Source organism: Plecotus auritus (assembly GCF_963455305.1).
Source record: "Plecotus auritus genome assembly, chromosome: 3".
Lineage (NCBI taxonomy): Eukaryota > Metazoa > Chordata > Mammalia > Chiroptera > Vespertilionidae > Plecotus > Plecotus auritus.
In genome coordinates, this window is record NC_137772.1 from 202321662 (window position 1) to 202393750 (window position 72089).

A 72089-nucleotide genomic window follows, 5' to 3' on the forward strand; every position below is an offset into this window, starting at 1 on the left:
GTTTTACCGGACTGAACACTCTGAGTAACTTCTGGTTGATGACAAGGGAAGGCAGAAATAAAGAGATTTCAAGAATGGCTTCTAAAACAGTAGCCTGGATTCGAAGCCTGTTGTCTTGATGCACATTCCTAGTTTGAATTTCAGAAGGTGAATATTCCTTCTTTCCATTCCTTTTGTAAGTTCTAAATGGTGTCATACTTCCTATTCCTAGGGCAGATTGATTCTGTAGGGAGAGGAATAAAAATCATGCAAATCGCTTTCAAAATAACACTCCACCACACAAGTATTGTAGGATTTTATGGGTTTGGATGAAAGACAACTGTCTCTTTATCTTCTTCCAAATGGCTAGGATTATGTTTGGTGATTACAAAGTTAATATTTTTTTAACAGAATTAGTATTTACTCAACATGCTTTCTAGTAATAATTAATAATATTCTGATTCCTTTTAAAATTACTTTAATTATTATTTTTTCCTTTTTAAAAATTATTTTATCATTAAGCCATGATGTACACATGCAATCACTCTAAAAGGAATTAATAATTTAGCCTCTTTTTTTTTTGTCTCGAATAATTTAAAGCAATCTTTTTTATTTCTTTTGTCAAAGGGCCATAGTAATGAATCCTATAACATTAGTTTGACAAGTTATTTTGGTCTGGCCTAAAACTCATGATGCAGACTAGTATAATACAATGTGCCTGACCTGGAGTCAAGGTTAGTTTCAAATCCTAGTTCCCACACCAACTAGCTGTGCAGTTTGGGGCACATTATTTACCTTCTCTAAGCCTTGGTTTGCTCATCTGTCTCATAGTTTAATAGGATTCAATGATGTCACGTCCTGAATACCTGAAACACGATAAATGTGAGCTATTTTTATTGTTTTTGTTGTTGTTATTGACTAATAGGAGAGATAATAGTCAAGTCACCAGTCTGCTGGTTTTCTAACAGTTTCTTCAAACACGTATCAGCTTTCCTGATAAGTGAATTTTCTGAAAGTGGCAGTTGAATTTCTCTATGAGTCTTATAGAGAAAAACTAGAATTAACCTGACTCTTCTAAAATAAAAGGAGTAAATATGTCTTAAGCTGTGGATATTGAGTCAGTAAGGAATTTCAATTTCTTCACTTGATCTTAGCCAAAAAGTGGAACTTCAATTTCTTGAAATCATACTCCAGCTCCCCTGAGCTACCTCTTTTCTCACAGTTCGCATTTCAGCACATTGCAAGTCAGAACTTCTCCCCAAACATAAATATTCAGAATTGCCATAGTTAGGATTCTGAGTTTAAAATAATCAGTTATATGCCAGCCTTAGGAGACAAATATATAACTGGCTTACATTTCTGATTTGGGTAGTCTAAATGTAATCAAATTTATTTTTATTAAAAATAGTTTAGCAGCTCACATGAAAATATATTTATCTTTGCTCCTATAAAATTGTAACGCATTTAAAAATTGTTCCTAGTGTCAAACATCAGGTGTGGACCTCAAGCATCTCCTAGTGAAGGCTGTAGGTCTTTGATGAAAGGCTTCACAAAAGTCAGAAGTCCCAGCCTGAAGAGAAATACGTTTCTCATGTTCTTTCCACCACTTGGTGATGGCACTCCACAGTCATTCTATGAAGCTGCCATTTTCATTCAGTTGCAACTAAACAGTTTTTTTTAAAAAATATTTTTAAAATTGATTTTTGGAGAAAGAGGGAGAGAGAGAAACATTGGTGTGAGAGCGGCCTCCCTACAGGGGAACAAGTCTGAAACCCAGGTATGTGCCTAGAACCTGAATCGAACCAGCAACCCTTCAGTGCACTAGACAGTGCCCAACCAACTTAGCTACACCAGCCAAGGCACACCTACACAGATTTTTAAGGAAAGAAGCTGTAGAGGATGGAGGGAGTTACCATCGCAGTGTCCACACAAATTCCTAGAATCCTTTCAAGATTTAGGGTCAGCAACAATTCAGTAAGGTAAGGGCCCATTAAGTAAGTTTGGCTCTGAAAATGCTAATTGAAAATCCTCCTCAGCAATTCAGCCCCTTTCCTTCTGCTTTTCTGTAGCCAGCTGGGTCCCATGGTGACCGTTTCTGAAAGAAATCATCCCCTTCAGCAGTTACCTAGCACCATGGCAACCGAGACGTCAGCAAAGCAGGATAGACCACGGAACAAAACAGCTGCTACCAGGCTTCCTCCCTGCTACTCTAATTCAGCCCTGTCTGAGGCCTAGGGATGAGGTTAAAGACGTGCAGATATCCACACTCAAGAAATCCTATGTATTTCTGAGATTTTTCCGTGAGCATAGACATATGGGCGTATTGTAAATTGTGTTATGAGAATTCCTCCAAAACATCGAGAATATTTAAATGGTGGGGATGGATTGTGGGAGAAGGAGGTAGATACGGAATGCCCTTTGGGTTTAATGTTATATAAAAATTATATTTGTATTTACAAAGTAACCGTAAATAGACAGGGAAACTGGACCCTTAGATATATGGCTGGCCTGATGTCTATTTAGACAAAAGACCTCAGGGAAATATTTTAAAACTATTTTTATTTACCTGAGAGTTAAATGAATTAAAAATGGCTTTAGTGAACACTGTAGGGGTTGTAATGCTGTCCGTGGTGCTGAATACTCCATTGTCCCAGATGTGCCAAAGGGGCTCCGGAGGCTGGCTAGGGAACCCCTTGTCATGTTAGGGGACTGATAATAGGAAAGAAAGGGGCTGGGGAGAAAGCATCATTTCCAACCCTACCAAGCAGCTCTGAATGCCCAGACTAAAACATTCAGATGAGAAAGAAAACAAAAAATTAAGTAGAGAATGCTGAAGGTTTGGATAGTTGAATCTTCCCTTTTCATATGGAGATTTTTGGCCTGAGCCAATCAGGTTAGAGATTTCTGCTGCTTTGCTCCCGAAAGGAAAACTGGGGGGGGAGGGAGAGAGAAGATGGCCACATTCTCCCCTGGAGCCACATGATCCATTTCCCATGTGACACATTCCAGAGCCTTGGAAAAGAGAAGGGAGGGGCACCCAGAGAGTGGGGCTGGGGGCGGGAAGATGGTTTAACAGTCAACCCTGCACAGCGTCATCTTGTCTCCCTACCAGGAAGCGGGCTGTGAGCCAAGGGAAAGGCAGAGGACAGATATGAATGTGTTCCCAAGCTTTCCTGGTGGCTTATGGCATTCTCCAAACTCCCATGCAAGGGCTATTGCTGACCAAGAAGACCCAAGGAGACTGGCTCTAAGATCAAGTCCGGATGGAGGTATGTGCCAGAGATCCCGCGGTATTGTGGCTGAAATTCGGCTTAGAGAACATAAAACCTTTTTTTTCCAGGCAATTTGGGGATCTTGTCTTGGCTTATTGGCTGGTTAGGGGCTTTAGTTTTGTTATGGGTCCTGCAAAGATGCCTAGGTAGTTCTGCAAAATGAATAATTCACCAGAGTAAGTGCCTGTTGAAGAAACAGATGGAAATTCTGTATAGTGGTAATTCATAAAACAAAGCAGTCATTGATGAAAACGATCTTTTTCTTTGAATCTGGGAAGAAGGAAAAAAATGTTACTGAAACCAACTAGATTTCATTGTCTCTGAAATAAAATCCTATTTCATCCCTCTCCAGCTGTTTATTCTGTGCTCATGCTCCCAGAGGTTGTTGGCAGTGGCTTCTGGAGATGAGGGGGCAGGCGTGCTGTTTCTTTGTGCTGTGCAATCCTCTTCCTCCTGATGTTCCTGATACCAGGAGGGCTTGTGATAGTTTCCAGCTCTGGTTCAGGACAGCAGACTACCACCGAATTTCAAGCCTTACAGAAGAGCTACCAAGAGGGCCCCCGTGAAGTTCTCAAAGGAATCTCCCAAAGTTACAGACTAAAATAATCTGCCATGTATTCAAATCTCGGTATCTTGACCATTTCTACCCAGCATAGAGAAGGAAGCTAACAAGTATAAATTTTACTTTGTCTATATTTTACAAATACTTACAAAGTTCTTAGTATATGTAAGGCATCAGTCTAAGCACACAAAAATCAATCATGTAATCCACATGATAACCCTCTAGAGGAGGTGTTATTAGTACCCACATTTTGGTGATGAAGAAACTAAGGCACAGTGAGGTTAGGGGACTCTCTCAATGTCGCACAGCTAGTAAATAGTAGGAACAGGATTTGGATACAAGAAACTTGACCCCAGAGTTCATGATCTTAACCGTTGAACCATGCTGCTTCTCTGCTTGTGTTATTTCAGATGATGTCAGTAATTGATTTGGTTACAAATTTTGTTCAGTTGATGCTACTAGAAGATTGAATCAGCTTGCCTGGCTAAAGCAGATCCCCAGTGAAATCTATATTTAATCTTGAATTATCCCAATAGTCACATTTTGTACCCCCAAATAACCCAGTAAGTAATAGCCTGTTCTCTTCCCCTTGTGCTGTATAGATATCTGGTAGTAAAACACTGTGTTACTATGGTGACCAAATGATGTCTAAAGGAAAAAAAGAAATCTGGAATTACATCATGGTTGATTTTTAAAAAATCAAACCTAGAAACATTCTTCCATCCAGCCTAAGCATGTGCTCTTTAAAAGCACTTACCCGGGTTCCAATATAACAGATTCAACGCTTATAAAATTATGAACATAAACTATGATATCAAACTGATTAGATATGTTCCTTTAAAATAATATATTTTAAAACAAGGGAATCGATCTCTCTCTTTGTAAATTATTTTAGGTTTTTAAGGAACAATGAGGAAGTTTTTGGGTGTTTTTTTAACTTCTGGAAATTTCCGAGATACAAGGATTTTCTTCCTTTGGTCTGTGTAGTTTCCCTTCTGGCCCTTATGAAATAAAAGATGACTGATCTTGTTCTTACATGCTGTGGGAAAACTAAGAGAATTTGCTAGGTCAAAGATACTAAGAGGAAGATAAGGGAAAGGAGTCTAAAATTTGTAAAATTCTTCACTAAATGAGGTGTTTCCCTTCAGGGTTTCATTGAAAAAACTTTGAGGAGTAATTATGTGCCCTACAGTATTGAACTTTAGTTAGTCCTTTAGATTAAGCCTTTCATCCCTGCTAAAGTCTACATTTCCCTGGGATAAGTAACACGTTCACACTAATCTGGTCAACTGAAGGGAGCTTCTTGTACCCTTCCATCTTTGGATTGCTAGCACTTAGCACCAGGCCTGGTTTATGGTAAGCTTCCCATATATATTTGCAGATGAAGAATGGGAAGACTCAAGACTGACAACATTCTGCCAGTTTGGGGCCTGGTAGGAGCCATTTTGGGGCCCATGCCTATTTTGTTTTGCATGTGTTTATAGGGAGGATCATGAAGAGATAAATGTGCAGTAGGAAAAAATTATGCCTGAAATTTATGTATGCTATAGTTAGATTGACCCTGGACAATGGCACATTAGAGTTCAAGACATACCTATAAATTCTTTCTTGGAGATTACCAATTCCCCTGGCGTCCTATATAATAAAAGGGTAATATGCAAATTGACCCTAATGGCAGAATGACCAGGAACGACTGGTTACTATGACGCACACTGACCACCAGGGGGCAGATGCTCAATGCAGGAGCTGCCCCCTGGTGGTCAGTGCGCTCCCATAGCGGGAGCTCCGCTCAGCCACAAGTCGGGCTGTGAGCACAGCGGCGGTGGCGGGAGTCTCTCCCACCTCCTTGGCAGTGCTAAGGATGTCTGACTGTGGCTTAGGCCTAAGCCATTAGTTGGACATCCCCCAAGGACTCCTGGGCTACCAGAGGGATGTCCACCTGCCAGCTTAGGCCCGATCCCCTGGGGAGTGGGCCTAACCCGGCATATGGACATCCCCCAAGGGGTCCCAGACTGCGAGAGGGTGCAGGCCGGGCTGAGGGACTGCCCCCCCCCCCAGTGCACAAATTTTTGTGCACCGGGCCTCTAGAATTATGTATATTTAGAATGAAATTCTTCTGATATTTTATTTCATTAAGTTTATTGGGTTGACATAGGTTCATAAGATTATGTAGTTTTCAAGTGTACATTTCTATGATACATCATCTGTATATTGCATTGTGTGCCCACCACCCAAAGTCAAATCATCTTTTGTCACCATATATTTGGCCCCCTTTACCCTTTACTCCCTACCCCCTTCCCTCTGGTAACCACCATACAGTTGTCTATGTCTTCTGATATTTTTATTTACATCTAGATGGAGGCACCACTAACATCTCTGAGGTTTTGCCTGGCACTATTTCGCAACATTGAAATAATTCACTTTGGGTTGAGAGTTAATGTCTTGAGAAGGTCAGTTCCTTCCCCGGGCAGCCTTGTCTTAATCAACTGTGAATCCCAGTGCCCCAAAATGCTGCCCAAGAGCCCACAGAGCTACAGGATTCCTCCCGAGAGAACCCTGGGATCTTCAGTGTCAGAGTAGGTCAGAGCCAGACAGCCTTTCCCAAACGGACTACAAAAGATTGTCTCCAAGTATTTGAAAGATTGCTTAGTATTTGAATTCGAGTTAATAGACTAATTAGGGTTAAAATAGTCACAAATATAACCTTTCCTATTATTTTTTCCATCTAATTCATTAAGGAGAGGAAGAGTGGGGCTTGTGAATGAGGTACGCATCCCTGAATCCTATTCACTCATCCTCCTTACCTCCAGTGTTTGCTATCTGCTGAGTGGACTATGCAAAAGAAACAGCCCTGCTGCTGGAAGCAAGTGCCGCACGCCCCCCTCCCCCAACCCCGTCCCCTCCGCACTCATGCAGGCCTTCTCAGATACCAGGTAGGCTGGTGCACACAAGAGGCTTCCACCTGGAAGCCTACCTGGGCTTCCTACTCATCCCTCTCGAATCTAAAAGGTGCAGTCTCTCAACCAGCTGAACAGGAGAAGACAGAAGAGAGAGAAAGTGGAGCCTTCCTCTGGAGGAGAGGCTTTGAACTTGGAAGCTAGGCATGAAAGAGGAAATAAGAAGAGGGACAGCGGGAAGAGACTGGACAAAAATCCTACACCTATGGATGAGGACAGTGGGGGGGGGGGTAAGGGCAGAGGGTGGGGTGGGAACCGGGTGAAGGGGAGCTATGGGGGGAAAAAAGAGGAACAATTGTAATAATCTGAACAATAAAGATTTATTTAAAAAAAGAAGAGGGACAGTGAGCTTGGGTGAAGGATACAAGAAAGGGATGCCTCCGCCCTGCCTTTTGGTCACAGTAACCTGCCCACCACTAGTAGACGCTGCCAAACGAGTCACGCCTTGCCAGCGCGATTATCAGATCCTTTCCTAAAGTGTATACATAGGGAGGAGGAAAGACCTGAGTGGATGCAGTTTCTTCTCTATGAACCAGAGCACAAAATGGGATGGGATGAGAGGTACCCTCTCTGAGAGAATGGCTTTAAAAGCAAAAGGGGAGTTACCATCATGATTCTCTTTCCCTGTGTGTAGAGTCACTTCCCCTTGGCTAGACTTGTAAAGCATTCATCTCCTGGAGTCTTTCATTCGGCAGACGTTCCTACCCACTGGATGCCTCTTGGTTCATCCTGATGGAGGCGCTATGATATACATGATTAGTCCCAAATTCTGATCAGGAAACTGGAGCTCAGACAGATGAACTCATCTCCTCAAACTCACACACAGCAAAGAAAGCCAGGATCTGAATCTAGGTCTTTTTTTAAATTTATCTTTATTGTTCAAAGTATTACTGATGTCCCCTTCGTTTGTTTTTTTCACATTGACTCTCTCCACCCCATCCCCGCCCCTCCCAGGCCTTCACCACATTATTGTCTGTGTCCTTGGGCTATGCATATGTGCATATGATGCATATGAGTTCCCTGTTTAATCTCTCCCCAGCCTCCCCTCCACCCAACCTTTCCTCTGAGATTCCTCAGTCTGTCTTTCTAATTCTGTGCTCTTTCCACTATGTCACAAGTGAAGTCTACATTCTTTTTTAAAATGTATGTTTTTGGGCCCTGGCCAGTTTTGCACAGTGGTTATAGCATCAGCCTGCAGACTGGAGGGTCGCAGGTTTGATTCCAGTCAAGGGCATGTACCTCGGTTGCAGGCTCAGTCCCAGCCCAGTCGATGTGTCTCTTTCACATCAATGTTTCTCTCTCCCTGTGTCTCCCCCTCGTTTCCACTCACTCTAAAAAAATCAATGGAAAAATATCCTTGTGTGAGGATTAACAAAAAATATATATATGTTTTTGGATATTAGATTAATAAAAATACAGTTCAAGAAAATTTGGAAAATATAGAGTAGTATAATGAAAATAAAAATCAGTTATGATCTCACCACCTATAAATAACCACTGTTAAAAATTTCGGTGTATTTCTTCTGTTTTTCCCCCAAAGCATCTATACATGTAAAAGCCTAAGCGACCGCCCAACTGTTTGACTGTCCATCTGGTAGCTATGATGCGCAGTGACCACCAGGGGGCAGATACTCTGACCAGTAGCTATGATGCGCACTGACCACCAGGGGGCAGACACTCAACGCAGGAGCTGCTGAGCTGTGGTGACTTGGCAGCTGCACTTCTTGGGTGATGCACCTGGAACCAGAGAGGAGGGAGCCCAATTCCAGGTGTGTCACCTGAGAACTTCCCTCTCGCAATCCAGGAACCCTCGGGGGATGTTGGAGAGCCAGTTTCCGCCCGATTGCCGCAGGCCACACTGAGGGACCCCACCGGTGCACTGGGCCTCTAATATAACAATAACAAAAGTAAATGTTTTCTTAGCACTTGCTCTGTTCCAGATGTTAGTTTTCTTAGCTCCTTTCTTATATTTTATTCTCACAACAGATCAATAAGGTGGGTCCTGGTATTATCCTAATTTTATTGGTGAAGATGCTCATGAGTACAAAGATGCTAAGTCACTTGCGGTGGCTGCATAGGTAATATGTGATTTGAAACCCAGGTAGGCTGGCTCTAGGGCAGGGTTTCTCAACCTCAACACTTTTGGCATTTGGACTAAATAATTCTTTGTTGGGGTGTGGGGGGTGTCATCTTTATTATAGAACTAGAGGCTCGGTGCATGAAATTCGTGCACTGGGGGGGGGGTGTTCCTCAGCCCAGCCTGCACCCTCTCCAATCTGGGACACCTTGGGGGATGTCCGACTGTCCCTTTCACAATCCGGGACTGCTGGCTCCCAACCACTTGCCTACCTGCCAGTCTGATCACAACCTAACCATCCCCTGCCAGCTTGATTGACGCCTAACTGCTTCCCTGCCGGCCCGATTGCCCCAACTGCCCTCCCCTGCCGACCTGGTCACCCCTAACTGCCCTCCCCTGCCAGCCTGGTTGCCCCCAACTGCTCTCCCCTGCAGGCCTGGTCACCCCCAACTGCCCTTCCCTGCCGGCCTGGTTGCCCCTAACTGCCCTCCCCTGCAGGCCTGGTCACCCCCAACTGCCCTCCCCTGCTGGCCTGGTGGTCCCTAACTACCCTCCCCTGCCGGCCTGGTCACCCCTAACTGCCCTCCCCTGCAGGCCTGGTCCCCCCCAAATGCCCTCCCGTGCTGGCCTGGTTGCCCCTAACTACCCTCCCCTGCTGGCCTGATTGCCCACAATCACCCTCCCCTGCCGGCCATCTTGTGGCAGCCATCTTTGACCACATGGGAGCGGCCATCTTATTCAAGGGCATGAGGTTCAATTTGCATATTACCTCTTTATTATATAGGATGTTTAGCAGCATCTCTGGCCTCTGCCTACCAGATGTCAGTAACACCTTCCTCCCCCAGTTGTAACAACCAAGAATGTGTCCAGCCTTTGCCCAATGTCCTCTGAGAGGTAAAATGACCTCTGAGCCACTGCTCTAGAGCCCATGTTCTCAACCACCACACTGTATAGCCTCTTTATATGTAAAATGTGCATAGAGTTATTTTCTTCCACATCTAAAGAAGGAAATGCATCTTCAAATTTGGGTGCAGGCTATGAAACCATCCTGGAATGTCAAAGGCTTTATAGATCATAGGTAGGAGTTTAGTTACAGAGAAATGTTCATAGGTGGACATTTATAACAAGCTTATCGAATCACACCATTGACCAGTGAGGAGAATAACCATGTTTCTCTCTCTCATTACTTTTTTCCTGGTTCTCTGTGCTAGGCACCCTTCAGCCTTCAAGAATTCAGATTTCAGGTGTCACTTATGGTATAGCAGGGCAGTGCTTATTAACCACAGTATCAAAATAGATTGCTGTGTCCCAGACAAAAGTAATCACTTCCTAATAAACAAACTATCCAAGTTTGCCAGTGATTTATTTTTAAATTTTAATTATAAATTTAAGGATATCTGTATAATTATTTCCTTTTCAACATGATTTCTTAGGTTGAAGATTAAGTATTGGAGTTATTGGTTGAGCTTCTAGAGTTGCAGATAATTCTGGATATATCTATTGGGGAATGTCACACATATGAACATATTTGTCATGTCTTTCTCTGAAGAAAAAAAATTGAAAATTATTGGTGTAGGTGATTAGATGATATATAGGGAGGATGAAAATAAGCATTGCGAAATGACAGCAGTAGCATTTTAACCTATAAAATGTCTAAAAATATATGGCACTAAAATTAATATTAACCATGTGAAACATAGGCAAGTATGCATTCAACAATATTTTCAGTGATACATAGGTGCATAATTTGCCCATGAAAAATATACGTTAATGCAAATTCAAATCTAACTTTTGCTCCATGAACTTGAAGGTTGCTTTCTTGGAAAAATTGGGTGGCGGACAGTGGTGCAGATGAAATTTGCCCAGTGTTGATGTGGATTTGATGTGAGACAAATCTAAGTGCTTCTGAAAAACAAGAGTTCTTAGTAACTCCCCGGTCAGTGCTTATACTCGGTTCATAATGGATCATTCACCTTCTTTTCAAACATCTGTAAATCGCATTTCTTGTACAGTTCTTTCCTGTGAGTGTAACGAGTCTGGTCTTTGTCCCCCAACTCTTTCCTATTCAAGTTACACTACTGGAGATGTGAACTGAAACAGAGCTTGGAAATGAAACTGAACATTTAGCTCCAAGACAACTGTTTGCCTCTTCTTTAACTCAGTGAGCACGCAGCAGGTATTCAAAGAATGTTTATTGTAATGTCAAAGGCTTACAGTGCTGGGACCCAGCAGCTCCAGCCAACTTCCCTCTCTTTCTGGCAAAATGCACTCTCAGTGTGAGCTCTCTGCTAGTGAGGGTGGTAGATTATAAGTTAAATGGAGGTGTGTTGCTCATTACAATGTCTACCTATCAGTTTTAGTTCCTAGAGTTAAAATGACTTTAGAAATCATCCAGACCAACTCATTCACATTTGGACATGGAAACAGGGATTCGGAGAGATTGATTTACTTAAGGTGCATAATTTTCCTTACACTGAAAAAAAAAAAAAAAAGAAGAAGACCTGTGTCCCTTGACTTGCTGTTCAGTGCTTAAATTGGAGTCAGAACCCAGGTTTCTTGGTCCCTAGTCCAATGTTTAAGGTGAAGTAGAAAGCACTACATTCTTTAAGCCTTTTAGGATTTCTAATATTCTAGTAGATGCTGGTAGGGTAGTGGAAAGTGATAGGATGGTTGGTATAAGTTTTAGTCTTCACACTCAGTTATATAAGAAATGCTATGTTGAATTAGTTTCTATTGCCACTATAACAAATTATCACAAATTTAGTGGCTTAAGAGACAGTCCCTTATGTCACAGGTCTGAAGACTGCGTGTGCTTGTCTAGTTTCTCTGCTTGGTCTCAGAGACTGAAATCCAGGAGTTGTCAGATCTGTATTCCTTTGTAGAGGCTCCAGGGATGATTCCCCTCCCAAGCTCATTGTGATGGTTAGCAGAATACAGCACCTTGTGGTTTCAGGACTAAGGGCACATTTCCTTGGGCATAACTATAGGACTAAGGGCATCACTCCTAGAGGCCTCTCCCTGGTTCTTTCTTCTTCTTCTTCTTCTTTTTTTTTTTAAACATATTTTATTGATTTTTTTTACAGAGAGGAAGGGAGAGGGATAGAGAGTGAGAAACATTGATGAGAGGGAAACATCGATCAGCTGCCTCCTGCACACCTCCTACTGGGGATGTGCCCGCAACCAAGGTACATGCCCTTGACCGGAATCGAACCCGGGACCCTTCAGTCCACAGGCCAACGCTCTATCCACTGAGCCACACCGGCTAGACCTTCTTTTTTAAAATATATTTTTATTTATTTCAGAGAGGAAGGGTAAGGGAGATAGAAACATCAATGATGAGAGTCATTGATTGGCTGCCTCCTGCACCTCCCCTCCCCCTACTGGGGATCAAGCCCACAACCCAGGCATGTGCCCTGACCGGGGAATTGAACTGTGACCTCTTGGTTCATAGGTCAACACTCAACCACTGAGCCATGCCTGCCGGGCCTTCCTGGTTCTTGCAGGTGGACCCTTGCATCTCAGAGCCAGCAACAGCTTGTCAATTCCCGTTTATGTGTAGAATCTGTCTCTTCCTCTGCTACATCTCTCTGCTACCAACCAGAGAAAGGGGTTTATTAGTTTGGGCCTACCTGGATAATCCAAGATAATTTTCCCATTTTAAATTCTATAACCTTAATTATATATGCAGAGTCCCTTTTTAAATATAACATATTAACAGGTTCCAGGGACTAGGGTGTGGACATCTTTGGGGGGCCATTCTGCCTATTCCACACATTATTTCCTTTAAATAGTGGCAAGCCTGCATATAGTCAATAATACTGTAATAACTGTGTATGGTGCCAGATGGGTACTAGACTTATCAGAAGGATCACTTTGTAAGTGATAAATGTCTAATTATGTTGTACACATAAAACGAATATGATATTGTATGTCTACTGTGATTGAAAAGCAAAAAACAAAAACAAAAACAAAACAAAGACAAGCTGCCAAAAAAAGGGCAAGTCTTCATCCTACCAGGCTAATGGGAGAGTCCGTGACAAACATTACTGGGACTCTCTCTCTTCCTCTTCCTGGGTCCTGGGGTTCTTATACAGAGCAAATTTGTGTGATGGTCCCTGTAGCCTTGGATCCCGTCAGATTAGAGCAGAAATGGAATTATGGCCTGACCTGGTATGGCTCCTTGCAGGCTGGTGGGTCTGCTGCTTTGGGACCACCCCTGGGGCTGTGCACTCTTCCCAGCTGGGGAACCCTGTGCCTTGGTTCCACCTTCCTAGCTGCACTCCTGTATTACCACCTGTCACTTACCTGAAGCACAGTGAGAAAGGGAGGCAAGGGTCCCAGAACTACCTTTAAAAAATAGCTTTATTGAGTTATTATTTACCTACCATAGAAACACAGGACACCATGTATGGGACATTGCATTGGACATACTTATGCTAAAAATTGTTATTTATCTGAAATTCACATGGAACTGAGCATCCTGTATTTCATCTGGTGACCCTATGTGGGTGGCCTATTGTGAGAACCTGTCTTATCCTCTCTGGCTTTCCGGGTCCCCCACCACAGTCATGCCGGTGGCTGCCTGGGCCTGATGTCGTTCCGTAAAGCACTTAGCTCAGTGTCCACAGCTTAGGGCCAGAAAGTAAGATAACCACTCAGGAAACTTTCAAAGGGCCTATATGGCCTCTTCAGCCATTTAGCATAAATCCAGGGATCTGTGTAGGTTCAGAGCTTTGAGACAGATTGCACCGTAAAACCTACACTACTAGAGTTAGTGGGCTGGTGAAGGTTACTTCTAACTGCCTCTGCAGGAAGAAAAACATGATTTATATAGTGTTTGTCCATTTCTGTGGTGTGACTAGTCCTACTGTGGCTGATTCACGATACCAACGCGATGTCATTGAACTTGGAGCTGGAAGAAATGTGCACAGCTGGCTCTGGGGAGCCCATGCAAGCCAGCCCCAGCTCACGCCTGCTCCAGGCGGTCCTCATTTTCGTATATAGGCAAATCAAGCCTACCTAACAATGAAAAGCTTAAGAGAAAATGTCTTACCACTATGGTATTTTCTTACAGTAAAACTATTAAAAAATAAAAATGATTTCCTACTTGGAGTAATAGCAATTGATAAAACTTTTTCTGTACTTCAATTCAGAATGAGGTATAGACTCTGCTTTCATTATGTGTTTAAAAGGCAACAGTTAATCATCGTTCATAATGAATTTCTAAAACTCCCATGTTTTTTATTCCGAAGAAAGGCTGTGTTTCCAGATCAACGCATCTACTGAACTTTGCTAAGCCACCATCCAGTATATGGGGGCAGTGATTTTCACATATTTCTGAGCTAGCATATTGAACAGATGTATCTGTGGGTGGTTAAGAGGCTGTGGGGGATCACTTTATATTCCTACGTTTGATTGAGGAGTTAAGAAAGACCTATCCATGTACAGCCAGTTCGACCTTCTGAATTCAGATCCAGCCCTTTGTGGCCTCCCTGGGCATGAATCCACGGTGGAGGTTCAGTGTACAGGCTGTGGAGTGAGGCAGTCCAAGGGTGACCACTTTCCAACTGTATGTGCTTGGGGAGGAACTTCTGTTTTTTCACTTGTAAAATAGAGCTATCTCCAAGGGCTACACAAACAAAATATCTGATACATAGTAAGCACAAAGTAAGTATCAACTCTTGGTACTATTGATGTCATAACTACTGTCATTGTAATTCATCTTACTGCTCATTAATAAACAGCCTTATGTATTTAGGTCTATTTAGGTCTAGCAGATACTTCCCATTCTACAGAAAATGTTTGTTTGTTCCCCCCAACCAAATCATGTAAAAATTCAATATCATACAAATTCTAGCTTGACATTAAATGTTTAAGCAAATCTCAGAAATGAAAATGGTCTTCCTACATTGTGAGAATGTCTGTGAATCCTTATAATTTCAGGAGGGGGGAAAATCACTCGGATTTTTTGAATCCGAAGGAAACCAAACCAGCAGTCAATGAGCTGAGCCAGGAGTAGCCCCTGGCAGAACTGCAAAGTGAACAAAGTTTGTCATCTGGGCCCCTCTGTTTCTCATTGTGGTCCTCTCATTAGCGTACAGTCACTCATCCATTCATCCACCCATCAAATATGATTTTCCAAAGTTAAAATCATGACTCTCATACACATATAGAATGAACATGTGAAAGGTTTATTAACTTATTACCAAAAGAACCAATAAGGTTGATTCCAAGAGCATCTGAAGAAATGGGTATTTATAGGGCTTTGTGCTTTGTTTTCTTTTAAACAATGTCAGCATAAGATTGCAATATAGTCACAAAACTGGTTAATGTCCTACCGGGCAATAAATCTATAACCTTTAGGGTTATTTTTCCTGCTGGACAGAAGTCTGCATGTTCACATGTAACTTCACAATATCTGGACTCTAGTCATATTGTGTAAATAGCAAAATCAAACACAGACACTTTGTCCCAGAGAATTAATCCTTGGAGAAGACATCTAACAATGTCCTGGCATGACTTTAAAATAATTTGCTATCCTCTTGCTTACTTATTTTCAGACACTATGTCATTTTTATTAGCATATCTGTCCATTTACTTGTTCAATAAACCTTTATTAATATCTATATGCTCCAGATATATGCAGATAAAGACATAGTCTCTGTCCTCAAGGAATTTATAACCTAATGGGGAGACAAATATTCAAAATAAAAATTATAATATAAAGTGATAGACATATTCCCCTCCCAGGTTTCTTAGGATCCCATCTTTACAGAAGTCTTCCCAATCCCCAATTCTACACCATGTCAACCTATCCACCATTTCCCCACTTACATATTGAAACGCATCTCTTAGTCTAGCCCAGTGGTTCTCAACCTTTCTAATGCCGCGACCCTTTAATACAGTTCCTCATGTTGTGGTGACCCCCAACCATAAAATTATTTTCGTTGCTACTTCATAACTGTAATTTTGCTACTGTTTTGAATCGTAATGTAAATATCTGTGTTTTCTGATGGTCTTAGGATCTACAGCAGCAGTTCTCAACCTGTGGGTCGTGAACCGCTAGCAGGGTCACCTAAGAACATCGGAAAACACAGATATTTACATTATGATTCATTAACAGTAGCAAAATTACAGTTATGAAGTAGTAACGAAAATAATTTTGTGGTTGGGGGGTCACCACAACATGAGGAACTGTATTAAAGGGTCGCGGCATTAGAAAGGTTGAGAACCACTGAGCCGATGTGGCTCAGTGGTTGAGTGTCGACCTATGAACTAAGAGGTCATGGTTTGGTTCCCTGTCAGGGCACATGCCCATACTGTGGGCTCAGTCCCCAGTTGAGGGTGTGTAGGAGGCAGCTGATCAATGATTCTCTCTCATCATTGATGTTTCTCTCTCTCCCTTCTTCTCTGAAATCAATAAAACAATATTTTTAAGAAATGTATCTCTTAGAGCCCTATAGACGAGTGATTCCTCTCTTAGATTTTTAATGGATTATTGATTTTTAGAGAGAGGGGAAGGGAGAGAGAGAGAGAGAGAGAGAGAGAGAGAGAGAGAGAGAGAGAAACATCGATGTGAGTGAGAAACATCGATCAGCTGCATCACACACACAGCCCGAATGGGGATCAAGCTTGAAACCTGCCCATGTGCCCTGACTGGAAATAGAACCGGTGACTTTTTGGTGCATGGGACGATGCTCAACCAATTAAGCCACCCCAGCCAGGACTATAGAGACACATTTTAACCTAGTGGTGTGTGTCACATGGCGGGCTCAGAACTGGTTGGGAAGAGAAAGGTTGAGCAGGAAAGAGGTGAAGAAGTCTTTCCTGTTGCTCCTAAAATTACTGCATATGGATGACTTGGACATAATTACTAATTAAGCAGCCCTGGTATTTCCAAAGCATCCATTGAAGATGTATTTATTTCCAAATTAATGGAGCAGAGAAAGCTTTCTGAAATTTGACTTTGGGGCCCTAGAATTTAGTTATAACATGGCAGACTATTTTTTCCAGGAGAGGGGTGCAGGAGTCTGCCTGAGGACTCCTCAACCACCTTCTCTCTCCCTCACATCAGAGTTCTCTTTCACGTAGCAGTGGACCCGGGTGACTCAATCTCACTGGCCCTGCTCTTTTGTTTTCCTCTATCTCCATGGTCACCAATGGGCCAGCTCCCCAAGAATATACAGCGATTTTCTCTCTCTGCTTGTAATTCTCCTTGCAGAGCCACCTAGAGTAGGAGTCATGTATTTCAGTTCTCTGTCCTCAGGGGTTCGACTAAGTAAATATTTAATAAGCAATTATTAATGTAGCGAACTTCAATGGAGGCTGTAGAGCTTGGAAAAAGAATAATACTCTCCTTCCAAGGAGCCATAGTTTAGTGGGGAAGGACAGAAACTTGGAAGTAATTCTAAAGCTGTGATTCTTAATCCTGGCTGCCCGTCAGGATCACCTGGGGAACTTTGAAACATCCCCATGCCCAGGCCGCACTCCAGACCAATTTAATTAGAGTCCCTGGGGTAGGACCCCCAGCGTCAATATTTTTTTAAAGCTCCCTGGGAAAGTCCAATGTTGCTAAGCTAGAGAACCATTGGTCTAAAGCAAAAGAAATGGAAAATACTGTAGTAAAGGGCTAACAAAGTGCTGTATGGATAAGGATACCACATCCATTCTGGATATGTTAATACTCCTATCCACTGTCTGGCCACAAATGTGGAAAAGATAGCCTCTCATAACCATCGGGAAAATGTAGGTCAGTGATTGTAGGGCATTTAGAAACTGTGTACTCTGGGAGGTAAGGTCTGCAGGAAATTATGTCTCTAAGGGGAAAAGGGCCCAACAAAGATCAACCCAGAAAGATGACCCTCAAATTCATTCCACAGGCTCTTTCTCTCTCTCACCCTTGCAGGGAGGGGAGCATTTTTTTTTTTTTAACTCCCTTGTCTTTCTGAAGAAGTCTTATTCATTCCCAAAGCCCACATCCTTTGTAAAGCCGCTGCATTTCTTCCTCCTATGCCAAGCAACACTGGGACCCTGTTTTTCTCTGGCATTTAGCTCCCTATCTGTTTTTAGCAGTTAATTATAATTATTATAGAATTCAGTTATAATATGGCAGACAGTTTGTTTATACATCTACCCTTTTATGGGTCTCACTTATCTTTGTTTCCAGCACAGTTTCTTGTTTTTCTTTGACTGAATAAACAGAGCTGTAGCAATTTTAGGTCAAGTCAGAAAGTCATGCCATCATCAGGGGAGACCTAGCCTTAGGAACTCCCCAGACCCCCTTGTCCCACATCGGAGCATCCAAGGGGTGGGGCTGCCAAAACCGGCAGACGCACTGGCGTAAAGCAGCTGGAGGAAACATGGAAGAAGGCCTGGCAGGGCTGTGGTTGCTAGGGGTGAGCTAGACTAGAGTTTCACCTCTCTTAGCAGAGTTTTGCTTTGAGAGAAACAAGAGGAAGTTGACAGGTTTCTAGTTGAGTGTATTGACTATGAAGTGCCTGTGCCACATACTCCCATTTTATTTAGGCCACAGGCATCCCCAGTCTGGAACAGCCCTTTCTTTCTGAAAAAGTGCTTGTCTGTTTTATTTTTAAACTTGAAATATTTTTTAAAATTCGCTTTCTTTTTTTTTTTGGCATCTTACAGGTTTTACACATAGTAATATATAGGTAAAACGATTATTTCCATTGTATAAGTAGGAGGGTCATGCATTCTAAATTTTCTAGGACAGTGCTAATTTTAGATCGTATGTTCTGTTTTTAGACTGTGTATCCTGATTTTTTTTATATGGAAAGTATGGTTGCTAGTGTTGTTTTTTTTTTTAATGTTTTTATTGATTTCAGAGAGGAAGGGAGAGGGAGAGAGAGATAGAAACATCAATGATGAGAGAGAATCATGGATCTGCTGCCTCCTGCACGCCCCCCACTGGGGATCCAGCCCACAACCCGGGCATGTGCCCTTGACTGGAACCAAACCCGGGACCCTTCAGTCCGCAGGCCAACACTCTATCCATTGAGCCAAACGGCCAGGGCATGGTTGCTATTCTTACAACTGACTATCATCTGGCCAGCTGTGTTTAAAGATCTTTTAGCAGTCAAGATGTCTAATTACCTTACATTTCTCTTTGAGAAATTAAGTAGGGCTGCCTCATGGACCACTCCCTCCCTCTCCCCCCGCCCCCCCCCCAAAAAAAGCCTGAGGGTAACATGGAGCTGGCACTTAGCACACCGTCCTGAGCTCCAGACTTCTGTTGCTTGTGGTTTCATGGTGAGGACGATGTATATGAAAAACCCTCTTCCCCGCACAAATTTGTGCAAAAATCCTTCACAGAGAAATGGGTCATTAAGAACTGTTTATTCATTCCACCTCCAGAACTTCAGAAACGTTTCTCTGTGAGGTGTAGTCACTGGAGCCCACCAGGAGGGGCACTGGGCCTATTGCCTGAGCGCCCTGCCCCACCCAGTGCCGCAGGCCCAATGGAGTTGCTCTGGTTATTACAGATTCAACTGCTAAGCGTTCTCTTTCCGGTTAGAGGCAGCCAAATTAAACATCAATGATCCCACTGCCACCAGTCACCTCAATTTTAATAGAATGGCCCACAATTACACAATCTTTTTTTAACCTAATAAAAAGTGTAACTTTTTTTTTCTCACTGAAGAGTACAAAAACTATCGTTAAACTTTATAATATTTTTTAAGATCGAAGGATCATAAGCTTTTAAAAAGTTGCTGAGTAACAGTTATATTTGGTTGTTTTTAATAATCTGAAAGCCTTAAGGTTTCTAGTAGCCTGGTTACATTCTTTAGAAGACATCTTGTATGTTCTTTCTTCAGTCAATGCGACGTTTTATGAAACAGTAACTAGAGAATAGCACCAACAAATTGGCAGGTGGCAAGCTGTTAGGACATGAGCCACTATCAGATGTCATTAGATGAGGAGCTCTTCTGGCTCATGCAGAAGTGTCACGGTGGCTTCATGGGCTTCCTTAATGCTTCTGTAATGGAAATTCTGCAATAAGGACGGGATCCTTCTGAGTCCCTGGCCAGCCTGTACTCACAGATTCCTGTTAGCTGTCTCTGTAGCTGACATCTGAGTGTTTCCATCAGCCTGAGTTTTCCGCTCTTGCAGCCTCGTTGCTTTAGTGTGACAACATTCAGGAGCTTCTCACTTGCCCAGAATTCCAGCAGCTCTTCACTTGAGGGGAACACCCTTACTGTGCCTCTCTAACACTCTGTTATCCCCAGTGAGTGGAGGGGACAAGGATATAATGAGGAGTGGGGCTTGGAATGAGTTTTACCACATTTGACTAAGGATCAAGAGAGGGTGAGGCCAAAGAGAGCCTGCGCTGGGCTCTGCTAAAACAGCGCCTAAAATGAAAGAGAAATGGGCCAGCGTTTGTTCTGGGTAGTAGTCACGTTTTCCTGCCAATGCAAGAGTCCTACTCGTTGACAAATGACAACCAATCTAAGTGTCCAAATAAGATTGTTAGCCTTAGGAATCGAGCTCGATGGCACCATTTTAACAGGAGGCTTCATTCTTTTTTTCTTATCCAGAACTAAGAGAAAAAAAATGAATATGGTTTTTGCTCACAGGATGGAGAACAGCAAGCCGCCTGTGGTTATTCCGACACTTCTGGTGCCCCTCCAAAACCACAGCTGCCCTGAAACAGCCACCCCTCCGCCAAGCCATGACCTGGCGGAATTATATGAGGAGCACAGCTGGATGAGCAACAGAACAGACCTGCAGTACGGACTGAAACCCGGGGAAGTGGCCACAGCCAGCATTTTGTTTGGGACCCTGTGGTTGTTTTCTGTCTTTGGCAATTCCCTGGTTTGTTTGGTCATCCATAGGAGTAGAAGGACTCAGTCCACCACCAACTACTTTGTGGTCTCCATGGCGTGTGCCGATCTTCTCATCAGCATCGCCAGCTCGCCTTTCGTCCTGCTGCAGTTCACCACTGGAAAGTGGACACTTGGCAGCGCCATGTGCAAGATGGTGCGATATTTTCAGTATCTCACCCCGGGCGTCCAGATCTATGTCCTCCTCTCCATCTGCATAGACCGGTTCTATACCATTGTCTATCCTCTGAGCTTCAAGGTGTCCAGGGAAAAAGCCAAGAAAATGATTGCAGCGTCATGGATCTTCAACGCAGCCTTTGTGACCCCCGCGTTTTTTTTCTACGGCTCCAGCTGGGACAACCATTGTAATTATTTCCTCCCTTCCTCCTGGGAGGGAACTGCCTATACTGTCATCCATTTCTTGGTGGGCTTTGTGATCCCATCTGTCCTCATAATCTTATTTTACCAGAAGGTCGTAAAGTATATTTGGAGAATAGGCACTGATGGCCGAACTGTGAGGAGGACAATGAACATTGTCCCAAGGACAAAAGTGAAGACGGTCAAGATGTTCCTCATTTTGAACCTATTGTTTCTGCTCTCCTGGCTGCCTTTTCATGTGGTTCAGCTGTGGCACCCCGAGGAACGAGACTATAAGAAAAGTTCCCTTGTGTTCGCAGCAATCACGTGCATCTCCTTTAGTTCTTCAGCCTCTAAGCCTACTCTGTATTCCATTTATAATGCTAGTTTCAGGAGAGGAATGAAAGAGACCTTTTGCATGTCCTCGATGAAATGTTACCGAAGCAATGCCTATACTATCACAACCAGTTCGAGGATGGCCAAAAAAAACTATGTGGGAATTTCAGAAATCCCTCCCATGGCCAAAACGATAACCAAAGACTCAATCTATGATTCCTTTGACAGAGAAGCCAAGGAAAAGAAACTTGCTTGGCCCATTAACTCAAATCCACCAAACACTTTTGTCTAAAATCTCAGAATTCTTTCGATTATTGTTATGTGCCAGAGATTAAAAACTTTGACTATACAAATGGAAGCTATTTATATATTTTTTCAATCAACTTTCTGAGGGAAATGTTTTCTTTTGTAAAGTATATTCACTTATTGATTATAGTTTTAATTTTAGGTACTGTTTCACCTTGAGCTCCTTTTACTATACTAGTGACATACACAAAAGAGAGAATGTGTTTCTACTTTTAATTTACCATTATATTCGAAAAGCGTAAACCATACACACAGGTTAATGAATCAACCTAGTTTTGTTGTTTCCTTTTTGTTCTTCCTACTGAAATGCTGTAACCATGGGCTTCTGTTTTAAATGGAATCCTCTCTGTCACACATTTCAGAGGCTTGTATTTTTTTTTTTATTAAAGACCATTTAGGAAGTGTTAATATTGTATATGTTTTTACATTACCTTCTTCTAAATAATCACTGTCCAGAAAGCACCCCACGTACAGTATTGGAGATATTCTGAAACTGCTGGACAGTCTTCTGTGACTGAATTTTAATCAGGGTTTGTAGAGAAAGTTTATAGAGTTGCTTAATCCCCCCTCTCTCTTTCATTTCCCTTTCACTTAAGCAGCGGGTGATACCTTGAAAAATTTGAAGTCAATGGGATGTTTTTCTCACACATGTGTCCTTTCTAGGTTGTGTCTAGGGCATTGGTCGGCAAACTGCGGCTCACGAGCCACATGCGGCTCTTTGGCCCCTTGAGTGTGGCTCTTCCACAAAATACCATGTGCGGGTGCGCACGTACAGTGTGATTGAAACTTCCTGGCCCATGCGCAGAAGTCGGTTTTCGGCTCTCAAAAGAAATTTCAATCGTTGTACTGTTGATATTTGGCTCTGTTGACTAATGAGTTTGCCAACCACGGGTCTAGACCATTTACTTTCCTTCTTTGAGTTAAACTCAAGCAAATGGGCTGGTGCCCTTGCTAGGCAGCCCCAGAAAATGCCAAAGGGAAGAATGGCAGATGGCATTTCTCTGTGCTCTGCCCTTTGGCTGCCTGGTCCTAACCCTATTCCTTAGGACAGCAAGGGCAAGGAGCACCTTCTTCTTTCCCCTAGAGACTCAGACATGAGGCCTTTTCTCCAGCCAGTGCCTGCTCCCCACATCTCTCTCCAGGACACATCATCATACCCTCCCAAACTCAACTCTTCTTTGCCTGTGATAACTCGAGATTTTCTTCTCTGGCTTGCAGGTCCCCGTTATTTCAAATCTAGGACCAGTACAGTTTTAAAGTGTTCTTATTAAAACAATAAAGGGCTTACAGACAAGACTAGCATGCATTTTCACACCCTAGTTACCAAGAGCTGCAAATAATAATTCCAGTCCCGTGATTTTGCACTATCTCATTTCATCCTCTCAAGAATTCTGTGATGTACTTATTATCCCCCCTGTGTTTTTTTTTTATACCCCCTCTGTTTTATCAATGAGGGCACTGGGACTCAAAGCTATGTGGCATATCCCAGTCGGAGTGTGACAGAGCTGGTGCTTGCGCTCAGCTCCTTAACTGCAGGTAGGTTGCTCTTTCCTTGACATTACAGCAGTGTCTCTAGAGAACACATGAGCAGCCAAACCCATCCAGGCCTCCATAGGCTTTCTGGCTACTGCTTTGGTGGAAGTGTAAGGTCTAAGAGAAGCTGGCCATTCTTTTTTTTTTTTTTTTTAATATATTTTATTGATATTTTACAGAGAGGAAGGGAGAGGGACAGAGAGCCAGAAACATCGATGAGAGAGAAACATCGACCAGCTGCCTCCTGCACACCTCCCACTGGGGATGTGCCCGCAACCAAGGTACATGCCCCCGACCGGAATCGAACCCGGGACCCCCCAGTCCGCAGGCCGACGCTCTATCCACTGAGCCAAACCGGTTTCGGCAAAGCTGGCCATTCTTAAAAGGAGAGTCTAGATGAAATTTAATGAGTTGGCCCTCACCTTTTCCTTGTCCGTGAATAGGTTCTTGGACCTGTAGTGCTGAATTTCTGAGACACAGAACCCTGTACCTTCCCACCTCACCAGACACAGGGAAACTAGACGAGATTGGCTTTGATATTTGAAGCAAAGAACAACAATAAAGCATTTAATCTGCAAAATATTTACAGAGCTGATGTTTATAAGTTGTGGTGCTTCCTTCAATGCATTCAAAAGATAAAAGTAATAGCTATATTTTCCTTCCTCTTCTTTCTCCTTATATTCTTACTTATTCCTTGAGCAAATGGCACTCTGAAAATGACAAAATGAGGCCAATGTTTATCTCACCTGGCCCTTGGATTTGATAAACTTGTTTAAAAAAATAGAAGTGATTTTATTTTCTGCCCTTTTAAATGGAATATTATTTTTTAAAGTTAGATTATAAATAGTTAAACTTAATTCATTTTAATTTATTTTTATGTATGTTATAGGTCTCAGTTTAAACTAAAAGAGACCAGAAAATTGCTAAGCTCTATCCTGTCTCTAATGTTCTATGAGTTTACCCAGTAAGTAGAAATTCAGTGAGACCATCTCATAAAAACTCTTGTTATAGAAAGTACTAGTTTTTAAATGCCCCCAAATAATGACAAATTAAAGTGTTAAATTATAATCGAGAGAGCACCAAAATCTCATGACCTCTGAAAATGCAGCTATAATCTCTCAGCATGTTGATAATTCACTATATCTTAGTTTAGTTTAATATATAGTATTCCTATTGTCTCACTTAATCCTGAAACTGGAGAAAATCAGATATATTGCCCAGATTGATAAATATTTGCATAAGTCTCAGCAACACAAGAACCTTACGTTTGCCTGTCAAGAACCTGGGATAAGTCGCAGGGAGGCAGGCTTTTGGAAAGAATTACTCCAGTCTCCTTACCAAGTACACGATGATGCACACCATGAATCTGATTCACGTAGTCTCCAAACAGGAATTCAAGAAAGTGAGAATGGGGGGTGTGGTGGGGTTCATAGTAGAGGCAATTCTCCTCCCTGGCTCCAGGTTCCCATAGACTCAGAGGAAGGGAGAGGGATGCATCCTTTGAGGTGGAATTTGAATTTCTCCCTTTCTTCTCATCTTCAGTGAAAGCATTCATGTAACCAACTTGCACATCCTGCTCAAATGTGCTTCCCTGTGGTCCTCCCGGCACAGATTTACCCAGGATGCCTGGAGCCGACTCCCTGGGCCAGAGTTCTTGCTCAGGAAGAACAATTTTACCCACCAGGCATTGGGAGCAGTCATTCGCCAGATAAGGTTGGCAGTTTTACCTCTCTTGGTGGGCACAGTCCCTCCCTACACCTCTCCAGCCTTGTTGCTACCTGCCCCAATTCAGTTTCAGAGCCACACACCCAAGATCTGCTGGAGTTACCTGACCAGCATCAACTTTGAGGGTGCATCCCTCTGTAAGAACCACATGTACAAGAAGCAAAGAATTAGAGATTTTTAGAGGAGAAGGGATGTTGGGAGACCCTAGCACAAGACTCTCGTTGTTTAGAAGAGGTAATTAAGATCAACAGATGTCAAAGTAGGGGAAAACTAAAAGGCCTTCTACTACCAGTCCAATATCCTTTCGCCATCCTGCTTGCCGTGGCATGATTCATGTATTCGAGATAAAATCCTCCCTGTGTGCAGAAGAATATGAAGAGTAGAAACAATTCCCCGCTGTTCCGTTCCCCTGCTCATTTGCCTGGAACAGAGCTGACTTTAAGGTGCTGCCATTAGTGGAAATGCAAACCGATTTTGTCCAACTGTTCTACAGAATGGCCGCTTGATGGCACTGTGGCCAGCAGTCAGAGCCCACCACCTCTTCAGATGCCTGTCAGTCACACTGGCTGTTCCAGAAAGTCGTCTCATAGCAACAAGACAGGAAAATTGCTGAGCACCCAGAGGCAGCTGTAGATTAACCAATCAATCAGTGTGTTCAAAACACAAAGCATCTAAACATTGGAAAAATTCCAAAATAATTAATACCTTTTATAGACGTGAAGTCACTAGTCAAAATATTATTTTAAACCCACTTTACAAATGGTATCATTAAAAAAGCATCAACCATCAGACCATGACACTGGCAGCTGTTTCACCCCCACTTACCAGGGCTTCTCTCTTTCCTGCTCCTTTATCATTTGACTCTGAGAATTCATGGACCTTTTCATAGCAGTGTAATCTAGACTTTCCCTAAAAGTAAATGTTCATATGCTCCTGGTAAGTAGGCAGTTAAATTAATTTTAGGTCCGTTTCATTTCCTCAGACCCTCTTGAATTTTTTTGAGCCCCCACAATTTGGGCCAATTTAAAACTTTTTGCTCAACTGAAAACTTCTAGTCAAAAGCTCTGTATTCTTTCTCAAAAGGAGTCTCTTTAAAAGTATGTGTTGCTTTAAAAACCCTGTCAACCCTATATAATTTGTAGAATGTGTGATTTTTAGTTCTGCAGGAAAATGACCCCCACAAGTGCTGGGCTCTGCAGTGTTGAGCCATGTGTAACTTAGATGGCTACCAAAGTAACTAAGAGGAAGGGAGCGTACACAGGTGGAGACACTGGAAAAGGGACAATTGACTGACCCACGGGACGGAGCAGGATGGCGTGGATATCATCAAGCTTCTCAGACTGGCGGGCAATTGAAAACGTATGAATTGTTTATTTCTGCAATTCTCTGTTCAGTATTTTCAGACTGTGGTTGACAAAGGGTAACTGAAACCTCGAAAAGTGAAAAACACAGGTGAGGGGGGACTACTGTATTGCTAAAGAGAGCCTCCAACTATATACCATTTTAGGGGCAGGCATGAAATCACTACAAAGAGCTCTGAAATATGATACCTACAACACTACATATTTAGATTCTAGCTCATTAAATAAATGTTTATCTTCAGTTGTTTAAAGTCTAATAATAGTTAAACCCAGCCTAAGTGAATATTTTAAATTTAATGTAATCCTTTACTACATAAGAAGCAGTTTCTCATAACTTTTATTTAGCTTATCAATTACTTATTCTAGGAAAGTTACCCCCTCATTTTTTTTTAGTTGATTCCATAAAGGAGAGGAGAGAGACAGAGCGGGGGGCGGGAGAGAGAGAGAGAGAGAGAGAGAGAGAGAGAGAGAGAGAGAGAGAGATGTGAGAAACACTGATCAACTGCCTCCCCTAGGCGCCCTGACCAGGGATCGAACCCGCAACCTTTTGGTGTATAGGACGATGTTCCAACCAACTGAGCCACACCGGCAAGGGCATCCTCCCTCTTTTTCTAATAGATAAGGAAACAGGCTGAAAAATTAAATAATTCAGGGTGACTCAGATAATGGATCCAAGACCAGTTTTCCGCCTAAATCTCACACTCTTTTTACTACTTTATTCTTATACAGTCATAGTTCAGTATAGTGAAACAGACAATTTGAGATATCTCTGGTGAAGATATTTTATTTTTCATAAAAATATAATTGTACAATGCTCTTCAGAGAAAGAAAAATCCCTTCAATGCCCCCAAATACCATGTGGTTTAACAGTAATCTTCCTCTCCCTTAAAACTAAATATGTAATTAACAATAAGCAACTGATTTATTGTGAAATATAGCATTTATGTTTCCCTTTATTTTAACTAAAGGCAAGTCCAGTTTAAAGCTACACTTTTTGTAATAAGCCAAATCAAGTCTATCATAACTCAAAGATGATAAAAGAAAATGCTAAATGGTGAAGCTGATAAATACTGCCAATTAGCTGGTAAATTGTGATATGAATTTGCTGCAATAAGATAGATTCTGATTTAAATACAACAGAAATATTTTAGATAAAATAGAAAAAAAATTTAAGAACTTCAACCATATCCTAAAACTTGACCTGGTCAGACTTATTCTGTATTATATTCAGTCACCATATTATATGGCAGGTCTATGCTAAATTAATGACAGTTTATGACTGGTCTAAATATACAAACATATTTCCCCCCTTACCTTCCTTTCTGTGGGTAAAAAAGAAAAAGAGAACATCCCTCTGACTCAGAGAGCGAGGAGACCAGCACTGACCCAGAGGGACAGAGCTCACTGATCCTCCCTCACCCTTCGCTGTGCTCTCTCGGCCTGTCATTACAGGTACATGAGAGGTGCTAGGTGTCAGTGTGCTGCTCCCTAACTGAAATGGGGGAAGAAATGCTCCAGCTGTTTTAATCAGTGACATTTATTGACATGCTTCAAGTGGCCAAAGCATGCAGCGAGCACAATTCCCAAAGCAATCAAAACATTCCTTTTTAAAGCCAAGAACTTTCTCTTGGTTTTGATCTACCCCAAAATACCCAATCGATAGGTTTAGGAATAAACTCAAATAAACTGTAATTTACTTTCAACCCCAAATTATACATCTTCTACCTGACCTGAGGACAGAGTCACTGCTCTTGTAAGGGTACTGGGGCTAGGGGAAAGGGGGTATAGCTCAGATAAATGACCCTGCAATTTAAAATTGCAACCAGAGAAGAAATACTTGAAGCACAATGGAGACATTCCATTGAAGAGCCACATTCATTTTGGAATGTTTGCTTTGAAAACAACTCTTCTGGGGAATTCTAAAGGTACTAGACAAAGTAACACAGAATAAGTACATCTTGCTTGGGTTGTTTTGCAAAATAAAAAATATACATTTGAGTAGACCAGATGGCAAAACAGACCCATTACAACCTGAACACTATATTTAAAACACTTAAATTCTGAAAGCCTGAATATTAACAATCCTTTATCTATATTTGTGATCCGAAAAAGACATTAAATACTCTTAAACCCCCCTGTCCACCAAAACATAGAAAGACCCAACCGTCTGGGCTAGTGGTATATCAGTAGTCGCACAGGACTGGATTAGAGATCTGAGTTTGCAACCTACGCACAAGAGATCTTTAGGAACTCAACTAAGGGGAGGCACTTTATTCAAATGCATAGCCTAAGAGAAGGGGTGGGGGAAGTACCTTGTTATCTGAAACTATATGGTCTATCTCATGTTCCTCCTCATAGACCATTTCATAACAAAACATATTTTGTTTGGAAGCCAAATATTTGCTTCATTAGAGCCAAGGACAATTATAATTTAGCAGCAATAGGGCACACAACTCCTGATTTAACTGTGGAAAAGAAAAGAGAGAGACTCTCAATGGGGAAATCAAGATTCCTAGCCCTAACTGGTTTGGCTCAGTGGATAGAGCGTTGGCCTGCAGACTGAAGGGTCCCAGGTTCGATTCCGGTCAAGGTCATGTACCTTGGCTGTGGGCACATCCCCAGTAGGGGGTGTGCAGGAGGCAGCTGATCGATGCTTCTCTCTCATGGATGTTTCTAACTCTCTATCCCTTTCCCTTCCTCTCTGTAAAAAATCAATAAAATATATTTTTTAGAAAAAAGATTCCTAGGTCTATTTGAGTGTATCATAGTATGAGCTGGATTCCTCAACCATCCCTCCATTTGATGGTCAGGGAGCAGTGAATGTCGCTTTGATGGGAACTGGAAAGGACTACTCTGCCCTTGTGCACCTCCTAGTGTGGTGCTGTGCATAACTCTAGCTCCAGTGTTTCACTCCAGCATGGAGGCATAGCCGGGCCTGAACCAGATGCACACCTACAGTGTGTTTCATTCTGGCTCAGAACACATTCATAAGGAAACTCATGTCAAGGAACAAAGTAAGTGTTCTGGTTATGGCTAAGCCATTAAGTCTATCAGCAGTTTGTCCCTCATTTTGTTCCAGATCTCTTGAGGCAGAAACTCAATCTCAGCAGCTAATTTTAATCTATTCTCTTTAAGAAAAATTTCCAAGTTAGTTGACTCCACAAGGAAATGTGTGTGAACATTCACTCCTGCCCTCCCCACATACACATAGAGACATACAATAGAAACACATACATATGTATACACCCTGGATTGTCAAGATGATGTAGGCTGCTGAAATGCCTAAAAGGTTATTTCTTGGTTAAAAATAAAATTTGAATAATTATTCTCCACGTATGGATTAGGCCCTAGCAAACTGTTATAAATACAGTTTGAGAAGACAGCAACAAAAGTTTTAAACAAAGGCTGTGTCTTGAGGGCTTTCCTAATGGATGCTGTTAACATGTACATTATTTAAAACAGGCATATCATTATGGATTATAAAAATAGAAATGTATATATTGGTTAATACAGATTCACAGCTTATGCTGGAATGGCTCACAGGAGAAATCTTGGTTCATGCAGAAAATAGACATTACTCAAGTACATATAAAGAAATAAAATTAGGTCCTTAAGGCTAAGAACTTAGTCATCAGCCCATTTGGTTTCTCTTTGCAGGGCAATAAAAAACATGAAAGGAGGTGACACCTAAACACACATACACATACAATTACATGGAAAGAATATAAATTAACCAATAAAGCAATGTGGAGTTAAGGTGCAAAAATACAATCTTTACCCATTTTTCTCTACTCATGTGTTTTCAAGCATTGCAACATATTAAATGCCATGGGTGGCAATACCAACCAGAATGTTTGTACATTTTTCTAAGTGTTAAAAGTTGAAGCAAAATCCTTTGAGATCCAGGATCACACATTTGGTAGAAACTGCAGATTTACAGAGATGACTGTGGAGCAGTAGGTAGTAAATGGAGCCAAGAAATACAATCTTGTCTATTCTTCCTTCATAGGAATCAGGATATTGACTTCAATCACTGACTCAGCATTTCATAGGATCTTCACCCTGAAAAACAAATCAAAGTTACCAATGTAAGAATGGTTTTCAAGTCAATGAAATTTAGTTAATGTTTTAAAATGCATGAAAAAACTTTTCAAAGTTTGGTATCTAGCCCTGGTCGGTGTGGCTCAGTTGGTTGGAGTGTCGTCTCATGCATTGGAAGGTCGTGGGTGCAGCTCCTGATCAGGCCATATACTTGGGTTGCAAGTTTGATCCCTGGTTGGGGAGTGTGGAGCATAGGGGAGGAAACTGATCCATGTGTCTCTCTCACGTAGATGTTTCTCTATATATATTTCCCTTGCCCCCTCTCCAAAAAAATCAATTAAAAAATTTAAAGTTTGCCATCTACAGGAAGGCTATTTTAAAATACAGACTGAAGGAAAACGGAACTGACTTGTCTTTTTATTTCCTTAATTCAATTTAGATTAAGCAAACGTTACCTCATTTAATAAAAGTTAACAACAAGCCATTACTTCAATTTTATGAAATTTAAAAAAAAATAAAATGTTTATGATATTTCCTAATACTATTTCAGGTGCTCCCAAAGCAATCACAATGATGAAGAAATCAATGACAAGACATCTTCATTCTAAAATCTGTACAGTCTCCTTAACAAATGGTGCTGGGACAACTGGATATTCACATGCAAAATAATTAATTTGGACCCCTACCTCATACCATATAAACAATTAACTCAAAATGGATCAATGACCTAAATGTAAAAGCTAAAACTAAAAAACTCTTAGAAAAAAACATAAGGGTCAATCTTCATGATCTTGGATTTGGCAATGGATTGTTAGATATGACATACAAAGACGAACAACAAAAGAAAAATAGATAAACTGGACTTCCTCCAAATTAAAATCTTTTGTGCACCAAGGGACACTATCAAGAAAAAGAAAACCTACAGAATGGGAGCAATATCTGAAAATCATATATTTGGTAAAAGAATCCAGAATACATAAAGAACTCTTACAACTGAACAACAAAATGAAAAAGAACTCAATTAAAACATGGGCTAGGGACTTAAAGAGACATTTCTTCAAAGGAGATATACACATGGCCAACAAGCACATGAAGAGATGCTCAACATCATTAGGCATTAAGGTAATACAAATCCAAACCACAATCAGGCACCACTTCACACCCACTAGGAAGGCTATAGTTTTTAAAAATGGAAAATAAAAAGTGTTGAAAAGATGTAGAGAAATGGGAAGCTCCATATATTGCTGGTGGGAGTGTAAAATATTTCAGCCACTGTGGAAAACATTGTGTGATTCCTGGAAAAGTTAAATATAGAATTGTCATATGTCCTAGCAATTCCACTTCTAGGTATATACCCAAAAGGATTGAAAACAGTTACTCACACACTTGTACATACATGTTCATAGCAGTACTGTTCACAATAGCCAAAAGGTAGAAATAAAAATCCATAAATGAATGAATGGATAAACAAGTTGTGGTATCCATATACAAAGGGGTATTATACAGCCATAAAATGGAATGAAGTACTGGTATATGCTACAATGTGGATAACCTTGAAAACATTATGCTAAGTAAAAGAAGCCAGACACAAAAAGTCACATGCTGTAGGAACCATTTATATGAAATGTCCAGATTAGGTAAATCCATAGAGACACAAAGCAGACTCATAGCTGCCAGGGGCTGGAGGGAGAGGGTAATAGTGAGTAACTGCTGTAATGAGTTTAGGGTTTTCTTTTGGAGTGATGAAATGTTTTGCAACTAGAGGTGGTGGTTGCACAACATTTTAAATGTAATAAATGCCTCTGAATTGTTACCTTTAAAATGTTAATTTTATGTTATGTGACTTTCGCCTTAAAAAAATTCTTTATAGTGATGGGCCACTATACAAGTCTCAGCCTGGACTAGGTGAGGACCTGGCACATACACCTCTGCTATTTCTTCACCTATAAAATAAAAAGTGTAACACCTTCACATAATTATTGGAGGAAATACTTAAGATACTTAATTTAAGTGAAAATACTTTGTAAACTGTAATGCAAAATACAAATAAAAAGTATTATTATTAACAATAGCTAGAATGGTATACTCCCATTTATGGAGGTCAACTTAATAAAAAAATATTTCCATAAATTTATCAGTTGCACTTTATAGACCCCATGTAAAATGCATTTCAGTATTTATAATCTAATCATTTCAACTGCTTATTAGTATACTAGAGGCCTGGTGCACGAAATTCGTGCACAGGGGTGGAGGGGGGGGTCCCCTCAGCCCAGTCTTCACCCTCTCCAATCTGGGATCCCTAGGGGGATGTCCCTAAGATCGGACCTAAACGGGCAATTGGGACATCCCTCTCACAATCCGGGACCACTGGCTCCTAACTGCTCACCTGCCTGCCTGCCTGATCACCTCTAATTGCCTCTGCCTGCCGACCTGATCACCCCCAATTGCCCCCCCTTGCCGGCCTGGTTGCCCCCAAATGCCCTCCCCCATGCCGGCCTGGTCGCCCCTAACTGCCCCACTGCCGGCCTGGTCACCCCTTACTGCCCCCCCCACTGGCCTGGTTGCCCCTGACTGCCCCCCCACACTGGCCTGGCTGCCCCCAACTGCCCCCCCCCCTGCTGGCCTGGTCGCCCCTCACTGCATCTCCCTGCCAGCCTGGTCGCCCCCAACTGTCCCTCTTGCTGGCCTGGTCACCCCTCACTGCCCCCCTCTGCCAGCCTGGTTGCCCCTCACTGCTCCCCCTGCCGGCCTGGTCACCCCAAGCAGTCTGCTTTTTGGTTGTTTGGTCACCCCTCACTGCCCACCCCTACCGGCCTGGTTGCCCCACGCAGCCTGCTGTTCAGTTGTTTCTCACTAACCCCCCTGCCGGCCTTGTGGCCCCACGCAGCCTGCTGTTCGGTTGTTACTGTGAGGGTGTCCTGACCAACTTGCATATTACCCTTTTATCAGTATAGATTATAAACATCAATATTTTATTTATTTAAAGATAAATACAGAGGGAAAAAAGTCATACAGAGGCAAGTGGTCAATAGAAATCCTACATAGAAACTCTCTAGGTATTGTACTCACAGGAATTGGTGTTAGCGTCTGTTTTCCCAGCCTTCATGTGCCTGCTTGAGTTCTGCTGAGATTTGCTCTGCTCTTCTCCAGTCAGTAGGGCCTTTATTTCAGAAGGGATTTTTCCTTGGTCCATTGCCATGCACCACTGCTTGTACTGAAATATGTGAAATATATTTAAGTAAAATTTTATTGGTCAGAGTTCAGGAACCACTGGTAGAAATGCTAAGAACTCCCATGTCAACAAGTCAAATTGGCTGCTGGGAATTCCATCCTCCATTGTACTTCCTATTTCCAACCTAGGACATGGATGAGACATGCTATCTTTCACAAGAGGGTGAAAAACTGCTGCTGAATCTTCTGATGACATACTGGAGTATTGCTTAGATTAAAAAGGCTCCTCTGGTTAAAAGAATGTCTCCTCACAGTGTGCTACCAATTAGAATTCATCTCTTTTAGCTAATGATCACATTATTACTTCTACTCCTAAAAGAAATACTTTTGTAATTCCTTTCTCTCTTTCATAAACATTCACTAAACATCTACTTTCTTTTTTATAATATATTTTTATTGATTTTAGAGAGGGAGAGGGAGATAGAAACATCAATGATGAGAGAGAATCATTGATTGGCTGCCTCGTGCACGCCCCCAACTGGGAACGGAGCCCACAACCAGGGCATGTGCCCTTGAACAGTATCGAACCCGGGATCCTTCAGTCCACAGGCCGACGCTCTATCCACTGAGCCAAACCAGCTAGGGCATCTACTTTCTACCAGAGTGCCAGAGTGTGTACTAGGAATTAGGGTATACAAAGATTAATTACTCCAAAGACTATGCCTTCAAGTGGCTTACATTACAGAAGGTGAGAAATAATTATAGCATAAGTCAAATTCAATATACTAAAAAAAATTACTGAATAGTGTATATCTGAACTCTCTTTATGCCCCAACCTTATTTTCATCATACCTTCTAAAAAGTGGAGGCAGCCTGTCCTAGTTCTGTAATGATCATGGTACTATTCTCTCTCTCTTCTCCAACCTGTCACCTCCTCCCTTGAGCTTACAGTAATGGGGTTTCTATTCTCTTTTACATTTCTACAACCACCACCCAAAACCTGAATGAATAAATGAAAGAATGACATATGCCAAATAAATAAATGTTTAAACAAATGGTATCATACTATTCATATTATAGCATATTGTTATATTGCTTTTTCCACTTAACAATATATTGTAAATGTTTTTCTATATCAATAAACATATAGGTCTACTATGATTTTTACTGGGTGCAAAGTAGTTCAATATAGGAATATACTATCATTTACTTAACCAACCCCTTATTATTGTACATTTGGGTTATTTTCCATTATTTTTCTATCATAAACAATCCCTCAATGAAATAGTCATGTACATTCCACTCCTACTAGTAGTGTATGAAAATGCTTATTTGCCCAGATCCTGAATGACCAATAAATATGCTTTTCCATGTCTGTCAAATGGATCAATAGATGAAAACTGGTTTCTTCATGTTTAATGCTTTGACTGAGAAGCTTACGTTGATTTTTTTCATGCATTTATTGACAGACTTTCTTACCATTTCCAGTTCCTCTCTGAGGGCACATATGGCTCTTTCCCGGCTGGATACCAATTCTTCCAAATACTGATACCTCAGTTTCTTTCTGGCCCGGCATTCTCTTGCACTCTGCCGGCTCCTCTCAAGCTTTGCCTTCAAGTCAATTTTGGCTGGCTTCCGACCACGTTTGCCAGGCTTCTTTACTTTGCCTCCAATCACCTTCAGCAAGAGAGAGAAGAAGTAATTTTTTTGTCTTAGTTCTGTGTCTAGGAAAGTGACTATGGCTGCATACTAGCATGGAAAATATTTATAAATAATAAATTAATGAAGAATGGAACTAAAAAAGCATAATCCCATAAAATGCCTTATGAGGCTTTGCTTCATAATTTGTTTTCCTGGTACCTTTGATACTATGAATTTGAGAGAAGAAATAATATAAGTTTTCATTATTTCTTCAATAATAAACTTCAAATAGCTTAACAATAAGCTTTATAAGCCATATGTAACTGGATAATAAAAACTAAAAGATTGCCGAATTTTTATTGACTTGATAAAATAATAAGTTAAAAAAATCAATATTCAAAATTGTAAGTTCAGTATGATCTCAATGTTATAAAACAACACAAAGAAGAAAGGATGTTATTAACAAAAGGTCAACGAATATTTCTCTGATGGGTATGATTATAAACAGCTTTTTCTCACCTGTATTTTTAATGATTTTTAAATGTTTACAATTAGAAAAACAAAATTTGTATGTAAAATTATCCTATATAATAAAAGGCTAATATGCAAATTATCCCCTCGGGAATTCAACCTACTGGGAGTTTGACTGCTCGCTATGACACGTGCTGACCAGCAGGGGGCGGCACAGAACAAAGGAAGGCCCCAGCAGGCAGCCAAAAGGCCCTGATTGGCCCTGATTGCTGGCCAGGCCTAGGGATGCTACCTGTGCATGAATTTCATGCACCAGGCCTCTAGTGTATATATAAAAACAAATAGGTATCCTAAGCAATTTGATAATAAATTCCCTCTTCAAATGTGTTGAGCTCAAAGGAACACATAGGCAGTCCCTGAAATCCTCAGGATACTTCTCTTCTGCCTTTATTATTTTTTAAAAATAATTCCTTATTGTTGAAAGTATTACATATGTCCCCCTTTTCCCCCCTGGACCCTCTCCGGCCTGCCCCCTCCCCCCAGGCCTTCAGCACCCTACTGTCTGTGTCCATGGGTTATGCACATATGCATACAAGGCTTCTCTCCTGCCTTTAGAAGCCTATAATTATAGTAAAATCTCCTACATTGTCTCAGGAGATTTCTACCGATATTCATTTACCTGCATAGGCACAATTTTTTGGTGACTGGCAAAGTAACTTAATCTCCTTCATTATTTAGCTTTGGAACCTCCCCACGTTCTTATATAAGATGTAACCATGAGGATGATGAGGTTTTACATACATGAGCCTGAACTTACACATCAAATAACTCTTTTTCAAAAGAAGTCCTTTGAAAGGTGGGGGGGGGGGGGGGTACCTTTATTCCAATGAACAAGCTTGTTTAGAAAGTGCTTCAGGAGCCAATTTCTGACAAGCCACAATGTAATATGCCTTTAGAGGCTATGTTATTTTAGAGCAATAGATTTTTCTTTAAATTCCCAAACAACTGGATTACCCACTTTGTTTATCTGACGAGGTTCTGAATGATGTCCGGTTCTTTCTGAAAGTTACCCTCAGAGAATAAAAAGTACACTGAAAGGATATTGCGGAGGCTTTAAAGGCCATTCTAAAAGAGAAGATGCAAATCAAACACTGGCAGATCATTAGAATACCTGTAGAAACCTTCCCAGGTAACAAAACTCAAAGGATTTGTTTGAAATCACTATTAATATCATACACTAACAATGCCCTATAAAGATCAGATCATTACTAAGTATAATGGTTGGGTCAAGAAAACCTTTAAAACACTTTAAATGTGGATCAGCCACATTTAGCAGACACTGTATCATAACATGATGGTTAGCCGCTGCATCTAGCATTTTATAGGATGGCTCTGAAATGAAATTGAAGAGGGCAAAAAGTCTTTCCTTTCCACCACCATCTTGAAAGCTAGCTACTTCAGTACTACTCCCAAATTAGTTTCAACTTTTCAAAAACTGGTCTTTTAAAGCTATTCTATTCTGCATCTTCATGTCTTTGTTCCAATATAATAATATATGTCTCAGGAAATTTTCCCTCAGGGTCAAATATTTGATTAGCAATTCCAGGATGACTAGTTGATCCAAATATTACCCTGGGCTAAATTATGCTTATATCACATCAACTGCACAATTTTAATAAAGTGTTTTGAAATCGCCCTATATTAAAACAAAGTGTACTTGCTTTGTTACAGCTTTTAAAAAGCAATATATTTACAGCAGAAACTCTTATCTATAGAGAAATAAATGGTAACCACACCTATTCCTTATGTTGTAAAATGAGTCATCACACAACACTATATCGCTGATTTTAATTAATGCAGGAGTAACTGCTTTGAGAAGCCAACAAGAGAACACGGAGTACTTCACAGATTTCATTGATTTTTGAAACACACCTAGCACAGTCATAAAAATCAAACAAAAGGTATAACCCTTTGTTTAGTTTTCATGGTAGCAAAATATTTAAATTGGAACTATTTTATTCCCTTTTTTTTTATTAGAAAGGCAGAGTAAATTAATCCAGGGTTCCTGTATTTTATGTCACTTCCTGTAAAATTACATTTTAAGTCACATAACACCACCTCTCTAGCTTAACTTTTCCTCAGGAATAAATCAAATTTTTGGCTTTTGGTGCAAGCTAAAATCTCATCAGTGTACAGTTTTCAAGAGTCAAGTATATCACAGAATTATTGTAAATTTTAAGTATAATAATGTGTGACAGCACTTTGTAAAAGAAAAGTTATTATACAAATGTAGGTTACTATACTAGTTGCCAACTACAGTAGTTAACGAAACTTTATATATTTCATAAGCCATAGAGATGGCAGGACGAATAGGGGAAGTTAATTAGAAACTAGGAACCAGAAACTAAAACTGAAATCAACCTCACAAATTCCTTAAATATTCCTGGGCCAAAAATCATTCTTACCTATGTTTTATAAAATTTTCACAAACTCAGTGATAACCACATTGTCCCCTTGCTCTCTCCTATTTCTTCTGTGAGGAAGCTTTTTTTCTCATCTGTATTTTTTAAGATTTTTGAATGTTTCTAATTTGTGTGTTCAAAAAGCCTGGGAATTAAGAAAAAACAACTGGATTCAGCGAGAGGTTCCTGATAATTCTAAATTTAACCATTATAGAAAAAGACAGAATAGTTTGCAAAGGCCTGAGCATAGAGGGCACAGGCTTCCCAGTCAACAGGTTTAACTTCCGCAGAAAGAGGGGGCATGACTGTAGCTGCATGCTCTTTAGGGGCTTATGAAAAGAGGAGGTCTCCAGGGTCCAGATTAAATCCTGTTTCAAATGGGCTTGAATCATTTTAGGCACAAGAACAACATAAATTCAGGGCTAAATCGGGGTATACAGAGAGGAGCACTCACAGTGGACAAGGCCTTGACTTAGGCACTCTACATGTTCTCTCATATTACTTCACACCACTTCAGGTAAGGTAAACCCTACGATCCTCATCTTTTTCAGGGAAAGGGGAACAATTAACTCATTTATTCAACAACCATTTATTGAACACCCAGTATGCCCCCAAACACTGTAAAACTCTAGGAATATTAATATAAGATAGGGTCCTTACTTTTAATGTATTTAGACTTGTGAAACACAGCAGACAGAAAAAAACCAATAACATTATAAAGGGCAGGATAATTGTATCTACAGGAGTGCTGGTAGTGGACACACACGCAGATATGCATAGCGATCTCTTTACTTCATAGATGACAAATTTTTTTTTTTTATGATGACAAAATTTTAGCTCAGAGATTTTCAATGTCAGAGAAGGGGCTAAAAACCCAAGTCATATGATTTGCATTATAGCAACTTGTCATAAGATAACTCGCTGTCATCAAGCATGACTATTCTCCCTAGGTTCCTAGGTAATACTCTTTTTTTTTTTTAAATATATTTTATTGATTTTTTACAGAGAGGAAGAGAGAGGGATAGAAAGTTAGAAACATCGATGAGAGAGAGACATCGATCAGCTGCCTCCTGCACGCCCCCCACTGGGGATGCGCCCGCAACCCAGGTACATGCCCCTGACCGGAATCGAACCTGGGACCCTGCAGTCCGCAGGCCGACGCTCTATCCACTGAGCCAAACCGGTTTCGGCCCTAGGTAATACTCTTTAACTTGAACATATAATTCCCCAAAAAGGCTCTACTTAAAATTGACAGGTGTTAAATACACACTGCTATATTAATGCTATGTAGTCATTCATTTAATCCAGCTCACTGTGGCATTAGGCACTTGGGAAGGCAGTGGTGAGGTTAACAAACCTGTTCATTTTATGCTTCCTTGAAATTTTTGTTGGGACTCTCCACACCCACCCACTGAAGTCATGCCAATTTATTACTTTATAAAATCTCCTCCTCTCTATTCCTACTACCTACACTAGGCAGGGCCCTCAGAGATTATTACAATAGGTTCCCAATGGGTCTCCCTAACCCCCCTTTTATCCTCCTTTTCTCTCCCCCCTTCCCTAGTTAATCCATCTTGCAAAGAGCTGCCAAATGAACCTTTCTTTTCAGCTTATTATGATCATATTTTTAATTTAGTGTATTTTGGTGTGTTTTTCTTCATTGTAAAAGAGTGACACCTGATCATTACAGGGAGGATGATCTTTAATGGCCCTTTGGCCATGTCACTCTCAAGCTCAAGAGAAGACCTTTGGCTCAGGACTGCTTACTAGGTCACCACATCCAGTATATGAGTTTCCTGTGGGTGCTGTAACCATTACCACAAACTTGGTGGCTTAAAACAACTTTAATGTCCCTTTACAGAAAATTTGCCAGTTCCTGCTCTAGCTTGTGACAAAATAATTATTTGCCAGTGCAATAAGCTTTAGAACAGGATATTCCCTTTTCCCCATTTTCTGGGGGACTCCTATTCTTCCTTACAGATTCATTCCTACTGTGTGACCCATGGCTGACATACCTAGACAATTAGGCATCCATTCTAGTGCCCCCAAAACCACTTTGCCTCTACTGCCCTCATTTCTTACTTCGCTATATTGTAATTATTTTCCTATATGTCTGCCTTGCCCAGTGAATTGTAAGCTCCTGAGAATAGTTATGAACTCTTATTGACCTTTGTATCTCTACTGTCTAGCATAGTGCCTGTACATATTCAGTGTCCAACAAATGTCTGATAATTAACTAATAAATAAACAAACTTTTCTGAGAAGAAAGAGCAAAACATTATTTAAACTTCAATTTCAATTGGTTTGTGTAGTATTAAAATTACCCCTTAGGGTTAAACTATCTGTAGAGGAAACCTGGTTAAAATGTGCATGTAAAGGCAGGCACATTAAATGTGCATCGGAAAGGCAGGCACATTAAAATATTAATATCTACTGTCAGGTATTTATTTAGTAGATGAGCTGGCTCTTCTGTCTTAGTCTTGTGGAAAGTACTGATGGAGTAGAAAAACAGAAAAGGCAGAAAATGTCTGAGCATTGTGGTGCTGCCCAAGGAGGGTAGCTCCAACTGTAAAAGGAGGCTAAGGGGCGAAAGCTCAGGTCTGGGAATGCCAAAGAGATTTTTTTGACTAACTTAAAATTTTTGCAAGAACTAGCACTACTCATAGCAACTGAATGGAACAAAAGAACCTGTCTTCTAACCTAAGGAAGGTGTAAGAAACCTCACTTTCAGATAACTGTGGGTCAGGCAGGTGGAAAGGAAGTATGGAGGAGAACAGTAGCCCACAGAAGCATATTGTGACCAGCAGCTGGCCACCCTCTCATTAGTACCTCAATTGGAACTTGATGCCTTACACTGTCAGGCTGGGCAATAAAGTATGGTGGTCTTTTATCAATTCATAGTCTGCGGCAAGAACATATCTGGTCTAGGATATTTCAATTTACTCATTCATTCATTCAATAAACATAAAAGTCAAATATAAAACAAGAACCTTCTGTCTATGACCAAAGCCTCTGAAAAGATCACATTTCAATTTTCTTTGTAACTGAATGGAGCAGGTCAGGGAGAAAAGACTTTCATAAGAACAAGCACTTTTTTGTAGAGGTGGACATGCAGGTGGGCTCAGGAGACTACCTTTCTCACATACTCTGACAGTTTAGGGCAGCGGTCGCCAACCTTTTGGACCTCACGGACAACCAGTGGTCCGCGGACCACTGGTTGGTGACTGCTGGTTTGGGGCACAGTTTAAGTTCACTTCATGTCCCATCCCATTGCCCCTATCCCATTTGGGGGCATAGTTAGGAGCAAAGGGTAGTGCAGGAGTAAACAGAGCCGCAAAAGTTACACAACAGTATGCACTTGAGAATTAGTAAAATGTGCCCTAGCTGGTTTGGCTCAGTGGATAGAGCGTGGGCCTGGGGACTGAAGGGTCCCGGGTTCAATTCTGGTCAAGGGTTGCGGGCTCGATCCCCAATAGGGGATGTGCACAAGGCAGCAGATCAATGATTCTATTGTTGATGTTTCTATCTCTCCCGCTCTGAAATCAATAAAAATATATTTTAAACAAGAATTAGTAAAAGGAGCATGTTAGGTGCCTACTACACTATGCTGAGGACCAAGGAAGTCACTGCGAGGTAATACAATAATGATAACATTTTTTGAGTGCCTACTATGTGTTATAGACTCTGTACTCAAGGCATTATTTCTAATCCTCAACAAAGCCTGTGAAGGAGGTATTGACCACTTAACGGGTGGAATGTAAGTTCAGAAAAATTTAAATAACTTAGCCAAGATTTATTCCTTCCCAACTAACCTAGTAGAGATCTACTCGGTATTTGAACTCTGCTACTTAGCACTTTCCCAAGCCCTCAGTTTTAGGTATCCAATATAGCTCTTGCTTTATTTTTCCTATTTGTTATCATCTGCATACTCTGGCTGGTTGGTTCAATGAAACACATTAATAAAGCCCAGGTACATTAGGGCATTCTCTGTAATGCCACTCTGTTCCAATTCAATTCAATCACTACTGACAACCAGTACTCTACGCCGTATTAGGCACAATCCTAGACACTTGGGAGGCAAAGCTGCACCCACATTCAAATTTGTCCTGCTCTTACTCCAGGAGGCAGAATGTGGAGAGCTCTTGGCAAACTCATTTATCACCACTGATGAAAACAACTCAGGATACAGAATCTTTATAAAAGGAGGACCTCCCATTATCATCAACTGTTTCTTGACCTGCTCATTCAAATACTGCCTTTCTATCATTGCTGCTCCTGCTCGCTTCATCGTCTTCCTGTTGCCCTGGCCTAGCTGTCAGTGTTTGTCATCCTTTGTGCTCTCAACAGCACAGCTCCCATACTTCCAAGCCCCAATCCTCACCTTCCCTTCAGGGAACAATGGAACCTGAGACTCCATCACCCATACACAACGTGAGGAAGAAGTGTGTTATGTGTGTGAGTATGGATGTTTGTATGTACTAGGAAGACAATACAGTTTTGCAGGGCTGTAACAACCGGAGCACAGAGAAAGGCAGGACTGGGAGCTGCCGAAGCCTTATTATTTAAGGGCTGTTTCAGTCTGACTGCGGAAAGCGGCCCAGTCTTTCTGTACATGACATTTAAATATTACTCACCCAAACCTATGACATGTAGTCAAAGTGAAAGTAGTGTATTCCCAGAGACACTATTCATCCATTGACATCTGAAATGGATTTTGTTTTCCACACTCACTAAAGATTTAAGAAACACCTGGTTTCTAAATTCTTTCATAAAAACAATGAATTAATAAAGAATGAAAACCCAATTTATTTTGTGTACCTGGAACCCTATAAGAAGTAAGTTATGAAGTCTACCCCTGAAATTTAATTTCACTCTTTTAGGCAAAACAATAAAATTTTATACCCCCTAATAGTTTGCTTGTTTTAGAAATAACTCCTAGGTGACTTTATCGGTAAGTAAAATAACTCAAAATCTTAAGCATTTTTCTTGGACTTCTTTGAGATTATTGAAGACTTTGAGAAAGTTATTAAATATTTCAAAGGTGTGAAAAGGAAACAACTGAAAATTATGTAGACTACTCTGTGAGAGTCTCAAATTAAAAAAAAAAATTAAAGAACAATATGTCATTTTGGCATTCTTAAACAGCCATAACATTATTTTCTGGGAAAGATAATGGATAAAGTATGTGGATTTAATTTCAAAATAAACACTGAAGAGCAAGCTAGCAAAAGCTTTTTGGAAAAGTTATTTTCTGATTTTTCTGGAACGTTTAGAACTCCCCCTTTCTGTCTGGGAAATACCACTTCCTATTAGGTGGGGTTTACTACTTCACAAGCAGACTGTTTCTCTAGGTGAGTCCCAATTCCAGAGTACCGTGTTGGGCTTTCCCTTCTATCACTTTTCTCAGAGCCTTCTGCAGGAACAGGAAGAGGAGATGATGCAGAACAACACAAGCAGTACAGAGAAGCTGGAAATCTTTTCAATCTCTCTGATTGATAGGTGAAACCAAAACTGGACAGCAGCAAAATGTTACTGGTTACCTGGAAGAGGAAAAGGGCACCCAAACAGAAAAAGGCTACCTCCAGCATCATGCTGAAGAGTGCAGAAAGTAAGACCTCTGGACAGCAGAGGGAAGGAGCAAGTCCCACTTCAAAAATTGGCAAATTCTGGAAGTCTAATGATCAATAAGCTGACCATCCCTATCTTCATGAAATAAAACTGGTCAACACTCATGTGGATAGACATAAAGACAAAAAGGTTATACATATGAATGACCAATCATGAACACTGCTCTTATAATCATAAGGATAATTGATTTGGATAGAGAAAGGGGGTACAATGGGTTATTAAGATAGATTAACAAGAAAGAATTCACTACGTTTCTTCGAGAAGGCTTTCCAGAGGAGGTTAGCTTCCAGACTCTGGACGAATAGCAACAGGAGCTTAGCAAAGTGTTCCAACCAACCACAGGAAAATAGCTCAGAGGGGGAGTGAACTGATTATATGAATGGGGCATTGAGTAAGGGCGCAGGAGAGAAGAAAGGGGAACAGTCAAGGGAAATAGGGCTGGTTCAGGGTGTCCTAGTTAAGATCTCCAAACTAGAGAAAGGCTGGGCGGGGGCAAGGAAAGGCAAAAAGGGAAAGCAAAGTAATTCCTTCACTTATCTCAAGTCAAGGACTAGGGTTGGCACTACCTGGAAAAGCTGACAAACAGGCTTGCCCTGAGAGTGAACATTTCCCAGAGAAGAGGGCCCTTTTTGGAACAACGCGGGCCGCTGTTCCCTGAATTCCTGGGTGGGTACCCTGGGGTACTAACTGAAGGCGCGGGGATATCTAAGGCAGGTGTTTCTTGGGTGTTGGCATGGACTACAGAGCTAAGGCTCAGCGGCGGGACCCGCACTTAGCGACAAGCAGGCGGCGGCGGCGGCGGCGGCAGCTGCGCGTGCAAACCACAGGACTTACCTTACTGTCATCCATCTCGGCAGGCAGGCCAGCCTGGCCAGGCGCTCCCTCCCCCTGCCCTCCCAGCTCCGCCGGCCGGGCCCGGCCCGGCCCCCGCCCCGGGGGAAGAAGGGGATATGGTTCTGACTGCCTCTTCTCGCCTAACAGTTCGCTTCCCTGATGCCACAGTCACGGGGATGAGGGACCAGTTCAGGAATGGCAGAGCGGACCCTGGAGGCGGCCCAAAACGCCTCCCTTCGCCGCCACCGCCCCCTCCACCCCCTCCATGACAGTCTGGGTGTGTTTACAGACGCCCTGGAGAGCTGCCGGGACACTAGGGTGGGCGGGAGAGAGGCACGCGGAATGGCCCCTCCGGCCGCTGTAGCACCGCGGTGTTCTGGGGATTGTAGTTTCCCTTACCTCAGTCTGTACGCGGCAGACTAGGAAGGAAACTACAATGTCCACAGGGCCTCCGCCAAGCGTCTGTTTTCCTCCGGCTGCGAGCGTTGCGGGGGCGGGGCCAGGCGGGAGGCCCTAACTGCGTTTCCCACAGTCGCTCCTTGGGAGGTTTGGGCCTGGGGATCCCAGTGGCTTGGGCGCCTGTAGGAAGGAGTCTGGGGCCCCGCGGAGGCAGCCCTGAGGTGGGGACCCCCAGGACCCCCGGAAGGTTTCTTATTGAAAAGGCGCAGCTGCTTCGGGAAGCAATTTGGCGGTTCCTCCCGATATTAGACAGAGTTACCATATGGCCGGCAATTCCCCGAGAAATGGGAACATATGTCCACATGAAAACTTGCACACGACTGTTCAGTCCTAGAAACGTTATTCGTAATAGTCAGAAAGTGGAAGCAAACCAAGTGTCCTTCAATGGATGAATGAATATGGCCAATTGTAGTGTATTGTCAGGACTATTACCAGACCATAAAGAGGAATGAAGTACTGATACATGCTACAATGTGGATAAGCCTGGAAAACATGCAAAATGAAAGAAGCCAGACAAGAAAGCCACATATTGTAGATTTCATTTATAAAGAAATGTCCAGAATAGGTAAGTTTAAAGAAACAGAAAGTTGAGTGGTTGGCGGGGGCAAGGGTTGGGAAACAACCGGGAGGGAGGGGAGCTGGGATGGGGGAGTGATTGTTAATGGATACTGGGGTGTTTTTTTTTGAGGTGATGAAATGTCCTCAGATTGATTTGGTGATGGCTGCACAGCCCTGTGAATATATTAAAACCCACTTATTTTTTTTAAATGAGTAAATTTTATGGTGTGTGAATTATATCTCAATAAAGCAATTTAAAAAATGAGTGTCATTGTGCCCTCCTGGTTTAATAAAGTCCGTGAGCTATCAGGCCATTGAGGATTTGACAAAGGTTGTGTGTTCATTAATGTTATTCTGGAGAGCCCTTCGATTCCTTTCACACTCTTCCAAAATTCAATTGAGATAGAATTCCCAGATTCAGCAGTAAGTATACAGGACAGTCACTTACAGTTGGATTTTCAGATAAATACCTTTTGTAGTATAAGTATGTCCCATGTAATATTTGAGACACATGCTCACTAAAGAAAAGTGTTTGTTCTTTGTCTGAAAATGAAAATTAACTGGGTGTCTTCTGTTATATTTGGCAACTCCCAATTGAGTAAGAGTACTAACAGGCAGGTTGAGTCATCTCTGTCTGATCTGTACCGTCCTTCAAAGGCTCTATGAAGAAGGTAACCTCTGCCAAGTAAATGCAGCCTGGGCAGGTTCTGAGGCTGGTAATGGGTCTGGCATGCTAGGGGAGTGACTGTCTGAGAGTTGCCTAGCTACATCCTCTTTGAGGATCAAGGGGGCAAAACTCTTAGTGCAGGCTCTCTTCCTCTTCCTCACCTAATGCCCCTTTCGTTCAACACCGCCAAGAGTCCCTTTCCGCCTCCTCATCCTGTGCCCAGCCTGCCCTCAGTTTGCATCCTCCGTATGCCTTTGCTGCTGTCAAGCCCTGTTCTTCAAGGTGGAACTGTTTTTCTCCTGGGTTAGTTCTCTGCCACTCTTTCTTCCCGTGACAAAGGTGCACCCACATGGATGGACCTGGAGAGCATTATGCTCAGTGAAGTAAGTCAGTCAGAAAGACAAGTATAGTACCATATGATTTCACTCATACGTGGAATCTAATGAACAAAATAAACTAATAAAATAGAAACAGACTCATAGAGAACAGACTGACAGCTGTTGGGGGGATGGTGGTGAAAAAGGTGAAGGGATTAAGCCAAAACAAAACACACACACACAAAAATAACCCTCAATAGACACAGACAACAGTATGGTGATTAACAGGCAAAGGGGGTTGAGGAGAGGTAGAAGAGGGCATTGGGGAGATAAATGGTGATGGAAGAAGATTGGACTTGGTGTGGTGAACACACAATACAATATACAGATGATGCATTATAGAATTGTACCCCTGAAACCTATATCATTTTATTAACCAATGTCACCCCAAGAAATTCAATAAAAAAGAAAAATGCACCCAGCCCTTTGTAATGGAACTTACCTACCCATGCTTGGCTGGGTGTGAGCAGCTCACAGACCCAACTGCCAGCCCCTTGGGAAGGAGGACTAAGATTGTTTGAACCGCATAGTGGGAATCTAAAAACTTGCAGAGGCAGCATGTACACCAGCTTCAGGAGAGTGGTTTTCTCTAGGGAGGGAGGGGGGCTGAGATTCGAAGGGTCCTGGGTGGTTGGCTATATATTTAACTTTTAAAGAGATGAAGCAAATATGTAAAACTGTTAGTTGGGATGTATGTTGTGGTGTCCTCTTTGTATTTCTGTACATATGTAATATTACACAATTAAAATAGAAATTAAAATTTAAAAATATAAACACTTTAGAAAGTGTGGAAATACTTTATTTTTAAAAAAATTTAATTTGTAAAAATAAAGTTAATCACATCATAAAAGAAAACATTGTAAGTGGAAGAAAATCTTATGAAAAAGTATTGTGTAGTCATATGTTCAACATTTGCAGAGAAATGCCCAGGATTGGTAACAAATTGGTGAGGAAGAACAAGAATGAATATTAATTTCCATAAGTATAAACCCTCAAGAACTTTATAATCCAGGAAGGAGAAATTCACACACACAGGAGACTGTGAATAATCACTAAACAAAGCACCTGATGAAAAATAATACAGATCAAGTTTAATATCTATGTGTTAAGTGGGTAGGGAGAGCCAAGCATCAGACTGATTGCTAGAAAAGGAAAAGTGAACACAGCAAATGAATTTTCTTTAAGGAGTGGGAAGAAGTTTAGAAGAAAAATATGCTCTCTGACTCGTAGGCATACTTTATATTCATGGTTTTTAATCTTTTCCCCCTATATCGCCTTGTCAAAAAGAACCTCCAAGGCATGCAATCCCTTTTAAAAATGCATATTTTCTCCTCCCTCCACTTTCCCCTCCCCAGCATACACACAGACACATTTCATGCACTCTCAGAAACCCCACACAGAGGCACTGTTGGCCTATGATGCATCAGGCTTCTGCTGCTGCTGCTGTGGAGTTTCTTGTAGTGAATTCCTAAGCAGCATGGCACACACCCACGCCCACTAGGTCTGCATGCCTTCCATGCCCTCATCCCTCTCTCTCTTGTTCTTCTTACCACTAGGCTAAAAGAGCACAGGTGTCTAAACAGAGCCAAGATGATCATGTTACTCCCTAGGCCACATGGGCCCGCTTGGCACATGCCTCTGGGGAAACATCAGAGAAAAAGGAAGCTCATTAAAATAGTTTCTTAGGCTCCAGCTGGTTTTCCATTAAATTTGACACATGAGAGTCTATGAATTTAAAAATTATCTAGCCCTTTCCAAACTTTCATTAGAAATGAAAGTTGCTTGACTCAGTTCTGGCATGGTGATTTTTCCCCATCTCCAATTTAGAAATAGAAATAATTAAAAACAAAGCCTGCCAAGAAAGAAACAAAGGTGACCATGAAATCTACCATAGTAACTTCTGACCCACCTTAACTTTCCATATATTTGAGAAAGAAGGTATCCCACAGCCATCCTAGAAGTGACCAGCTGTTACTTTCTGTCCCTGGCTTATCTTTTCATAGAGTTGATCCTCTATAGCTGAGTAATAAAAATTTAAGAATCAGCATGGTTGTACAGTGAATTTGTGGATAGTTCAAATTTTGACACAGAAAATGAGAAAAGAAAAGAGGAAAACTATTCATAGAAAAAAACAAACCGCTGATTGAAGAGAGGTAGGGGGTGGCATGAGATTAAGTGAGGAGGGTAAAGGGAACAAAAATTAACCTTATAGAAACCACAAACAAGGGGAACAGTACAATATTCTACATTCAGGAATGCCATGGCTACGTTGATATGTAAATCTGGCACTCAGAACAACAGAGTATTATTGCTGCTGATATGGTAATCTTGAGAGGTACTGAGAAAAAGTGGGTGGGTCATGTGAAATTCATGAAATGCTTGAGGTGAGCTCACTGCTGAAGTATTAGTCACGTCTTGCTTCGTGTGTGGTGTTTCTCCAATTTATTGTATAGATAAGTATTCCTCTGTACTTTTTGTTCCCAAAGAGTTTAGTTTCTTTTCATGAGGCTTTAAAATATTTCATCTCAAAAGTTTGTTTCTGTTCTAAAGGCATTTTGCAAAATGCCTCCCCTCCTTTGGCCTACTCAGACAAATATGCCTACATTTGCATACAGCACAGTACCTATTTACTCTGCATTGGCTAGAAAGTTCAGAGGCAAGAGCCTAAAGGAACATTTTCAGACTGAGCACATAATTCAGCCTCCAGCTTGTCAGCAGGAGCAAAATAAATAAATAATTCCAAGAAGGACTGAAACAGTCTGTTGAGAAGGAAGGAAAAAGAGGCACAATCAGCATAAAAATAAGGAAGAGAAAATGAAGCTCCAGGAACCAAAACCTTCCATGTTCAGAGTTTGCCTTACCTCTTCCCCTTCACCAATATACCGAAACCTTCTTAAACTCAACAACTTAATATTGTCCCAGCTACCATTCCCACTTAAAATAGTGCTGTTATTCCCAAGCCATATATTTTACTTCACCCAGTAGAAAAGAATAAAGTGTGCCCTTATTTGAGGAACTAATAGAAAATTTACTTATTTGGTCTGTAAGCAACTGTTTAAAATGGAACTACCCTTTTGTAAGAGATGGCGTACTAAGCACCACTATCAGTCATTTATACTTTAGTATGAATGTGCTCCCCCCTCCCTCTTATTTGTTACCTCACAATTAGTTTAATAGGGGGTTTAGGTGTAGAAGAAGAAAATTCTATGACTTTAAAGGACAGGTGTTATAAAAAGGGGATAGATTTGGGTAGATATGTTTGCTGTGGTGGGACTTTGAGCATTTAAAGAGAAGCAAGTCAACACTGGATACCTGTAGGGTTGGGGTCGGGGGGATAGGAGGGAGATGAAGAAACCAGTGACCAGGTACCTTCTTTCACAATTCTCCTGAGGATTTACTCAATAACACATTAAACAAGCACATCTTATTTTACTGACTCAGACCTGAAGAAGTTTAAACTCACCATGGTACATGTCATAGAGTAAGTAAAACACACACACACACACACACACACACACACACACACACACAGCCTGCATTTATTGCTCAGAAAACTTTATAAAAGCAGCTTTCTTTCATCAAAGTTAACTTTTGAGATTGTTGTTTTCATGTAAGAGTTGGTAACCAGAACTGTTTGCTGAATGAAAATCTGACAGGGCTCCTCTTCCAGAGCTTGCATTTTTAAGAAGCAAAAGCCTGGAATCCTAGGTTATCCAGGAGGACGTGTGGTTTTGGTACCTGTAGACTTCAGGAAAGCAGCAGGGAAGCCATTTCTTTGATTGTGAATAATCTTAACTGCTTCAGATTTTGCTTCAATCTTCCTGTTTCTAAGGGGGGGAAAACCCTAAAATTTACTATTGGGACCTTATCAGATGTACTTATGATCCTAAAGATATTTTAAAAAAACCACAAATAATATTTTTGAGAATTTAAGTGTTAATATTTCCTGCCTCTTGTTAGGTGCTGTCTATTGCTAGATGAAAATACCTTCAACTCTTTCTTTCTGGCATTACTTTTTAATATTATGGATACTCTGATTTTTCTATTTGGTATCACATATCTCCATTTATTTTTTTACTCATTTACATAGTTAGGTTAAGAATTCTTGCCCAGCTGGCATGGCTCAGTGGTTGAGTGCCAACCTATGAACCAGGAGGTTATGGTTCAATTCCCAGTTAGGGCACATGCCCAGGTTTTGGGTTTGATCCCCAATGGGGGGTGTGCAGGAGGCAGCTGATCAATGATTCTCTCTCATCATTGATGTTTCTATCTCTCTCTCCCCATCCTCTCTGAAATCAATAATAAAAAAAGAATTATTTTAAAGCATATTTTCAAGGCCTTTGACTTTAAAGGCTTCCCACAACTACATAAGAAGACTTTTATTTCAGGATATAGCTTTAAGTCTTTTTGGTTATGCATAGAATTGTTTCCAGAAACATTTAAGTCTGAAGGTGGTTAATGTCAGTCTTCTTTGGTTAATACCATGTTACCTGAAAGGTACAGTACCTAATATTCTGTGTGATAAAATGTAATATTAGTAGTAGTAATACGGCTTGACAGTTTCTAAAAAATGTTTGCATGAATATTAGCTCATAGGAATGAAGGTATTGCTACATGGAAGCTGACCAATTCTGCTAACAGTATAGGGTGGGGCAAAAGTTGTTCATATGGAAAATAATACAATAATTAATAAATAATAATACAAGAATAAACTCTGTGTTTTGCGTACTCACAACTGTAAACCTACTTTTCCCTCACCCTGTATTTCTATTACGAACAAGCAGTCTCTGGTAGAATAGCATGGTGGTTCTAGCTAACATTATCGTTAAAAGTTAGATATGGAAACAGAAATAATTATTTGCATATCTGTCTCTGTTATTTATAAAGGTGTCCAAATCATTGCTTGCTATGTGAATTCTAAGTGTATCTCAAATGGGTTTTAAAGGACACCCCTTTATTCCTAGTTTGTAAGCAAGCCTAGGTTGATTCTGCCCTCACCATTTATGTTTTTTATAGATTCACACCATGCTATTTCTCAGCCTTTCCCTAACCAAGATGAAACGTACTGTTTTAACAAGTCTTTCCCCACACCTGTGAAGTCCTGAGTGGCCTTTGCCGAGCAGTTTCTGACACTGACACCTCTCTTTCCAGGGACAGTCCCCAGAACTGCCTCAGTAACACCTCCCATTGTGTGTGGATGAAGAATCACACTTCTGCTTGTTTGTGTTTTAATCGAAGTGAAAAAATTATTCTGTTTCCGTTTCTGTTCTGGACTTGGTGCTGCCGGACATTTTCTGGGACCTTCTACTAGAATTTATGGGGCATGCAACCACCGTGATCCATAGGAACTTTGTATAGGCGTATACTTATTTTCCACACAAATACTAAGCTCTTTGTTCCTTTCATTTTTCTTCTTTTTTTTTTTATATATTTTTTTATTGATTTTTTACAGAGAGGAAGGAAGAGTGATAGATAGTCAGAAACATCGATGAGAGAGATACATCAATCAGCTGCCTCCTGCACACCTCCCACCAGGGATGTGCCCGCAACCAAGTTACATGCCCTTGACCGGAATCGAACCTGGGACCCTTCAGTCCGCAGGCCGACGCTCTATCCACTGAGCCAAACCGGTTTTGGCTCATTTTTCTTCTTTAAATTAGATCAGCCACCTTGTTCCCCCCAAAGGATGGTATTATCAGAACTAACAGTTTATGCAACTAGCTAGTCTGTTACAGGACTCATTTTTTAATGTTTGTAGGAATGCGAAAGTTTGAAGAGTTTGTTGCTCCAGCCTCTCCCAACTCTCCTGCTGCCCTCAGGATGATGAGATTCAAGACACAAAAGCAGCAACACCCTCCTTCCACTTTTATCAGGAGTACATATTTCCCATTGAACATTTTATGGACCGACTTTACATTTAAACTCTGGCCTCTAGAGATTTCTCTAAAGTAGAATAGAAAATCATTTTAGTTTAAGTAATGCTGCCTTGCTCAGATAAGCTGCTTGAGTTGTGTTTGTGCCAATTCAAGATGGCCTCGTGCTGGCTGATGCACATGCAGTTAGGGATTGTGCAAGAAATGTGGATCTTTTGCTGGAGTGTTCGGCACCTTGGTCATCAGCCTTTACCTGCTCCTCCACACTTCACCCTTTCCCTCTTCCCATGGGGCTCTTATGTTGTGCCCTGTGTTTTTTGTTGTTTTGTGTTTTCAGGCAGCAGGTCCTGGCTGGGGGACGGGGGGGGGGGGGGGGCGCGGTTATTCTTTCCCTAATCCTTTAAGATTTTGTCCAGTTTGTTTTCTCTTGGAAAGCTTCAGGCCTTCTGGTGATTCCCTTAGAGAGCCGCCTTTCCTGCTCAGCACGGAACTTGTCTGTTGATCTGTTGTGTTCTGGCTGCTGCAGGTGAGGCCCAAACACAGTTATAGCTTCCTGCCCAGTTATAGCTTCCAGAGAAAAAGATTGTGCCTCCTCTTCATAGTAACCCTCATCCTTCTGATTACCACCCCCCCCCCACACACACACACATACACACACACTGTAGGATCCCTGAGGTAAGTAGTACCAGCTACACTTGCTCAGTGTCCTGCTCTCCAATTGTACTTCCTCCCTACTTCCCATCCCTGATCTCATTCATGCTTTTTTTCTCCCTTGATTCTACCCTTAAATCAAGATCTGCTTCTCTCCTGCCACTGATGCATGGCTTGATAGTTTCCGGGGCTCTGCCCTCCTTTAGACTTGGGAAGAACTACTTCTGCAGTTGCTCCAGGTGCCTGCAGGGCAGCTCAGTCCCCAGCCATCCAATAACTAAGGTACCCAGCACAGCTGTCTCCTTGTTTCCACAGGTGCTATTGCTAAGTTTGGAGAGGACAGTTTGTTGTGGGGAGGTGGAAACAGAACCCCTTCGGCATTCTTCCAGGGAGCTGTCTCCCCAGATTCCTCTCTTTAACGTTTCCAGCAAACAGGTGGTCACTCCATTGGTAGTAAATTCCTGGATATTTTTACCCAACACCCCAGAAACAAAATGACAATGTTATTGGACATGTCATACAGCCGGGCAAATGAGTAATGTCCTCATTAATCAATTTGCCAAAGAAAACAGTTCGCTATCTAAGCTTGTTTGGAGAGATGCTAGCTATGTGAAGGAAGAAAAACTCGGCCATCTGCTTAAAAATACACTGTCAAGATTAAAATGACATATACATGGTGACTTGGTGTGTTTTCAAGTTAACCTTCCCCTGTGTAAGGCTGCACCAACTGCACAGTAAGTAACACTCAAGTAACTGTTAACAAGAACCTCACTGTAGTGCTTTAGTAGTGTCCATTGTGCGGGGACTGAGGTAGAGATAAAATGGAATCCAAGAGAGATGCAAATTTTACCAGATTTGTCACTCTATTAAGAAATGTCATACTACAAAGAAAACCTGCTGCTGTAGTATGGTTGATTCATTTTTTATGCATCCACTCATTTATAAAATGGATTGAGTGCTCCTTCTCTCCAGAATGTGCTATATACTAGGCACACAAAGATTAATGAGACAGGGTCTCTGCTTACACACTGATGGGGGACTCATTTGCATACTTCTCTAAGTACTTAACTGCAGGATAGTGTGTTAGGTGGGATGACAAAGGTCTATATAAAATACAGAAAGGATCTAGAGGAAGTCTTTCCTGAAGAGCCAACTTTTGAACCAGGTTGCAAAGGACAAGTACAAGTTTTATAAGCAGGCAAGAAAAAAGCCTTTTGCAAAGCCATACTGGCATGAAATCACAATGGGGAACTGCAAATCATTTGGTTTGGGTATAACATAGGCACCTCAGGAGATGGGAAGAGCAGTGTCAAGAGCTAGGGCCAAAGAAGCAGACAGGAGACAGATGATGCAGCACATTGAATGTCAAAGTTAGGAGTGGGGACTAAATCTGGGGAGAGCTTATCTCTTTCACAGGTAGTTGGCAGCTCCTCAATACCTTATTTTATTTTGTAATATATTATGTCATACTCACAATATATGTTATATGATGGTGTGGTATACAGAATTTAATATTATTGTATAAGGGCCTGGCACATACTAAGCTTCGCAGATCTGATGACTGAATGAAGACTCTGACGTAAGTCTCTTACCCTTGGTCAGATATTGGTGGTAATGACAGGACCATAGGCCAAGCCTCATGACTTTCTTCTCCAGGCTCTTTCTCTCACACACTAGCAACTAGTGACAAAGGAGCTGTTGAGATGTCTTCACAGGTATGCAATGCAGCTACAATGCCCAATATATCTTTCAAAAATTATTTTAACCCCTTCATTGCCCAGACTTTTCATTCACTCCATTGTAACATCTCTGGTAAAAAAAAAAATTAAGTTTTTCAAATGGTAGTAAGACATGGAATTCAAGCTAAAGAAGCCTTTTATTTTCACTTTTGCTGAACTATGTCTGCTTTGCAAGGTGATTGATAACCTAGAATGAATAAATACCTGTACTGTTTTCAATCCTCGGTTGGAAATCCACGGATGTGGAGGAGCAACTATATGTAGTGCTTTATGCCATTTTACATAGGGGACTTGAGCATCTATGCATTTTGGTATCCAGGGGGGTCCTGGAACCAATCATCCCCCCCAGGGGGAAACCAAAGGACAACTAAGTTTTTGGGGAGTCAAAGGTTATACAGAGATTTTTTACTGGGCCCCTAACCTTCACATTGTTCAAGGGTCAACTATAATTATATTTATAATTCTTTTCTCTATGACTTCTGGTTTTTATGTCACACTTAGAAAAAGCCTTCTCCATGACAAGATTATACAAAATTTATTGTTTTATTCTAGTACTTTATGATTTCATAACTACTTATCCCAACACCATTTATTGAATGTTTTCCCTACTGATTTGGAATGCTCCTTTTATCTAAACTTTTGTTTGCACCTGGGCCCATATCTGGACTGTCTACCTTTCTCCATTTATCTGCCTATCTATTTCAGTACTATTCCAACTGTTTTCATTAGTGTGGTTTTGGAATATATTCAAAAATATGATGGCTTTGGATTTTTATCATACCATGAAAATATTCCTAATGATATTTCAATGGTGGGTACATGTCATTGTACCTTTGCCCAAACTCATAGAACATACACCACCAAGAGTGGACCCTAAGGCAAAGTATGGACATTGGGTGATCAGATGTGTCAATGTAGGTTCATCTTTGGTAAAAAATGTACCATTCTGGTTAGTGATATTGATAATGGGAAGGCTATGCATATGTAGGGGTGGGAATATATGGACAATCTTTGTATCTCCCTATCAATTTTATTGTCAATCTAAAACCACTTTAGAAAAATAAAGTCTTAAAAAATAAAATTTAAATTAAAAAAATTGAAGGGAACTAATTTTCTTGCTTCACTCTGTTCTCATGTTTATATTTCCAAGTGATCTATACTCAAATGACAATAAAAAAGTAATTGTATGTTCTGTTTGTACAGAGTAACAATGGCTGTAAGATAACTTAATGATTCTTAATAGCCAGTATGATTTTTATTGTTTTCATTTCTAATATTGTGATATAAACAACATTGATTCATATCTATGTTTCATGTAAATGTCTGACTTGACAATGTCCAGGTGTTTACTTAGTCACCATGCTGAGCCTTCTGAAATGCACAAAACAGGCAGAGCCTATTGAAAATTGGAAACACTAGGCCTGCTGAGAAAGAACACTCATGTTCATCATGTTACTCATCCAGTAATGGCAATAAATGTAGGGTCCCAGAATCAGAACACACTACCTTTTTCTCCATACCAGATATCTTCCACCTATGTATTTAGTTAGAGATGCAACTTTTCAGCCTTGGAAAAAGAGAAATTTACCTAAAAGCACTAAAGAAACTTTTGGAATCTTAGTAACTGCAGTCACTGTGGCCAAATTCTAACCCTTGTGTGGTTTACCACAGGCGCTACATCATCTCTCTACTCAAGCCTTCCCCTTGTTGAAGTTCACAGGCATTCAGAAGGTCTCTTGAAACATCTGTGAGTCAGAGGTAGGGGGTTCAGAAATGAAAAGTTAGAAAGTTCAGAAATTACAACCAGAAGGAAATGGCCAATGGTTTGTTGGTAAGCTCTGTCCTTCCTCATCAACATTTCTACCACCGTCCCTCCCCTCCCCAAGATCTGAAAGTTCAAAGCTAGACATCACCTCTCTAGGACCTGCCAAGGGAATTTCTCAATGAGGCTCCCAACTACTAACTCTCCATTCATCTTGAAGCTTCATATCGGTACTATTTTAACCACCATCCACAGAAAAGCTAAGGAAACAGGAACTGATTGACTCAAAATAAGAAGTAGCTTTGACTGGTGTATGTGACCCTGAACACAGACCAAAGCCAGTTGCCTCATGAAGTCATGAGCTCTTCGTTTGATGACTTTCTGCCTTGGGTGCCTTAGATAGACTTCCTGAATTGGGCTATAACTTGGATGAAATGATCTTTGAATTGGGGTGTGTATGAGTCACAGAAAGCTTACCCACCAAAGAGGCAGCAGCCAAGCCAACCTTGAATGGGATTCAAATAGACAAGAGGGAGAGGAGGAGAAGAGAAAATAGCATTCCAAGTAGAGGGAAGAGTATAAACAAAGACATGGAGATGTGATACAGCATAGCAAGAGCTACCAATAACTCAGTGCTGTATTTTGGGAGTATTAAATGTAAGGTAAGGAATAGTAGGAATGATGTTGAAGTAGGGAGTAGCTGGGTCCTTGGGGATCCTGATATACCATGATTAAAAGCTTTGGTTTTATCTTACAAATGTTTGAAAGATTTTTAAGCAGATGAATGACATATAGTCACTGAAATACCCCAATATATACATATCATAATGATGACCTCACCAAAAAGAATATAAAGCAATTTTGAGATAAACCTAATTAATGAAAGCTGGACAACAAATTGTTGTCCTTTGTATGCTAGAGGATCATTATACCTTTTGTAAGATTGACAAAAGGAAGTCTCCACCTAGCTTCTTACATGGGGTTAGGACATGGCTGGATTTATTTATTTATTTATTTATTTATTTATTTATTTATATTGAATTTATTGGGATAACATTGGTTAATAAAATTATATGGGTTTCATGTGTACAGTTCTATAATACATCATCTGTATATTGTATTGTATGTTCATCACTCCAAGTCAAGCCTCCTTCCATCACCATTTATGCCTCCTTTATCCTCTCCTACCTCCCCCCATGCCCTTTTCCCTCTGGTAATCACCATACTGTTGTTTGTCAATGAGTTTTGTTTTTCCCCCCTTAATCTCTTTACCTTTTTCACCCAGTCCCCAATACCCTCCCCTCTGATAACTGTTTCTATGAGTCTGTTTCTATTTTGTTTGTTTATTTTGTTCATTAGATTCCACATATAATATGTGAAATCATGGTATTTGTCTTTATCTGACTGGCTTATTTCACTTAGCATAATACTCTTCAGGTCCATCCATGCTGTTGCAAAAGGTAAGATTTCCTTATTTTTTACAGCTGAGTAATAGTCCATTGTGTAAATGTACCGTAGGGTTTTTATCCACTGATCTACTGAGATGGGCACTTGGGCTGCTTCCAGATCTTGGCTATTATAAATAATGCTGCAATGAACATAGGGTGCATTTTCTTTCAAATTAGTGTTTCAAGCTTCTTCAGATATATTCATAGCTGGATTTATGTATTGGAAAGATTGTCCTGGTAGTGTTGCAGGAAATAGTTTTAAGAGTATTGAGACTAGAAGTAGGGAAATAAATTAAAGCATTATTAGAACTGTCTAGGTGAGCAATGACAGAGGTTTGAACTAGGGCAGTAAATACATCTGTTGAAAAAAATCGGCAGATTTGTTTGAAGAGATAGTGTGGCATAATGTGGCAGTATTGACAATGGACCTCTCAGAAAGGATCACAACTGACTGCTAATCCATCACTGCTTCTTGCTAAGGTCATGCTCCCTGCAGGCTGCTTCATGACTAGTGTGGAAAGGATACTAAGGCAGGCCCATCCCTGGAAATGTGGGATTTCTTGGATGGGCAAATTTAGTTCTAAGATTTTTAAAAAATATATTTTTATTGATTTCAGACAGGGTAAGGAAGAGAGAGACAGAAGCATCAAGGACGAGAGAGAATCATTGATCAATGGCCTCCTACATGCCCCTCACTGGGGATCAAGCCTGCAACCCCAGCATGTGCCTTGACCAGGAATCAAACCATGACCTCCTGGTTCATAGGTCTATGCTCAACCACTGAGCCATGCCCGCTGGGCTAGTACTAAGATGTTTAATCAGCATTGTGAACTTCCTTAGAACTTCACTATAGTCTAAGACTCTTCCATTCAATCGACCTCCCCTACCCTTCCCGCCCTCCCTCCCTCCCTCTTTTCTAAATTTAAGTAAAGTTGGTATACAATCTTAAATTGTCATATTAATTTCAGTTGTATAATATAGTGATTTGACATTTTATACCTTACATCATGATCACCCTGCTAAATCTAAAATCATCTGTCACCATGTAAAATTATCATGATATTTTTTACTATATTCCCTTCCCATTTTCATCCATCTCCCCACTCCCTCCCTCTGGTAACCATCCTTTTGGTCTCTGTTTCATTAAGTCTGTTTTTGGTCTGTTTTGTTAGATTCCACATGTAAGTGAAACCATACAGTAGCTGTCTTTCTCTGCCTGACTTATTTCACTTAGAGTAATACCCTCTAGGTCCATCCATGTTGTTGCAAATGGCAAGATTTCATTATTTTTTTATTGCAGCAATAAAAAAAGAATGAAATATTTCCATTTTCACATATATACACATTATATATACACTGAGTGGCCAGATTATTATGATCTCTGAATGCATAATAATCTGGCCACTCAGTGTGTATCCTATATAATAAAAGGCTAATATGCAAATTGTCCCTTCGACCAGGAGTTCAACCAGCAGGCAGGCCAGCCAACCGCCCATGTCCCCTCCCCCTGGCCAGCCTGGCCGGACCCCACCCATGCACGAATTCCTTCACCAGATCTCTAGTGTGTGTGTGTGTGTGTGTGTGTGTATATATATATATATATATATACACACACACACACACTAATAAAAGAGAAACATGCAAAATGACCATACCTCTGCCACACCCACCAGCCACGCCCACCAGCCAATCAGGAGCGAGTATGCAAATTAACCCAACCAAAATGGCTGCGGCCACAGAGCGAGCAGGAGGCTTGGGTTTCCCTGGCAATGGAGGAAGCCAAGCTTCCCGTCTGCTCTGGCTGGCCCTGGCCTCTGCTCAAGGCTACAAAGTTTCAATTATAGAAGATAAATAAATCCCAACAAAAATGGCTGCGGCCACGGAGCGAGGGGGGTTGGGTTTCCCTGGTGATGGAGGAAGCCAAGCTTCCTGGCCTGCCCTGGCCTCCGCTCAAGGCTACAAAGTTTCAATTATAGAAGATAAATAAATGCCAGATATCAGGGCCTCCACTTGGGTCGCCGGGGGGCATGGCTGGCCTGCAAACCACCATAAGCCCCTCCCCCAGGCCACCCCATGCCCCAAGGGAACCCCGACCCTGATCTGGGACATCCTTCAGGGCAAACCAGCCAGCCCCCACCCATACACCAGGCCTCTAGCCTATCTAATAAAAGAGTAATATGCAAATTGACTGTCACTTCAACATACAAGATGGCTGCCCCCATGTGTACACAAGATGGCCGCCACAAGATGGCCAGCAGGGGAGGGCAGTTGGGAGGGACCAGGCCTGCAAGGGAGGGCAGTTGGGGGCAATCAAGCCTGCAGGGGAGGGCAGTTAGGGGTGACCAGGCTGGCAGAGGAGGGAAGTTGGGAGCAACTGGGCCTGCAGGGAAGGGCAGTTGGGGGAGACCCAGGCCTGCAGGGGAGAGCAGTTGGGGGCAATCAGGCTGGCAGGGGAGCAGTTAGGCATCAATCAGGCTGGCAGGGGAGTGGTTAGGGGGTGATCAGGCTGGCAGGCAGAAGCAGTTAGGGGCAATCAGGAAGGCAGGAAGGCGAGCATTTGGGAGCCAGCAGTCCTGGATTGTGAGAGGGATCCCAGATTGGAGAGGGTGCAGGCTGGGCTGAGGGACACACACCCCCGGGCATGAATTTCATGCACCGGGCCTCTAGTGTGTGTGTGTATGTACATATATATACCGAGTGGCCAGATTATTATGCGTTCAGAGATCATAATAATCTGGCCACTCAGTGTATACTAGTGTGTGTGTGTGTGTTTGTGTGTGTATATCACATTGTCTTTATCCATTCATCTATTGATGGACACCTAGGTTGCTTCCATATCTTTGCTATTATAAATAATGCTACAATGAACATAGGGGTACATAAATCTTTTCAAATTAGTGTTTTCCTTTTCTTTGGATAAAGATCAACTATTAAGTGCTACATAAAAATGGACATAAAAAAGACTGCTGGACTCTGGAGTTTAGAGGGTAGTCTTTTTTTCACTGCATTACCCCAGGCACACAAGTTCCCAGTAGGAGATGAGCTACTGAGAATATTCTTTTGCCCTTTGGAGGAGAAGCCCATTCTAGAGCTCCTTCATGTAACAAGGGAGAAAAGCTATCCCCCTTCCTTGAGGATCTGAAAAACTAGGTGGTTGGAATTCCAAATTAAACACTTTCTGTAGAATTTTCTTTAGAACAATTTAGCTATTAAATGAGATAGCAAGCACACTGCAAAGTGCATATTACCAAATGATCTTCCCCTTTCCCAAACATACTAAAAAGCTTACCACAGAATAAAATTTAAATTATAGACTGGAATATGGAGTTAAAACTAGCAAAATGGAATGGCAAGGGAAAATATAAACTCCTAAACAAAATTTTAGGAAATTAATGGTATAAATCTGGTGTGGGGGAAAAAATCTAGCTGAGCAGTGGTTTATATGAAAAATACCATGGATTTTAGGTTAACCACCAGCTCCATGGAGCCAATAGTACCATTTTGGCTTGTAAAGAAATGAGTGTAATCTTTGGCTGCCTAGTAGAAGTATAATATCCTAGTAATGGGAAACTTCAGTTTCCTCATCTGCAAGATTGGGGGCTGGATTAGATGATTTCCAAGTCCCATACAGCTCTATGATTTTCTAAGTGCATGTCTCTATGACTTTAAAGTTCTAAACCTGAATTGCTACATTTTCAGGAAATGACCATAGAAAAGATATATAGGCTTGATGAAAACAGATAATCCATTTTAATCTTATTGACTTTATAGCTTGACTGATCTTGGGGAGTGAAGGGATCTTTCTATGTGCTGAAGTGACCCACAAATACCTCCCTAAGACATGTGTGGCAATGAGACAAATTTGAGAACATTTATTTCCCATCATGTCCAGCTTAACTCAAAACTATTTTTCTTGAGGTGGCAAACTTGAGCAACCAGTTTTTCTTGAAGTTTGTCTGATACATATGTTTATGGTGAGCTGTACTGTCATTCCTCTGTCTTGCCATAGCCATGGATGGCCCCTCCCAAGCCAACTAGCTGCCTATTGACGTTGGTAATCAAGGATTTGAGAAGCAGAAATCAAGGTCAACATGAGGCAATGACAGAAAGGACTAGAAAGCCCTAGCACACAGGGCCCCCTTACTAGGCTCTGCTGAGGGAGGGCATGGATCCAAGTTTTAGCCACAGCGTAATAGGCAGTCTGTGATGGTTTTGTGGGTAACCAGTGAGCTTCCTCCCTCCATTGCTACTACCATTCTCTTCTGGACCGCTAAGCTGGCATTTTCAGACATTTTAAACATCTTTTGAGAAAAATGCAGCAAGAGAGACCAATCATGGGGAAAGCAAAGCTTTAATAAAAATAGAATTCCAAATATTTCAACTGGAATTTCTTTGTCTAGCTAAGAGATTTAGAGAGTGGATCAGAGAGTCTGTAATTCCTTCTTGAAATTAACCAGGTGTATGCCCTTGGGCAGCCAGGCAACAACCTGGGGCCCCATTTCCTCACTTGTAAAATGAGGAACCCCATTTAGCTACTTCCAAGAATGTTGGGGTACCTTTAGGCTGCCCTTGTTTATGGAGGACCCCTAGACTTGGAGGTGATCTCTGTGAAGCCAGTGAGAAGGAGGATCCTAGAATCTTAAGAGGAAGGGCAATAAGCAAGAACTGAAATCACAGGACTCCCAGGTTCCTGCCCCAGGTAAGTCCCTCCCAGGTACTGACTGAGTTGCTCTGTGTCTCACTTTCTTAACTCGTCAGGTAGAAGAGGTCACAGAGGGTGGGGCTATGAACATTGAGGATACCATTCTCAATGTTCTGGAAAGAGGAAAGAGGTAGCAGAAAGGCCAGAAGAGGAGTTTTCACTGCACATTAAGCCTCAATTGACTATCCCATTCTCTTTCCAGATTGGAAGGGACACAGGAGCCAGGTAAGTTTCGGCATCCCTGGCTTCTTAACTACCTGCATCACCTCAGCAGCACAGTCACCAACTTGGGCAAGGAAATCAAGATCTTGAACCAAAAAGGGGTAAGTTCAGGAGATGCTAAATTAGATGGGCTTTTGGAGATTTTTGTGGGATCCATAGGCAAGAGGACTTTCTTTTATTTTTTATTGTGATATAATATACATAACATGAATTTTATCACTGAAACCATTTTTAAATATACAATTCAGTGGAGAGGCCTTTTCTGATTATTCAGTTATCTCCCTATACTAATGTAGATTGTGTGCTCCCTGCTAGCAAAGTTCTTGATTAGTTTGCAGGGTGAGATTGCAGGGTCCCATCAGTTAAGCTGGGTTTGGCTTCTGCAATAGAGGAACACCCCAAAATGCCAGAAATAGGACAGGAAATTACTCAGTGGTCATTTCTCCTTGATACAGGGTGAGATCATACTTGCTGCTGTGTCCCTTTAATTTTTATCTCTGCCTCGGCCTTAACCACTTGTCCAGACCTGTGGTTTGCCCTTGGGCCTGTTTTCTTTTATTATACTGCATTTTTTGTTCTCTGATTTCTGGCTTATTCTGACAATGAAAAACCTATTTTTTCCTGGGATCAGCTTTGTCTTCCCCTTCACTGATCCTGCATACCTTATTTGTCAGATATGATTGACAGCTTCTTCTCTACTTGAGCTTCAATCCCACATCCCTGACTTGCGTACTGGTCATTTCCTCTAGAATGTGCCAGTCAGGGTTCTGCCAACCATATCTCAAAATGTCCAAAAACAACCTTCTTTTTTTTTGTTGTTGTTGCTACAAACCAGGAGCTCTTATAACCTTTAAGCTCCTGTCAATAATTCATTGAGTCATTTAGACAAGAAGCAAAGTCTTCTTTGATTTAATCTCCTTTCAATGCCATTCATTCCCTAAAAACAATCAGATTTTCCTTCAAAAATCTGATGGATACCTTGTATCCATCCTTCCCTCCCCTCCCCACATGCCCATTTCTAGGTCCTTACCACCTCTAATATCATCTAGTGCTGTGTCCACTCTTCTGATTGGAGTTCCTGTGCCAGACCTCGAGCTATCTTTATTAATCAAGTCATATCTGTTGAAAATCTGAAGTTCTTCCCTATTCCTACCATGTAGGCTTCTTAACCTTATCAGACTGTTCAGTTTCCCCAATTTGATCCCATTCTAGAAAATCCTCCTGCCAGGCAGCTATATTGTAATAGAAAGTTAAATGGACTTGGAATTAGTGGACCTGCTTTCAGATCCTAGCTTTATACCCATCAAAACCACTTGGGCTAGTCACCCACTCTTGGATCCCCATTTGAAAAATGGGGATGATAATACGTACATTATAGGGAATTTTATGAGGATTCAATGAGATAAATACATGTGGAGGCAGGTTAGCAATGTGCTCAGAACCCACATTTGAACAGACTCCCTTGGTTCAAATCCAGGCTTTTCTACTCCATAACCATGTGACCTGGAACAAGTTCCTTCATCTCTCTGGGTTTCATGTTTTTCGTCTGTAAAACAGAGATATAACAGTGCATACCTCTTAGGTCTGTAGTGACAATCACATGAAATAATGTATGTAAAGTGCTTAATACATGCCTGGCACATTGTAAGCTGTAATAGGCATAAGCTATTACTATTATTATGTGCAAGAGACCTAATCAGCACTTAATAAATGTTTGCTAAGTTTGTTGATGAACTCATCTTATCCATATGATCTAATTTCCCACTAATTGTTGCTATGCACATTCCTGTGCCACCCTTCCTCGAGACAGGCTGACCACCTTGACTTTCATTAAAACATCTTCCACTTTCCTTGCCTTTGGTTATGGTACTTCTCTTTTCTAGAATGGCATAATTTCTCTTTCCTGCCTATCCAAATTCTTCCCATTAAAAGTCTGTCCTAAACCCTGCCTCCATGAAACTCTCTTCTGTACGTACTGATTTCTCACTTTTCTAAACCAGTTACCCCTGATTCAGCATATGGTACACTCAGATACTGTTTCCTTTGTACTCATTTTACGTCTTCAACTAGTTTGGAAGATGTTCACCAGTCTAGCATTGTTTCAGAATGCATAGTAAACACAGTGAATATTTAATCTACTAGACCAGTGGTTGGCAAACTTATTAGTCAACAGAGCCAAATATCAACAGTACAACGATTGAAATTTCTTTTGAGAGCCAAAAACCGACTTCTGCGCATGGGCCACGAAGTTTCAATCGCATTGTACGTGCGCGCCCACACGTGGTATTTTGTGGAAGAGCCACACTCAAGGGGCCAAAGAGCCGCATGTGGCTCGCAAGCTGCAGTTTGCCGACCAATGTACTAGACTATCTTACCAACTCTGACCATCTCTTGGGATCACATTCCCTGATTATGTATTTAGGGTGGACTTTGAAAAAAGGGAAACACACTTAGTCATGTGAGGGTGAGAAAGGGCACAGAATTCTGAAACCATTTTTCAGAACTAGAGTCTCTTATCAGTAGAGTGGCACCTTAAGGTGGGCAGATGAGGCGGTGAGAGATAAGGAGTTCCTGCTACATGGGACAAGGTCCTTGGCCTCTGGGCCAACGTGTTGGAGAAATGCTTAAGGATGGGGGTTCAGCAGTTGAGGGGCTGGAGGCAGACCATAGCTGACACAGACAGGAAAGTGTCCCCATTCAAATTTGGTTCTTGCTGTGACAGGCTTTGCCTTTAACTAGTTTCTCAAGTTCTTACACACCTTTACACAACATTTGCCCTATTGAGAAACTGGTTTTGCATGAAACTTCCCATGGCTTGAAGCAAGTATCCATGACGGTGTTTGCATACCATTGGGGTTTTACCCCTCCCAAATGTACCAATAAAGATGAAGTGGCATTCAGATGACGTGATATGAAGGACATCACTGCAGCCTCAAAACTGAAAATGCCATAACTATGTGAAAGGTTCATACCAGGATTTCACAATCACAGTGAAGGCCAAGAAAGGCTAGTCCAGATGCAAGGTAAAGAGCATTGTCTTTACCCCAGTTCTCACAAAGCCTTCTCTGCAGCCTATACCGATCTCCTGTCTCTGAACTCCTGTAGTACATATTATCTAGACTACACAGTTCAGTCCTGCATTATACAGTGTCTTCTAAAAATTCTCGCTGTGTTAGATGTGTTCTCCTACCTAGTTGCAAGTTCCTGAGAAGACAGACTATCTCTCATACTCTTTTGCTACCTCCTGTGGAGCTCCTCAATACACTTCAGTGTTGGGCACAATAAGATTCTCAACAATAAGTGTTGATGATATGTTTTTGGAAATGTGAATTCATGAAAAGTGGCTCCACCAAGGAGAAATAGAAGACCTGTCTCTTTGTTAAAGTGGTGGGCAGCTCTAGCTAGTTTGACTCAGTGGATAGAGCGTTGGCCTGCAGACTGAAGGGTCCCAGGTTCGATTCCAGCCAAGGGCACATGCTTGGGTTGCAGGCTCCATCCCCAGTAGGGGGTGTGCAGGAGCAGCAATCAATGATTCTCTCACCATTGATGTTTCTATTTTTCTCTCTCTCTCCCTTCCTCTCTGAAATCAATAAAAATATATATTTTTAAAAAGTGGCAGGCATAGGCAGTCCTATCATCATTTACGGTGCTGTCAGCAGCACCAGCCTCCTTTCATCAGTCAGGGAGTCAGGACAGTACAGTTAGGACACAGGGTCCCATTGCTTTCGCACTTAGGAGAAAGCAATGTTTGCCCTAGTGTCTGAGATCCCTTCCCAATTTCCCTTTCTCCCCCCAACCATGAAGGCCATACAGTAAGAGCTGTGAGGAGCATCAGAGATCCTCTGACTCAACCCCTTTATTTTGTAGATAAGGAAACTTGGGGTTCAGGAAAGAGCAGTTGAGGATGGTGGAGGGAGGATCTGTGGGCTTTGGAGTCAGGTAGAATTGGACTCTCATCCCAGTGCTGCCACTTTTTAGCTGTGGGATTTGGGGGAGTCTCTTCACATCTTGGAGCCTCAATTTTCTCATCTTTAAAGTGGGTGGGTAACAATGCCAACTTACTGGGGTTGTAGTGAGAATTAAGTGAGATAATGGTATGTAAACACAGTGCTTGGCAATGAGAGATGCTCAATACTTGTTGGCTCTTTCTCCTTTCCTTCTCTTGAGTATCCTGCCCAAAATTATAAAAAAATTAAGTGCTAGCCTCTCTTGTTTTTTAAGCCGGATAGTCTTTCAATCACATACTAAAGCTAGTCTTCTATCCATTAGAAAATTAGGGTGAATCATTAACATTTTTAAAAATTACTTTCACTGGGGATTTGGACCAATTTATTTTGAGCACATTTATATGCCTCAGAGATAAAAGAAATGAAAAGACAGAAATACTGAATGTCAAAGTGAAATTCAGACATATTGAGGTTTTACCCATTTCCGACTACAGTGTTTGAACTCCTGGGAGTCCTAAAATAGTACTGATGGCCTTTTACCCTTTAAAATAAAAAATCCAGTCTCTGATATATTTACATGTTTTGCCTTTCAACCTGATATTTTTCACCTGTTTTTCTTAAGACATACTCTTCTGCCCATTAATCATCAATTGAGCTAAACGCTGCTGTTGAGGTTCTGTTAAAGAAATAAGAAATCTGTATTGGTAATGATCATTGTGGACTTGTGGGGTGGTTTAGTCTCAGAAATGAAATGGACATTCATATCATTTATAAAAAGTAATGCTTGATGATAAACCTTTCTTCCCCATGCTGGAGAAGATTTACGGGAATCATTATTTCTTTTTAAATTTTTAGCTAGTTAATATTAACTATGTTTGGTTGCAATATATCTTTAAGCATGAAGCAGAGCTAGGATGAGACCAGAACAACAATCTCAGCATGAAATACCTCCTACTTGTGACCATTACAATGATCAAATTGTGATTACCGGTTCATCATTTGGTGAATCAGGTAGGTCTTAAAGGAAGAGGAACAAAGCAGGAGCAAACCTCCCTGAAGTTTACTTTGTGGAAGGTGTGGTAGGCAGAATAATGGTCCCTCAAAGTCCTTGTCCTAATCCTCAGGACCTGTGAATGTTAGGCTACATGGCAAGGGGGGATTAAAAACGCAAAGGGAATTAAAGTTGCTAATTACCAAACTTTAACAAAGGGGAATTATTCTGGATTATCCAGGTGGGCCCAATGTCCTCTCAAAGGTTCTTTATAGGAGAAAAGGGGGCAGAGGAGAACCAGAGAGAGGGTAAGTGATGTGAGAAGAACTCTACCCACTGTTGCTAGCTTTGAAGATAGAAGAAGGGGCATGAGTGAAGGAATGTGGCAGCCTCTGGAAGCTGGAAAGGGTCAGAAAATGGATTTCCCCCTAGAGCATCCAGTGGGGAACACAGCCCTGCTGGCACCTTGACTTTAGCCCAGTGAGACTAGACTTATTTTAGACTAGTGGCCCGGTGCACGAAATTCGTGCATGGGGCAGGGGGGTTGTCCCTCAGCCCGGCCTGCACCCTCTCCAATCTGGGACCCCTCAAAGGATGTCCTACTGCCAGTTTATAGGGATCAGACCTAAACTGGCAGTCGGACATCCCTCTCACAATCCGGGACTGCTGGCTCCTAACTGCTCACCTGCCTGCCTGCCTGATTGACCCTAACCACTCTGCCGGCCTGCTCACCCCCAACTCCCCCCCCACCACCAGCCTGATCACCCCCAACTGCCCCCCGTGCCAGTGTGCTTGCCTCCAACTGCCCCCCTGCTGGCCTGCTCGCCCCCAACTGCCCCCCCTGCTGGCCTGCTTGCCTCTACCTTCCCTCCCCATGGGCCTGCTCGCCCCCAACTGCCCCCCTGCTGGCCTGCTCACTCCAAACTGCCCCCCTGCTGTCCTGATCACCCCCAACTGACCCCCACTGACGGCCTGCTCGCCCCAACTGGCCCCCCTGCTGGTCTGCTCACCCCCAACTGCCCCCCGCCAGCCTGATCACCCACAATTGCCATCCCATCCTGGCCTGATCACCCACAGCTGCCCTCCCCTCTTGGCCTCTAACTGCCCCTACCTCAGCCCTGCCACCATGGCTTTGTCCAGAAGAACATCCGGAAGGTCTCCTGGAAGGTCTCCCAGTCTAATTAGCATATTACCCTTTTATTAGTATAGATAGAGGCCTAGTGCATGGGTGGGGGCCGGCTGGTTTGCCCTGAAGGGTGTCCTGGGTCAGGGTGGGGGTTCCCTTGGGGCGTGGGGCAGCCTGGGTGAGGGGCCTATGGTGATTTGCAGGCCGGCCACACCCCCATGGGGTGTGGGTCCCTGCTGGGAGGACGTGGCCAGCCTGTTTTCAGGCTGGCCACACCCCCTTCAGGGTGGGGGTCCCCACTGGGGTGCCTGGCCAGCCTGGGTGAGGGGCTGATGTCTGTTTTCAGGCTAGTCAAGCCCCCCAGCGGGGACCCTCACCCCATGGGGGTGTGGCCAGCCTGGGTAAGGAGTTGAGGGCTGTTTTCAGGCTGGCCATGCCCCCCCCGGAGACCCAGCCACTCCTTGAGCAGAGGCCAGGGCTCCCAGCCCCTCCTTTTTTTTTTTTTTTTCTTTTCCCAGCCACTCCTTCAGCGGTGGCCAGGGTGGGCGGGAAGCTTGGCTTCCTCCATTGCCAGGGGCAACCCAAGCCTCCTGCTCTCTCCAGCTCCGTGGCTGCCAACATCTTTGTTGGGTTAATTTGCATACTCGCTCCTGATTGGCTGGTGGGCGTAGCAGAGAGATGATCAATTTGCATGTTTCTCTTTTATTAGTGTAGATGTCTGAATTCCAGAACTTTAAGATAATAAATCTGTTGTTTTCAGCCACTAAGTTTGTGGTAACTTACTTACATCAGCAATCCTATCTAATAAAGAGGGAATATGCAAATTGACCATCACGCCATAACAAAATGGCTGCACCCACAGCGGAAGCTGAGTTCTCCTAACGAGCCTTAACAAGCAATCAGCAGGGACATGAGGCTGTGCCCCCTGCCTGGTGGGGCTTGACAGGGGACCTCAGGTCGCCGGGGGGTGATCAGGCCAGGATGGGTTGGCAGTTGTAGGTGATCAGGCTGGTGGGGGGTGGGGCCATTGGGGGTAAGCAGACTAGCAGGGGGACCAGTTGGAGGTGAGCAGGCTGTCAGTGGAGGTCAGTTGGAGGTGATCAGGACAACGGGGGGGCAGTTTAGAGTGAGCAGGCCAGCAGGGGGGGCAGTTGGGGGTGAGCAGGCTGACACAGGGGGCAGTTGGGGGTGATCAGGCTGGCGGGAGGGGGCATTTGGGGGCGAGCAGGCAGGTGGCGGGGGGCAGTTGGGGGCAAGCAGGCGGGCAGGCAGAGTGGTTAGGGGCAATCAGGCAGGCAGGCAGGCAGGTGAGCAGCTGGAGCCAGCAGTCCTGGATTGTGAGAGGGATGTCCGACTGCCGGTTTAGGCCCGATCCCTGTAAACTGGCAGTAGGACATCCTTTGAGGGGTCCCAGATTGGAGAGGGTGCAGGCTGGGCTGAGGAACACCCCCCACCCCAGTGCACAAATTTTGTGCACTGGGCCTCTAGTAGCTTTATAATAGAAATTAAAGCCAATCCTATCTAATAAAGAGGGAATATGCTAATTGACTGCCCCACCCTCAAAGATGGAGGTGCCCACAACCAATAAAGAGGGAATATGCTAATTGAATGCCCCACCCTCAAAGATGGCAGTGCCCAGAGCCAATAAAGAGGAAATACGTTAATTGACTGCCCAGCCCTCAAAGATGGCAGCGCCCACAGCCACAAGATGGCGGCACCCAGTCCCCTCAGCCCCAGGCGGGCCCAGCTGCTCCGCGCACCTGCCTCCGGAGTCTCCCAATCCCCTCAGCCCCCCAGCCGCCCAGGGCTGGCCCGAGGTGCAGGCAAGCCTCAGATGGCAGCTGCCCAGCTGCCCAGGACCACCCGAAGCTCAGGTAACCAGGGCCGGCCGAGGCTTGTACTGCTGGCAGTGGCAGCAGCAGAGGTGTGATGGGAGCATTGCCTTTCCCTGATCGCCAGGTTGCCTCCCGCCCCTGAGGGCTCCAGGACTGTGAAAGGGGGCAGGCCGGACTGAGGAAGCCCTCCTCCAGTGCATGAATTTTCATTCACCAGGCCTCTAGTAAAGAATAATTTTAAAAAGGAACCAAATTTTCCACCATTCCCTGCTATTTATAAAAGCTAAATTATTTGACTTAGGCCCTATGTACTCTGGTCCCAAACTGCTTTCCAGGCTTATTATATACAATTCAATACAAATGTTCTGCTTCAGTTAAAGCATTTTAAATATTCTTTCCCTGCTGTTTCTCTAACTGTGTGTTTTCTCTTCCTGCGAGTTTCCCCATTCTTTTAATATCCCAATTGACTCTATTGTTCAAGATCTAAGTCAGCTCTACATAGTCTTCCTAAAAAGGGAGGAATCAGTATGTAGTGATTGTTTACCGTGTGGGCTATGTATTAAGTTGGTGCTTTACTTGGTATTCATTGGAACCTCACAACAGCTCCGGACGGTTTGTATGAATTACCTTCATTTTACAGATGAGGAAACGAAGTGTCCCTCCAGTCACACGACCAGTAGCTGGAATTTGTAGCCGGCTATCCTGTCTCAGCTCAGTGAGCTCTCATTTTCCACCAGCTTTTGTAGCACATATCTGGGTAAACTGGACCAATAATCACAGAAGTGCATTCTAAGATTTCTTATAATGTTATTTTGAATGCCTTCTATTTTGTATTTTTGTTATTTTGAATGCCATATATTTTGTAATTTTGTTTATCTTAACAAAACCTCCTGTGGGTTCTAACTTGCTATTTCCTAGCTATATGTCTTTGGGCTAACTCTTTAACACCTTTCTTAGCCTCAACTCCCTCCATTGTAAATTAGGAAGATAATAATAATACCTAATTCTTAGGGTTATTACAAGAGTTAAAAATCCAGTATATACCTTGTACAAAAGAGCTGATTGTTGTGTATTTTATTTAACGCTAGAGGCCTGGTGCACGAAATTTGTGCACTGGGGTGTGTGTGGGGGGGTTGTCCCTCAGCCCAGCCTGCACCCTTTCCAATCTGGGACCCACAGGGA

The 72089-nt window shown here is 42.1% G+C and overlaps 2 protein-coding genes across 3 annotated transcripts; one reads left to right on the top strand and one right to left on the bottom strand.

The window, feature by feature from the left end:
* The first annotated feature begins 2921 nt into the window (after window positions 1-2921).
* GPR19 (G protein-coupled receptor 19) lies at window positions 2922-23792 on the top strand. Of its 2 annotated transcripts, none has more exons than XM_080663122.1 (2): window positions 2922-3248; window positions 20400-23792. In XM_080663122.1, the coding sequence occupies exon 2, from the start codon at window positions 20416-20418 to the stop codon at window positions 21667-21669; it is 1254 nt and encodes a 417-aa protein (XP_080519248.1). In that variant the 5' UTR covers window positions 2922-3248; window positions 20400-20415; the 3' UTR covers window positions 21670-23792. The 2 variants fall into 2 exon arrangements, with proteins under 2 accessions (XP_080519248.1, XP_080519249.1); XM_080663123.1 differs by having other exon boundaries at window positions 3026-3248; window positions 20439-22089.
* A 3276-nt stretch (window positions 23793-27068) lies between these two features.
* On the bottom strand, window positions 27069-44703 carry CREBL2 (cAMP responsive element binding protein like 2). Its single transcript, XM_080663127.1, has 4 exons — window positions 44551-44703; window positions 34994-35191; window positions 33413-33557; window positions 27069-30364 (listed from the first exon to the last, which is right to left on the bottom strand). The coding sequence occupies exons 1-4, from the start codon at window positions 44563-44565 to the stop codon at window positions 30360-30362; spliced, it is 363 nt and encodes a 120-aa protein (XP_080519253.1). The 5' UTR covers window positions 44566-44703; the 3' UTR covers window positions 27069-30359.
* Window positions 44704-72089: the final 27386 nt, after the last annotated feature.

Excerpts from the sequence above, each read along its gene's own strand:
- GPR19 (XM_080663122.1), top strand. The coding sequence starts at position 20,416 with ATGAATATGGTTTTTGCTCACAGGATGGAGAACAGCAAGCCGCCTGTG.
- CREBL2 (XM_080663127.1), bottom strand. Across the intron at positions 33,558-34,993 it reads TCAGAGAGGAACTGGAAATG|TACAAGCAGTGGTGCATGGC; the intron begins GTAAGAAAGTCT and ends CACATATTTCAG.